The 72,089-nt window shown below is 49.5% G+C and overlaps 1 protein-coding gene across 1 annotated transcript; it reads right to left on the reverse strand.

Annotated features, from left to right (window-relative positions):
- Positions 1 to 6,573: 6,573 nt before the first annotated feature.
- Positions 6,574 to 37,892, reverse strand: sdc4 (syndecan 4). The gene is made up of 5 exons (XM_072515279.1): positions 37,503 to 37,892; positions 16,886 to 17,018; positions 13,035 to 13,063; positions 11,820 to 12,000; positions 6,574 to 10,417 (listed from the first exon to the last, which is right to left on the reverse strand). The coding sequence occupies exons 1-5, from the start codon at positions 37,569 to 37,571 to the stop codon at positions 10,266 to 10,268; spliced, it is 564 nt and encodes a 187-aa protein (XP_072371380.1). The 5' UTR covers positions 37,572 to 37,892; the 3' UTR covers positions 6,574 to 10,265.
- Positions 37,893 to 72,089: the final 34,197 nt, after the last annotated feature.

Below are 72,089 nucleotides of genomic sequence, written 5' to 3' on the forward strand. Positions count from 1 at the left end.
GACTCGGGCACAGGAGCTATGGGCCGAACAACCTCCTTCTGTGTTGTTTGATTCTGTGGGTGGGGTTTGATTAGCAGTGCCATACGTCCCAGCATTGGGGACCCAACGCCGATCTCAAACCTGCCAGGGTAAACGCTGGCACAGCAGAGCCAGTTTTACGAATGGGTGCCCAATTAAGAGGCAGCCGTTGGGATTGACGTCCCAATTAAGGATGTTGGCCGACCTCTCCGAGCTGCCGGTCCAATCAGAGAGCCGGCAGCTTAGCAGAGCCACCGATATAGTTGGCTGTTGCTGAGGCTTTGAGGAAAGTGAGGGCATCTCCACATTGAGGTGCCCTCAAAGGACCCGCATAAAAGTACTGAAATGCCTTGGTCCGGGCAGGCGATTGGGGCACGTTGCCCTATGAAAGGTGCGGTATGGACACAGGTTGGTGTTGTTGATGGTTGAAGCATTCAGCAGATCTCATTGATTGTATTAAAGGTTTTCAACCCTCTAGGAATGCCCTGCAGCCTCCAGGAATGAAGACCGATTTCATGAACATTGCAACAAGCAACCCCCAGCAGGGGAAAAGAAAACCAGCGTTAATAATATTGCGGGAGAAAAATGGAACAAGCCCTGAAACCAGGAGCGATTAGTTTGTGTCCGTTCGACGTAACGCGGGCAGCAGTGAATCTTGCGGGGGCAGTATTGGTGACGGAGGGTCAGCTATTATTACCAGGAGGGGTTCCTCTGTGGGACATGGCACTTCCAGAAAGAAGGTTCACCCCTCCCCTCCCTCCCCACCTCCAGGGAGGCAATTGGGAAGGTGTCTTGAAGCATCTGCCCAGTTCCTCACCAGTTGGGGACGGTTCCGACGCCTGTAAATTCCTTTCGGCCTGGTAAAATGGCCGTCAATTGGTAGACTATCCCTTGTTGGCGGGAATCTATCAGGTTTCCATCCTGATGCAGTTTTACTGGCCCTCCCAGCAGGAAAGGGGCTGGAAAAGTCCGGCAGATGATTCTTGTAGGTTGAGTGAATCTTCCCGTGGGCCCCTGGCCACGAATGTCTACACAACCACTACTAAATGGTTGGGGCAGCACGGTAGCCTTGTGGATAGCACAATTGCTTCACAGCTCCAGGGTCCCAGGTTCGATTCTGGCTCGGGTCACTGTCTGTGCGGAGTCTGCACGTCCTCCCCGTGTGTGCGTGGGTTTCCTCCGTGTGCTCCGGTTTCCTCCCACAGTCCAAAGATGTGCGGGTTAGGTGGATTGGCCATGATAAATTGCCCTTAGTGTCCAAAATTGCCCTTAGTGTTGGGTGGGGTTGCTGGGTTATGGGGATGGGGTGGCGGTGTTGACCTTGGGTGGGGTGCTCTTTCCAAGAGCCGGTGCAGACTCGATGGGCTGAATGGCCTCCTTCTGCACTGTAAAATTCTATGATAATCTATGATGATAAATGAGCCATTAAACGTACACGGACTCATTGATAACTGAACCTAGTGACCAGTGCCTGGGCTTCACCCCTGAATCATTTCTCCCGTGTTGTGTGAATCAGTTCCACCCGCCTGAACTTCATTCCTCTTCTTTCTCTTTTGCAAATATCCGCCTTTTGGCATTTCTTCCTTTTCTTGTCAGTAGCAAGCTGTGAAATCAAGCCAGAAATCGACTCACGTTACCCTCGGCCCCCCCCCCCTCCTCCCGCCCTTCTCCCCCAGGAACCGAGGCACTTGCCGGCTGGAGTTGGTTGTATGATTTCGGAGAAGGCAGCTAATTCCTCGAGTGCCTCTGTCTTGCCGGGAAGTGATTATTTGAAGGACAAAAGTGACAAAACACATTGAGCAATAAGTTTGGCAAAGGAGAGAGAGAAACAACAATAATGTGTGATACTTGAAACCTTGAGAATATAATGCTAGAATAAGGTACAGCACAGGCAACTACCTTGTGGTGTAACCTTCTCCAGCTCGGCATCTCTCGGAGATCTCCACGCTCCCTCTGCTCCGGCCGTTTGTACATCTCCGGCGTTAATCACTCCACCTTCCGCGGCAGCCATGTCCTCAGCTGCCTGATCCCTTAACTCTGCAATTTCCTCCTTAAGCTTCTGGGTATCTCTCCCTCCCTCTCTCATCCTTTAAGGGGAGACAGTGGTATTGTCACTGGGCTAGTAGCCTAGAGACCCTGGGTAATCCTCACAGGACCTGGGCAGTTGGTGGAATTTGAATTCAGTAGCAATCTGGAATTAAAAGTCTAATCATAGAATTTACAGTGCAAAAGGAGGACATTCGGCCCATCGATTCTGCAAATCGGCCCTTGCCAAGCGCACCCTACTTAAGCCCACACCTCCAAGCTATCCCCGTAACCCAGTAACCCCACCTAACCTTTTTTGTTTGGACACTAAGGGCAACTTAGCATGGACAATCCACCTAACCTGCACATCTTTGGACTGTGGGAGGAAACCGGAGCACCCGGAGGAAACCCACGCAGACACGGGGAGAACAGACAGTGACCCAAGCCGGGAATCGAACCCGGGACCCTGGAGCTGTGAAGCAACAGTGCTAACCACTGTGCTACCATGCCGCCCATGAAACCATTGCTGATTGTTGTAAAATCCCATCTGGTTCACTAATGCCCTTGTCTTGCCTAGATGTGACTCCAGACCCACAGCGATGTGATTGACTCTTAAATACCCTCAGGGATGGACAATAAATGCTGACCCAGCTGGCGACGCCCACTTCCCATGAACGCACAAAAAAAACCTCTTTGACCAAGGTTTTGATCACCTATTGTAATATCTCCTTATAGGGTTCAGTGTCAAATCTTGTTTGATAATATCCCTGTGAAACACCAGTCAGAGGACTGGAAAATGTCTAATGTAACACCCATGTTTAAGAAAGGAGGGAGATATTTAGAATAGAAGGAGGGAAGCGACAGGAAATTGTAGGCCGGTGAGCCTGACTTCGGTTGTTGGTAAGATTTTAGAGCCCAATGTCAAGGCTGAGATTGTGGAACACTTGGATAAAATAGGACTGAGTCAGGAAGGCAGCAGCCAATTAGTGCAGAGCAAGATCCCACAAACGGCAACATGATCCGATGATCTATTTTTTTGCGATGTTGAGTGAGGGATAAATATTTGCCAGAGCACTGGGGATAATTCCCCTGCTCTTCTTCGAAATAGTGCCCTAGGATCATTCACACCCATCTGCAAAAGCTTTGTTTACCACCTCATCTTAAAGAGGCACCTCCGGCAGTCAGCCCTCCGTCAGCGCGGCACTGGAACGAACGTTAGTCTTGATTCTTCTGCTCAAGCCCTGAGTGAGACTTGAACGGTGTAAATTGGGGAAGCGCAAGGAGACACTTTGGAAGAACATGGAGATCTCATAGGGCTGGAGGTCCAGAGGGGGACGCATAGGAAGTGGGGTCAGGCCACACATGTATTCAAAAACAAAGATGAGAATTTTATAATTGAAACATTGCTGGACTGGGAGCCGGGAAGAGTAAAATTCTGGTAACGTTACTGGACTACTAATCCGGAAGTCTGCACTAATGCTCTGGAGACGTGAGTTCAAATCTCGACGCAGAAGGAGAGGGCTGTGAGTTGAATTCAATCCACTTAATAAATCTTGAATTAGGCTAGTCTCACTAATAATGATCATGAAATTACTGGATTATTATAAAAACCCATCTAGATCGCCAGTGACATTTCGGGAAGGCTGCCCTTACCAGGTCTGATCTACATGTAACTCCAGACACACAGCAATGTGTTGCCACTTAAGTACCCTTCTGAAATGGCCAGGCAAGACACGCCGCTGTGCGAAACGCTACAGAAAAAAGTGCCGTGGGAGTACCTATGCAGCGGGTTAAGAAGGCAGCTCACAACCACCTTCTCAAGGGCAATTAGGGTTGGGTAATGAATGTTAGCCAAGCCAGTGATGCCCACATCCTCATAATAAATATAAAGAAAAAACAATATAGGTGATTGAGCACAGAGATGACAGGGGAACAGCCTTGGTGCGAGATAGTGTATGGCTGATAGGTAAGATGAGATCAAGGGCTGGATTCTCCGGTCCCTTAGCCACGTGTTTCTCAGCGGTGTGCTGTTCGCTGGCAGCGGGAATCTCTACTCCCGCCACTTCTCAATGGGATTTCCCTTTGAAGCCACCCCACGCTGCCAGGAAACCCATGGGAGGGAGTGCGCTGCCAGCGGGAATTGAGAATCCCAACAGCCAGGGAACTCTGGCCCACGTATCTGCATTTGGAAGTTGGGTGGCCTGTGATGAGAGGGTTGGAAGAGTGAAGTCTGAGACGACAAAGAGATGTTTTGGGCCGACCGCCAGCTATTGTGCCGAGATATTGGATGCTGCCTACACATTAGCTCTCTGGACTCACAAAGCACCCAGAAGGAATTGGAAGGCACTGACAAAGTGAGAGCACTCTTCCCTTGTATTGCTAACACCCTGGGGTAAGGTGCCGATGACTGGAATTGCTACACCTTCTCTCTGGCAACACGCCAGTCAGGATCTGACAGTCAGCCCCAACTGACAGCTAAATGTGGGTTTTCTCTCCTAGATGGCCTGCTCCAAGGTTTTGTAAATAAGTTTGTTTTTCTCCTTAATTAGTGGGCAGAATGGCGGCACAGTGGTTAGCACTGCTGCCTCACAGCTCTAGGGACCCGGGTTCAATTCCGGCCTCGGGTGACCGTCTGTGTGGAGTTTGCACGATCTCCCCGTGTCTGCGTGGGTTTCCTCCGGGTGCTCCGGTTTCCTCCCACAGTCCAAAGATGTGTGGGTTAAGTGGATTGGCTAAAATCGCCCCCTGGCGTCCAAAAGATTAGGTTGGAGGGCAGCACGGTGGCGAAGTGGTTAGCATTGCTGCCTCACGATCCCAGGTTCGATTCCGGCTCACTGTCCGTGTGGAGTTTGCACATTCTCCCCGTGTTTGCGTGGGTTTCGCCCCCACAACCCCAAGATGCTAAATTGCCCCTTAATTGGAAAAATTTAATTGGGTACTCTAAATTTATTTATTTTAAAATTAGGTTGGGTTCCTGGGTTATGGGGATAGGGTGGAGCCGTGGGATAAGGTTGGGTGCTCTTTCCAAGGGCTGGTGCAGACCCTTGGGGCGAATGGTTTCCTTCGGCACTGCAAACTCTTATGATTCTGTGAAATCAGAAATTCAGGAGCTTGCTGTCAATGGCGTTTATTTAATTTAAATTTTTCATTCATTCCCGTGACATGGCTGGCAATGCAAGACCAACATTTATTAGCTATTGCCAAGCATGTTGAAGGGGTGCAGCACTGTCAGCGCCGAGGGGAGGGCAGCACTCTCAGTGCCGAGGGGAGGGCAGCACTCTCAGCGCCGAGGGGAGGGCAGCACTGTCAGCGCCGAGGGGAGGGCAGCACTGTCAGCGCCGAGGGGAGGGCAGCACTCTCAGCGCCGAGGGGAGGGCAGCACTGTCAGCGCCGAGGGGAGGGCAGCGCTCTCAGCGCCGAGGGGAGGGCAGCACTCTCAGCGCCGAGGGGAGGGCAGCACTCTCAGCACTGTCAGCGCCGAGGGGAGGGCAGCACTGACAGCGCCGAGGGGAGGGCAGAACTGACAGCGCCGAGGGGAGGGCAGCACTGTCAGCGCCGAGGGGAGGGCAGCACTCTCAGCGCCGAGGGGAGGGCAGCACTCTCAGCGCCGAGGGGAGGGCAGCACTCTCAGCGCCGAGGGGAGGGCAGCACTCTCAGCACTGTCAGCGCCGAGGGGAGGGCAGCACTCTCAGCACTGTCAGCGCCGAGGGGAGGGCAGCACTCTCAGCACTGACAGCGCCGAGGGGAGGGCAGCACTGTCAGCGCCGAGGGGAGGGCAGCACTCTCAGCGCCGAGGGGAGGGCAGCACTCTCAGCGCCGAGGGGAGGGCAGCACTCTCAGCGCCGAGGGGAGGGCAGCACTCTCAGCGCCGAGCGGAGGGCAGCACTCTCAGCGCCGAGGGGAGGGCAGCACTCTCAGCGCCGAGGGGAGGGCAGCACTCTCAGCGCCGAGGGGAGGGCAGCACTCTCAGCGCCGAGGGGAGGGCAGCACTCTCAGCGCCGAGGGGAGGGCAGCACTCTCAGCGCCGAGGGGAGGGCAGCACTCTCAGCGCCGAGGGGAGGGCAGCACTCTCAGCGCCGAGGGGAGGGCAGCACTGTCAGCGCCGAGGGGAGGGCAGCACTGTCAGCGCCGAGGGGAGGGCAGCACTCTCAGCGCCGAGGGGAGGGCAGCACTGTCAGCGCCGAGGGGAGGGAAGCACTGTCAGCGCCGAGGGGAGGGCAGCACTGTCAGCGCCGAGGGGAGGGCAGCACTGTCAGCGCCGAGGGGAGGGCAGCACTCTCAGCGCCGAGGGGAGGGCAGCACTCTCAGCGCCGAGGGGAGGGCAGCACTCTCAGCGCCGAGGGGAGGGCAGCACTCTCAGCGCCGAGGGGAGGGCAGCACTCTCAGCGCCGAGGGGAGGGCAGCACTCTCAGCGCCGAGGGGAGGGCAGCACTCTCAGCAGAGCTGGCTGTATATGCTCGGTCACATCCAGAGATCATTAAAGCTTCAATATAACTCTTCTCAACTAAACGCAAGATAAAAAATGACATCTTCTTGTGTAAAGATAATGTTTTATTTATACATAATACATCCAGTAACAGAATTAAAACATATGAATATGTACAGATCTGAAAATAGCAAATTATTTTTCTCCATGGACAAATTAATTAGTTAACAGGAAGACAAGTTACAGTTTTTCCACTGGCACTAAGACAGTTTAGGACACAGGGGAAGTAATTTTAACCCACCCTACCCATCAGAATACTGACCGGATCAGGAGCCTTTACACAACTGCCAGTTTTACATCCCATTGAAATGGACAGAGAGCAATATTGGGTGGGAGGGATGCGAAACTGGCGTGCTACCTCATGCGGTGAGAGGGAGGTTAAAATTGCACCCACAGATATCTTGACAGCACTGGAAATTGCCATGTGGATCACGACAAAAACTTACTAGACCAGTGTGGATTCTGCATGTACAAAACGTACAACACTCTAAAATTGGAACAGATGTTGCAACCAACCAGTGCCAAACTCGCTCATTGGTTAGACTTTCCAAGCACCTCCAGCTACTGGCAATAGGTCAGGTGGCAAGAAATGGTGCCCACTCAGCCACCCACCCCTCCCCTGCACCCCACAAACAACCCCATAAATATTAAGGGAGGAATCAATCCCTCTCTTGCCCCTCCTTCACCCTGCTCTGCTTGGGTAACACAAGATATGCTTGCAAGCGCTGCACAACAGAGAAGCAACAGGCAGAACATTGCTGTTCAAAAAGCAGTCCCAGCTCACGAACCTCAGTGAGCGAGTGGGTTATGAGTGATGTACTGCTAAATGTAGGAAGCTCCCTCCCTTACCCAAGAAGACTTTTCACCCTGTAGGTTATTTGAAGTTGTGTGTGGGCTCAGGAAAGAAGCTTCGCTTTGAAGGGCCAGCTTGGAGAAGAAAAAAAACAATGCTGGAATCTCACTCCGGTTATATTTTATGACACTTCGTGTTTAGCACCAAGGGTGGTATGCAACTCGGGTCACCAATTGGGTGCACGAGGGAGTGGAAGTTGGGTGTTTAAGGAGTTGGTATACTCCTAAAATCCAATCCCACCCCCACATCAAGCGACCATTAAGAATGTTGCCATTAGTATTTACACCAATATTAATCCAAAATATATAGTTTTATTGCAGAACCATAAAACACTATACGTTACTTTTCTAGAGTTCTGTACCTGGGTGTGCATTTCAATTACTGCAGCCAGTAAGTGAGCACTTTTGCAAAAAGATAAACTCCTATTTAAAAAAAAAAAGAAGAGATTTCAATCCCATTTACTGAATAGCTGGACAGGCGGGAATAATGGCTGGATGTTGGGTTTTGGCCATGTGCTATTCAAATATCAGCTCAACTGACTTGAGCCATCAAAATAGTAATCCGTAATCCAGAATAATGCCATGGGTCCTCGCAGGGCAACAGGCCCATGGAGATTTTGAGAAAGGCCAATGGCTTGAAAGCCATCCATCATCTCCTCCGACCACCCCCCACCATGCAGAATCCTGCAGGTTTTGACTGGATTGAACACATCTGTGTGAAAGAAAAAAAAACATCCCCATTGTCATATTTATCAATTGCAATTCTGCGGAATATTTTTTGACCATTAAATCTATTATAAGGAGTCCTATCCCCACAGGATTAAAAGGACACCTTAAGCACTTGATTGCACAGCAAGTGAATAGAACTAATTGGCGGAGAATTGCCCAAAAATGTTTGCACTTGGTTTCAAAAAGTTTGACCGAATTCCCATGAGTGTTTTAAACCACATCTTCAACCATCTAGGCTCAATTTTCCTCCCTAGAATGCCTCTCCTTAGCCTGGTCCTTGAAGCTCCTCTGCAAATTGTTTCAGGAGAAACTTTTAAAATAGCTTTTACTGCTGCATGATCAATTTGGCCCGTCAGACAGGGCTGGTACCATTAACACACTGCATCTCTCAAGTACATACCAACTGAAAGTTCCCCCGAAAAGCTAAAGGAAAATTTCTTAGTGTTTCAATATTTTTAAAAAATCAATGGCATGAAAATGAGCAGGGGAAAAAAACCCCATCAGAACCCTTTTTGCACAGGGATCTGCAGATGCACATAGGCAAGACAAAAGATTCCTTATTTATAAAACAATAATTTAATCCATAAATTGTTCTCCCATCATTTTTTGTACACACACATTTAAAAAAATGTGCCCGTATTAAGGCATTGAGAGGTTTTGTTTAGTCTGAAGTTCAGTTTCTGTCAACATTCTCCTAATGGAAAGTCAAGGGAGCTGTATTGAAAAACTTTGGCATTTGATGTTTGTTCTTAAAAAAAAACACTTTCAAAGAATCATTCTAATTGTCAAAGGATCTTATTCTCAAGAACACTGACAGAGGAACATATCCATAGGTTCATTTACATCACAGCAAAGGCCAAGGCCTCCACACAATCAGTTTATACAGTGGGAAACAGTTGGATATTAAGATGACTTTGGGTGAAATTAGTGTAGACACAAGAAATGAGGGGATAATAAACAACCGTTAAGTACCTGAGAAGATGGGAACTTAAAACTCTCAAATGTTTGACTTTTTGTACGTTTCTTGCACAGAATGTCCACCATCTCCTAGCAACAATATGGGCCTATGTCAAAGTTATATTGGAGAGCCAGCACATGGTATCTGTACATCTCCAGGATGTAAAAAGGACATTTCTGGAAAACAGGGTTAAATTTGAAAAAAAAACACTGGAAATATTTTACTCGACATCACTTTGAGTGACTGACCCCACATTATCCTGTGATGACTATTCCAGTATGAAACCCAATCATATTGTTCACATAACAAACATGGCAGAAAGGTACATCATGCTAGAATTAAATGCCATTCATCTTGAAACGTACACTTTTAAAAAATGAAAATCACACCTTGAAATAAAAGAGGCGGCAATTAAAATATTCTTAGATAGATAAATTATTATTGTTTTTTTTTAAAAAAGCATGAAATTGTTTAGTTAGAACCAGTTCTTGCAGAATGTGGAACATAATTTTATGTTATTAGCATTTGTAATAAAAATTCTACAAAAAGGTAACAATCTACGATTATGTATGTCTCGAACCCATTTATAAAAATTCCAATTTGTTTGTTTTGGGGTCGTGAAGCTAGGCAATGCAAGCAATTAATAGTTTTCTGCATGGTGGGAGGGAGGGAGAAAGGAGTTGATCTGGTGAGAAGTCAGATTTCAAGAAAATGTAGAAATGCACCTGCGCTTCTTAAAAAGATCATTGATCAAGTTGCCAATTACTGTTTATTCATGGATTTCTGCGAAAATCCGTGGATTTTGCTGCCTGCCGGGGGCGGCAGTATTGAAAAGAAAACGTAGTTTCAGGGATTGGAAATGTGAAACCTTTCGTCAACAAATCTTGGGTGGAAATGCTCGTCGCGGGCGATAGCTTCTTTTTTTTTTTTTTTAATCCAGTTACATTCCATTCGAAAATGCTTTAATTTCTTTAATCTGGGTTAGACAATACTTTGTGGATTTGGATGTGTTTTTGAAAAAATATAATGCACACAGATGTAATTGTTATATCTTAAAAAAACAAAACAAAATCGCAGAGGTTGTTTTTAAAAACTAGTTGCAGAATTTGGCTCCACTTCAGTCCGTGTCTTGTTAAGGCGGAAGCTCTCGGAAAGAATATAAAGTCTGTTGTTCAGGAGCTCGGGCACCCATGAAGCTTATGCATAGAACTCGGTGGTCGGTGCCTTTTTGTAGATGGGTTTTTTGCTCAGGTCGTAGCTGCCTTCGTCCTTCTTTCTCATGCGGTAAACGAGCAGCAGGATGAGAAGGATGGCGAATAGAAGGCCAATACTGCCACCAGCAATCATCGCTGAAAATGTAGAAAAAGATAAATCAGTCAGCGTAGCTTTACATTGTGACATTGAAGGGTAGTTGCTGTTATAACAGAGTTGTGACAGTCTACTTGCACACAAAGTTTCCAATAGCTTTTAAAATCATAATTTGGTTTTAGATATTGGTTGGCCAGGAAGAGCATAACATTTGTGAAGTATTTAGATGTCCAAGGCAGGCGAGGTTATCGGCCAAGTGCTGGGAAATGGGACTAGCGTGGTTAGGCGTTTCTTTTTGACCAAGGCAGATGTGATGGGCTGAAGAGCCTTTCCTGTGCCGCAGGCCTCTAAACACATCACTCCCCTCTTCAGAGTGGTGTAGAGGGATCTTCCTCAGCCACCAGAGAGGGCAGCTGGTTTTTAACCCCCTCACGTGTTTGCCAAAAGACAACATGCCAGGCAGTGAAGCATTTCCTCAAGCCTCCCTTGGATACGGTGGGGAAAATAAAATGGTGAGCGCGTGGCAACGTCACTGGACGAGATTTCCAGAACCCCAGGCTAATGCTCTAGCGCTGGGGGGGGGGGGGGGGGTTCAAATCCCACCACGGCAGAATAAATACAAATTGGGAATTGAAAAGCTAGTCTCATTGATGATGACCATGGAAGGATGGGAATAGAGGGATACGGACCCAGGGAGTGTAGAAGATTGTAGTTTAGTCGGGCAGCATGGTCGGCACGGGCTTGGAGGGCCGAAGGGCCTGCTCCTGTGCTGTACTTTTCTTTGTTCTTTGTTTGAAAGCAGTCGCAATCTGGTACAATAATGCCATTAGGGGCAACACGGTGGCTGGCACTGCTGCCTCACAGCGCCAAGGACCCCGGTTCCATTCCGGCCTCGGGCGACTGTGCAAACTCCACACGGACATTCTCCCTGCGTGGGTTTCCTCCGGGTGCTCCGGTTTCCTCCCACAGTCCAAAGATGTGCAGGTTAGGTGGATTGGCCATGATAAAAGTTAACCTTAGACGTCCCGGGATGTGTGGGTTAGGTGGGATCGCAGGGATAGGGTGCTCTTTCAGAGGGTCGGTGCAGACTCGATGGGCCGAATGGCCTCCTTCTGCACTGAGGTGCTTCTATGGTTCTTCAATTTAGGGAAGGAAATTTGTCATCTTTACATAGCCAGTCAATGGAATTCAGGGGGAACTTCTTTACCCAGTTTGGACATATTGAACAGCCTGAGGAAGCGGAATAGTAGAGACGCATGTAATGGGGAATCTGGATTAACATGAGGATGAGGAGAAGAGGGGTGGTGGGAGTCAAAACAAAATTCCAGCACAGATAAGTTGGGCAGATGTTAATTCTATGCAAGAGGAGAGGACAAAAGTACTCGGAACAGATCATTCCCGTATGGATGACGTGATGTTTAGGAGGTGGTGTCGGACAGGTACCTGCTAGCATCTCTGTGCTCTCAAAGACACTGCCGTTGTTGTTTGTGCTCGCCAAGGCAACCCGGTTGTCGATGTCTTCCTCTGCTGGGGCATTTTTCACCCGCTGCACTTCATTGTCCTCAATGTGGCCCTCCACGTCGTCAGCCACATCACTTTCATCAATTCGGTTATCCAGGTCATCCTGAGGAAAAATGACCATTCTATTACACTCCAGTCTTCTTCTCCCCTATCATGTCCCAGAATTCTCTTCTTTTAAAAAAAAACCAATGAGCAAGAAAGCCAAAAGGTGCTACTGGTGTTGTGATGAATGTCACCTCCTGGGTGATTCAGTACAGCTACCTCTCCAGCACGCACTGCAGGAGGGGCAGTAGGCACTGGGAGCATTGGTAATATTTCATAGATTATCATAGAATTTACAGTGCAGAAGGAGGCCATTTGGCCCATCGAGTCTGCACCGGCTCTTGGAAAGAGCACCCTACCCAAGGTCAACACCTCCACCCTATCCCCACAACCCAACAACCCCACCCAACACTAAGGGCAATTTTGGACACCAAGGACAATTTATCATGGCCAATCCACCTAACCCGCACATCTTTGGACTGTGGGAGGAAACCGGAGCCCCGGAGGAAACCCACGCAGACACGGGGAGAAAGTGCAGACTCCGCACAGACAGTGACCCAAGCCGGGAATCGAACCTGGGACCCTGGAGCTGTGAAGCAATTGTGCTATCCACCATGCTACCGTGCTGCCACCTCCTTTTGCCCCTTTCTGGCGCCAAGTCCAATTGTTGCCACCTGTACTGTCTGATTCAGCAACATACCCAGGAGCACCGACTAGTCATAGACTGCAAAATATTGCAACAACCCCGACCGATCCCCCGACAGGTTGTTCTTTATTGGTGGCACCACACAAACATTGCATTGAGCGGACACTACAGGAGCAGGTCCATAGCAGTGGGGACTGGCACAGATGATCAGAATTGCCCTCATGTGGTCACATTCTACGGTTGGGGGAACTTGTACAAAACCAAAGCTCTGAAGTCAGCGAGAAATCCCGTGAAACTCAGCAGCTCTTTGTAAAACCAACTGCCCTCCCATATCATTGGTTAGTCTACTCCTTATTCTGGCTTTCCACGTGGGCTTTCGACCTGCGCAACAATCACGGAAAATCAAACAGCCCCGTTGACGGGTTAGTAAAGAATGGAGCATATCTCACCTCATCATCAATTGGTTTCTCTTTCCCATCTGCAAGTAAAGAATTAACAGGTTAACCATCAAGATGAGGATTATATAATCAAAATTGTACATCTGAATGATATTGCGTGTAATAATCGCGCTGCTTTATAGGGTGAAATGGTAGTGCGGTGGGATGCCATTGCACCCACCCACTGGGTTTGTACCTTGCCAGCTCTTTGCGCATCTCGTGTCAGTCCATGTGCATTGGTACCGCATGTCTCAAAAGATAGCTTATTGGCCCCAAATTCCTTTCCAGACAGGAGCACAAATTTAGGTGGGTCAGTCAGTCACTGCCCAGTGCAGTTCTGAGGGAGTGCTGTCTTTCAATGGATGCCAGACGGTCAGTCGGCCTTCTTTAGGTGAAGGTGAAATGTCCCATCACACTATTCAAAACAGAGGTGCGTCCTGGCCAAAATATATACTTTAACCATCACCACAAAAAAAAGAAGAATGGATCTGATCATTGACGTATGCGGTTTGCGGGATCTTGGCTGTGCAAAAGGTTACTAGGTTTCTGCATCACGTTACAGCCACTAAATAACACGGTGTAACCAAAGTGCTTGGAGGGCATCACAAGACCTGCAAGGTTTTCCTTCCTTCCTGTGTCTTTTAAAGATTTAAGGACAGAACGCAGGAGTAGATGCAGGTGACAGAATCATTTCACAAACTGAGCAGCGTGTTTGGTGATTATGTTATTGGATGGTGTTCATGAATAATGGAGCAGTGTTTGGATAGTCAAGCATGTGGTTAAAAACCTTACTGAACACTGACAACCACCCCCCCCCCCCCCCCCCCCCCCACCCCCAAAGCATGAACAGAGTTAAACTCGAGCTTTTATGACGTTAATCTCAAATGAGCCTTTTAGGTTTCTTCCACTCAAGTTGGAATTTCCACTTGTGAGAGATTGCGGTTGTAATGGGGAAGGTGGGAAGTGTGGGGTTTGAAAGGAGTAAAACCCCTGCTGTTATGCAAGTTTTACAGTAACACAGGAAGTTGTAGTCTCGGTTTGATGAGCATTACAAGCCCTGAGCGAAACCACTTCCCTCACAGCAGCTGTTCGGTACAACACAAGGCAGCTCCACCACATTCTCCCCGTGCCTGCGTGGGTCTCACCCCCACAACCCCAAAGATGGACTGGCCATGCTAAATTGCCCCTTAAATTGGGTATTCTAAATTTTATTTTTAAAAATAAATTAATAAATAAGATGATAACAGGGGAAACTGAGGCACAAAAATCTTGCAAACTTTGAATGTCTGTATTTTTAAACTGTAGGTCAAAAATACACCCCCCCCCCAACACTCCACTGCCCCTCTTATTCTAACTCTTCTCAAAAGTATTTACTGGTGTTTATCTATGGGAACTATGTTATTCAATGGATGTTACATTAAGTTAACAAACAGGAAAAAAAAATACTTTTCCAAAAACCTTAAGTATGTGATGGTTTTGAAAAAGTAACGAGAGCATCACCCACTCAGAGGCAATTGGAAATGGCCCTCGGACCTGATGGCATTTATCAGAAATCAGCTCCTTTAGTCAGTTGCATGTGGGTTGCATGTGAAGGCCAGACCGCCGAAACTGCCTGGTGTCAGGCTCCAATCCCACTACAAATGGGGCAGAATCAGAAGTCACTTTGCAAGCATGATATTCAAGGCAGCTGATCAAAATCATTACTTTAAAAAAACATTTAGAGTACCCAATTAATTTTTTCCAATTGAGGGGCAATTTAGTGTGGCCAATCCACCTACCCTGCACATCTTTTGGGTTGTGGGGGCGAAACCCACGCAAACACGGCGAGAATGTGCAAACTCCACATGGACAGTGACCCAGAGCCGGGATCGAACCTGGGACCTCGGCGGCGTGAGGTAGCAGTGCTAACCACTGCACCACCGTGATGCCCTATCAACATCATACTCAAGGGAATCAACATCATACTCAAGGGAAATGAGGGATACACGGGTTTTGCCACTGACGCTTCAATCCCATGAATGGTCAACCAGAGAGCTGTCTGGCCTCCCAGATAGTTTAAGCAAAAGCAGGATCTACATCCAGCAATATGCTAAATCCCAGGATGGGGGAAGATATATTACAGGCCTCGTTAAAATTAATCGGCTGCTCATTGAGATAGATTTGTCCAACAACTTCTGGAAAAGGGCCGAGTGGATTTGCAAAATAGTTTGAATAAAAAGGAGATATTGGGCATGATTTAACTAAATGGGGACAAAGACCCACGGCGAGCGCATTTAGCCGCACGCTTCCCAGCACTTGCAGCGCCAAGAAACACATGGCTATACAATCCCACTCTAAAGGGCTTCAGTGGGGAAGGCGCATCCGAGACTGCTCATTTCTACACCGAGGAACTCTGCTCGCTGGAACTCCTCAGTGTAAGACCGGGAAGCCATTTAAAAATGGCGTCCCGATTGTCAAGGCCCCCAACGCAACCTCGCCCCCTCCCCCCCAAAATCGCATTATGGCAGTGTCATCTGGGCACCTTGGCAGTGCCAGGCTAGAACCCAGGGCCAGGGTACCACCCTGCCAAAGAGCATGCATCTGGCCCCTCCGATCCCCTGGAAGGCCCCCTCTAGTGCCGTTTCCATCTGGTCCCAGTTTGTGGTGACCAGTGCTCGCCCAGTCTTCAAGGCGAAGAGGATTTACATTGCAACGTTTCGCGAGATTGGGTTATGAACAGAAACAAAAATGATTACAGAACATACTGTAAACCAAGCTGCATAAAAACCACAATAGTGGATTAACAGATTAATTGTAGAATGGGATTAAATGTTTGTATGCAATGGACTGTGCTTTGCAAGTAGCAGTTAGATTGTGAGAGACCCTTGTATTTCAAATTACAGCGCCATCATTTCAAATTGCAGTGCCATTTGCATATAAAAAAGGGATTGAGTTTCATGTGGGAGGGAGTGAGAGATTGATTGGATTATGCAAAATGGATTGTTGGGAAAATATCAAAATTCCATTTGCTTTTTTAACAAACAACTTCCCCTTTTTAACTCATAGTGGGAGACTTTACCGTCACACAGCTTCAGAAAGAACCTTACATTACATTTTACAGATAGATATGGGCATTGGGCCTAGTGTGTCCTTAAACTGATATTAGAGGTGTGATTTTAGGGATGGCTGGGTGTTTTGAGTCAGTTCATCGAGAATCCCTACAGTGCAGAGTCTGCACCGACCATTTGAATGGGCACACTACTCTTCTTCACAGCCCCAACCCCGTGACCCCATAACCTAACCTGACCGTCCCTAGACACTAAGGGGCAATTTTTCATGGCTATTTCCTATGGGGGTGGGACACTGAATTTGCACGATCAGCCATGATCATATTGAATGGTGGTGCAGGCTCGAATGGCCTATCCTGCACCTTTTCCTTTGTTTCTATCCATCTAACATGCACATCTTTGGACTGTGGGAGGAAACCCACGCAGACACGGGGAGAAGGTGCAAACTCCACACAGAAAGTCATCCCAAGACCAGAATTGAGCCCGGGTGCCTTGTGCTGTGAGGCAGCAGTGCTAACCACTGTGCCATCCCAGATATATAGTCTTGGACCGAATACAATCCTATACACTAACCAACAGCTGCACACAAGAGGCAACGAGAAGCTCTTGGGAGTTTGTTAACACATTGCTCTTAGTTCCCAACAATTAAGCTTTGAGTCAAGCTAAATCCGGTGGAAATTTAGAAGCAAAATACTGCAGGTGCTGGAAATCAGAATAAACATTTGAGGCTCTCTTGGAAGGTTAGTTCTGTGTCAAGTCCCAGTCCACATCGATTAACCCGGATTAGTAGAACCAGACAAGAAACAAGATAGTTACCCATATCAGTGTCATCTCCAGAGGCGAAACCAGAGCCATCGTCTTGCTTGTCAGGGTGAAGTTTATTTAGTCCATGGAACCCCGAACCCTCCAGATCATTGAAGTGGGGCTTTTCAGAGAGCAACTCTCTATGCTATATCAGGTTGAGAGAGAGAGAGAGACAGGACACTCATCAGTACAGAGTATGCAATTCAGGAATCAGACCTTGTACAGCTTAACATGGCGTTTAGTTCCACACATTTCAATTCATTTTTCCATGGATGAAGAATGGGAATGAGAGACTTTATCTCTCTCGCCCCTGCCCCCCCCCCCCCCCCCCCCCCCCCTCAAGAAGGTCAGTCTAGCACAAGCTCCAAATCACATGTTAAACGGAGACAAGTGCTACATTCTTACTGTTAAAGCGGAAACATTCCAATTGGGCAGTAAACAGGAAAGAAGTTATAAATATATACTCTGGACCCTGGTGCACCACAAGGGGAAAGAGGGCAGAGACAGATGCATTCATTGTCTTTCTGCTCTGCCACAAGTAATCTTCCGAATCTTTCCATTCGCTTGCCATTATTGTATTTTGAAGCAATTACATTGGTGGGGGAAAAGGGCCGGAACCAGGGAAAGGAGAAAAAAAAAAGGGATTTCATGCATTTGACCTGAATATTTATAATCCCACAGTGCCCCTTAACATTGCACCATTGGCTCAATACGAGTAACGTTTAATGCGAGTCAGAAGCTGGTTCACAATGGGAGACGAGGGGCAGCACGGTGGCGCAGTGGGTTAGCACTGCTGCCTCACGGCGCCGAGGTCCCAGGTTCGATCCCAACGCTGGGTCGCTGTCCGTGTGGAGTTTGCACATTCTCCCCGTGCTTGCGTGGGTTTCGCCCCCCCACAACCCAAAGATGTGCAGGATAGGTGGATTGGCCACGCTAAATTGCCCCTGAATTGGGAAAAATGAATTGGGTATTCTAAATTTATATATTTTTTTAAAAACCACAATGGGAGATGCTGATCGGCTCCTGTACAAAGTGAAGCCATGGCAATGTGGAGTTGGGGGCAGTGTCCAGATCCCCATTTCCCCCACTACTCGCAAGCTTGGCAACACCGTACACACAGTTCAAAAGATCTGCAATTGATCAGCAGTAGAATCACAATCTCACACCCAGAAGGATGAAACACTGCCACAGTTGACCTCAGGTTAGCAGGAAAGGGAGGTCAGCTAATCAATAACAAAGAGAGACCCCTGATGTATATTTAGACAACCGGCAGAAATCAAGCTGGGGTCTAGGTACCAGCCTATATATTAACCAAGCAGCTGCGGTGATAACCACTGGACAGGGGGCAAGGCAGAGAATGGAACAAGAGCGCGAGGCTTGGGCCACAACGAGAGCAGTGGCTACACTCTAGAAATGGAAAGATATGGTGTAGGAGGAGATGGCAGATTTAAAATAGATGCGGTACAGAGTTTCAGCCAGCAGTCGGACAGAAACACATGTAACATTCCATCAGCTAGTGACAGCACATAGCTCAACAATAAACCAAACGGGTTAACTTTCTCCATTGACGAGCACCACTTGTGCATGCGGACTGTGCCTTCCCTGCTGATCAAACCTGCCGTTGTGTGGGCTTTACATTTTAAAATGATCTAAAGTCTTGGTGTGTGCGCAAGTCAACCCCACATGACAGGTATTTGATTCTTTTCCAGAACCACTTCTTAAAAAGCAATTAGATGCTGATAAAGAGGTTGGGGAAATTCCTAAAAGGAGAAGATCAAATGGGCAGAAGGGTCTTTTTAGTCAAGCTCCTTTTCGAACACGGAAGGTACGCCTCCGTATCACCAAACCGGTTTCAAAATAAAGCTATCAACTGCACAGGTTACCATGGTTGCACTATTAGAAGACCCAATACTTGGGTGCGAACAATGCTCTTGGGTCACAACGGCTGCTATTTTCACCCCTCCCTCTCAAATTGAAGCCTCCTTCTGCCTCTTGGTCTACGTCGAATTCTGACGACCAGTGCAAAGTGACAGCCAGGCATGAGAATAGGACACCGATATCCTGTTGGGAACCACTGCGATATGCATCGCACCATTCACAGAAATGCTTTCAGGCCACTGAGGCACAGTACAGTAATGGGGCAGGCACCTTGTGCACAGTAAGCCCCACAAAGATAGCGATGTGGCATTGACCACTTCACAATCGGCTTTATGTCGGCACCCGAGAGATAAATATTGGCCAGGACACTGGAGCGAACCTCTGACCTTGTGCTATGGGGTCTTTTGCACCCATCTGATGGTGCAGATTGGATCGGTCCTTTTAAAAACATGGCTTTTTCCCCCAGAACCTGTTATTGCAGACAATGAAATACTCCAACAGTACTGTGCGGTGGCGAGAGTTGAGGTTTTCTTCAAGCCCCATTCCCAGACGCTAGTGAAGCCACAATGAACAGAGACTGCTACCCAGACCCAAGGCTGCCATCTACCAATAATTGAAGGGGTAGATCTAGTCACTGGTGGGCTGAAGATGCCCTCTTGGATGTACAGGAGGTAATACAGAAGCACTAAACACCATCAAAGAGGAATGGAAAGTGTAATCAGTGATTACAAGGTTACTTGTACAACTTGCTTAGGACATTTGAGTCACTGAGTTGCAACATATCCTTCTTACTCATGAAACTTTTAACAAATTTGTACAAGTCACCTTTTCCCTCTTGGCATACCAGGACACTATTTCCACAAGCTCCAGCAGAAGGCCCGAATGGCTTAACGCCCATCCAAGGACAATGAACATTGATGAGAAGAAATGGAAAGGCTGGTTGATTACCTGTCTCCACAACCCAGTGATGCCAAGACTGCAGCATCGCGTTTCACCTCACCCAGGCTTAGTGGCCAAGTCCAAGGCTTTTCCAAACTGCACGCCACTCAGGCGTGCCGATTTACTAACACGCCAAAGCATCCACATGCCAGAACTACCCAACCGAGACACTATTGTCAAGGCAATGTCTAATCCTCATTTTCAAATCCCTCCATGGCTTATTTCGCTCCCCCTCCCTCCCACCCCCCAATGTGCTCCTGCTCTACAATCCGGAGAGATCTCTGCACACCTCCTCCAATCCTGGCTGTTTTAGCTGAGCAGGCAGCCAAGCTCTCAACTGCCCTACCTCGCCCCTTTAGAATGCGCACTATCTGCCCTGATCCTTATGCAACTCGTCGTCAAAAATATCAGATGATGCTCTTTAAATAAAATGTTTTGGGATGTTTTACTCCTTTTAAAAAAAAAAAAAGACTGGTGCTTTGCAAGTTGTTGATAGGATTAGCTGCTCATTTGCACTATCCATCGAGTGATAAGGTGAAAAAAACACAAGCATCGGGACAAGAAATCCATGGCTGGGTGCTCAGAGCGAGTTGCAGCAAGAAGGAGAACAATGAAGCTAAGAAACTTCCCAAATACTAAGAAACAAAACCCAAAAAAGGTTGAAATGGAAGATGCGGGTGGTGGCGAAAAGTGCACATTTTCTGATTAAAATCAGTGCTACTGGTAACAGCGCAGTCATTTTGTCTGATTGGCTGCCAGGAAAGCTTCTAGCCTGGGGCAGTTATATCCCATATCCACAGTATTGCATTCAACACCTTGCTCACAGGAAGGGTCACCTAGAGTGTAATGGCTGCGCGTGTGAGCCAATCTTGTGGACCTGCATGGCTTAAATTGAAATTCTACCCACCACCAAGGGGCACCTTGACAAAAACACGAATAGGGTGAGAATAGAGGGATACGGACCCCGGAAGAGTTGAAGATTTTAGTTTAGACGGGCAGCATAGTCGGCGCAGGCTTGGAGGGCCGAAGAGCCTGTTCCTGTGCTGTACTTTTCTTTGTTCTTTGTTCACTCCACACCCCTCCCCTGCGGTGCTGCTCAGTGTGGTTAATGTATAGACTGTTTTTTTTATAAAGAGCGCTGCTCAAGTACAGTGGAGATGTTGCTCTGAAGGCAGATTTTGGTGGCTATCAATTCGCATCAGAGCCCAGATAATTAGCTCGGTTTGGCGGACTATTCAAACCATTGGGCGGGGTGGGAGGAAAAAAAATAAATAAAAATTGCTCCTCCCAAACTTAGGCAGCTATCCAAACCAACTAATTCAGCACAGGCACGGTGTCTATGTGGGCACCAAGAGTCTACATTGGCACAACTTGACGGGTGAGTAGGGGAGTGAATTAGCGAGCAGGCGCAAGGGGTCAAATCCCCTCCTTCCGTTTGCACTAGTCAAGATCACAAGTCAAACCAACATCCAAGGTCTTGGTGACCACACTGCACCCAGAATCCCCCGCCATTACTGCCTCTGCTGTTACAGACTCGCCCAGACACTCAGTCAGAAGCTAATCCCTTCCAAGACCAGGAGGTTTGAAGGTGATGCTGCCATGCTCCCTTTGTGCCTCGTGGCGTACTATCATTTTGACTATTGATTAAATCGCTCCAGACAGTTTCAATTAATCTTACTGCGGTCAGATTTTGTGTAGCACAGTTGAATACTTGCTCCCACATGTAACATGACCCCATTTTCTACATGTCTCCATGCAAGCAGCTTTTCATTTATTTTTAAAAAAGCAAGGTTGATTGAAATCAAACAGGTGCCGTCACAAACAGCAGAGAACGATCCAGCCCACTAATGGGCGACTGTGCAGTGTCAGAACCCAACAGCCTCCCGTGGAAAGTCACAAGAATAAATGCCACCAGTAAGTCAGAAAAAAATACTGCTAACCAGATAGTTTGTAACTCAACAGATGGGGGGGAAAAAAAAGACTTACCCCTTCCCTTGCGATCTTCAGGTTTTTTTTGAAACATTGAAGACCCAATTTGAAACATACTACCCGAACGAGGTGGAACTAGATTCTATCGTAGCAACTTCCAAAAAGGCATGTTTGTGAAGACGATTCATTTGCAGGGTTCGTGTTGTTGCGGAGCGGGGGGGGGGGGGGGGGGGGGGTGGGGGGGTGTAGGCGCTGACAAAGTTGCCAAGTGGCTTTCTCAGTACTACTCCTCCATTTAACCCTATCCCTTCCAGTCACTGATGTGACACATAGGACTGCTATCCCGAAAGACGTGCTTGTTAGGTGAATTGGACATTCTGAATTCTCCCTCAGTGTACCCGAACAGGTGCCGGAGTGTGGCGACTAGGGGATTTTCACAGTAACTTAATTGCAGTGTTAATGTAAGCCTACTTGTGACACTAATCAAGATTATTACTAATAAAGATTATTATTATATAGACTCCCCAAAGCCTGTCCACCACCTACAAGCCAGGAGTGTGATGGAATACGCTCCACTCACCTGGATGAGTTCAGCTCCAACAACACTTGAGAAGCCTGGCACTATCCAGGTCAAAGCAACCCGCTTGATTGGCACTCCTTCCCCCACCAACATGGCACAGATACTCTGACAACCCAAAGAAAAAAGTTTCCTTCAGCTACAAATCAGCCTTTAGTCGAAGATTCCAGGGAACGTGACCCTAGGTTAAAGATTAAGTAGAAACATTGTCCATGACAGCTTAAAAAAAATACTATTCAGATGTTTTCCAGTTGGTAAACTTTTCATTCTGGTGATCAGGTGATAAACATTTTCGTAGAAGAAACAGTCTTGCATGTGTCATGCTTTTGTTGTTGCATTTCTAAGGAAATGTGAAGCGGGGGGGGGGGGGGGGGGGGGGTAAAAAGTAATTGGTGTCAATTTTAGGCTTAAAGAAAAAATTCCTAATTCTCAAATTAATCTTCAATGGAGTCTGGGCTTTACAGCAATTACACTATGGCCTTTTGCCAAGTTGAACACAATTCCCCTGTTAGTGACTGATTACATTAAAGGAAATGGAATGGTCACCATAAAGAACAATCATGTGAGAGCAGTCTCATTTGATCTTCACAAACGTCCAAATATCTAACCTTCTGTACCTGATTAACATTCACCCTAATTGAAAAGTGAAAAATCTGTTCAGAAAGGCATTCGTTCTTTTTTCCCCTTCAAATAGGAGACTGTAAACAAGAACATCACAACTTTCACCTCCCTGCATCAGGGATTTGAAGGGTACCAAATGGAGGAGATCTTGAACCAGCTAAACAAAAAAGACAGATTCTAGAACATTCCACATTTTCTGCATTATTTTTTTTGGGGGGGTGGGGGGACAAAATATGGGGATCTGCAGATTTCAAGTTTTGCCAGTGCCTTAAACAACCCCTCAATCTCCATCACAATTATTCCAGGTTGCAATGGGCGGTACGATAGCACAGTGGTTAGCCCGGTTGCTTCACAGCTCCAGGATCCTGGGTTCGATTCCCGGCTTGGGTCACTGTCTGTGTGGAGTCTGCACGTTCTCCCCGTGACTGCGTGGGCTTCCTCCGGGTGCCCCGGTTTCCTCCCACAAGTCCCGAAAGACGTGCTTGTTAGGTGAATTGGACAATCTGAATTCTCCCTCGGTGTACCCGAACAGGTGCCGGAATGTGGCGACTAGGGGATTTTCACAGTAACTTCATTGCAGTGTTAATGTAAGCCTACTTGTGACAATAATAAAGATTATATTATTATTATTACAAGAAGAAAACTAGATGGTATAGCCCAGACACAACAGCTCCTTCCCAGCCAAGCAACTCAGTCCTTGCACACAAGCCAATTTTACAGACATTTTGCTCGCTGATCAATGTACGGGTCGTTCTGTCGCAACAAAGAAAGGGAGAGATGGTGACCCAAAACTTGGCACCATCCCAAACCACTCCCAGTTTTGTTGTTTGCTGCAAAGGTTAGAGGGGTGGATACCACACTGGGCCCTTTGACAATACCAAGGGAGTAGAAATACACCAATAATTAGAGCATTTCTACTCCACCTGAGCCAAGAATATGGGGAGTGACTCCACTATTCTCAGTTTCAACCTTGATCACGCAATAGTCTCCTGATCCTTCAAGCCTGAACTTGCAACTTCTGGGAGCAGTCCAAGATTGGTGTTCAAGACCATCCAGCAACGCAGATACACAAAAGATTTTCTCCCATCTCTGCAGAAATCTTAGCAGCACTAAAATGACAGTTTTCATTTGGAAGATGCCGATTTTGGAGGTGCTAGATCCCCAATGGAGTCACCAACTTCGACACAATATCCTTGCACCCTTTACTAATATTGCCTCTCGTCTCCAGGTGACTCAGTTTGAACAGCCTCTTGCGATAAAGTATAATTCTATATCATAAACCTTCTGCATAAACATCTCTCAACTACCTTTTACTCATGTCATGCGGATTCAGAATTCAATGTATGTTGCAGCTACTTCCAGGACTGGCCGATAAACATCCACTTACAAATAGCCTCAATCCTCCCTGCCCTAACTCTTTAAATATCGCAGCACTCACAATTTTCATCACTATCTCTAACAGCTGCATCTTCAGCTGCCTAGACCCTAAGCTTCTTTCTCTTACCCCTGCATACTTCAAAAGATGTTCGTCACCTGTTCTGATGGGAGAGATTCCCTGGCCTCCCGGTGTTGCGTCTCGGCGGCAGGAGGTGATTGGTAGGGTCTTCTGGTCCCGCTGCCGGCCAACATTGAATTCACCCCACACCGCTGGGAAACATGTGGCGGGTCGTGTACCGCAGTTCAGCCGTGACGGGACGGTGGCAAAGCGGTTCGCGCTGCTGCCTCCCAGCGCCAGGGGCGCGGGTTAAATTCCAGCCTTGGGGTGACTGTGTGTGGAGTTTGCACTTCCTCCCAGTGCCTGCATGGGTTTCCTCCGGGTGCTCCGGTTTCCTCCCACAGTCCAAAGATGTGCAGGTTAGGCGGAATGGCCACGCTAAATTGCCCCTTAGTGTCCAAAAGGTTAGGAGGGGTTATGGGGTCAAGGTAGGGTGCTCTTTCAGAGAGTTGGTGCTGACTCGATGGGCCGAACAGCCTCCTTCTGTGCTGTAGTGATTCTATGATCTTGCCCAACACCTCTGCATGGCTCAGGTGGCAGATTTTGTTTGAAAACCTTCCGCTGGAGCAAAGTGGGATATTTTTACTACATTAGAAAACAGGTGCTATACAAATGCATGTTGTTAGGAGAGTTTCCCATGCACCAGAATATTTAGGTTCCCAAAATAGTGCTAACAAAACTACAAACAATCTTAGTTGCAAACTCTTTGACCATTACTGAAGTGCACGTTTTGACAATAGTAATAAAACTGGCTGGTTAAATAAAGAAATCGAAACACACCACAGGCTGGGGATGGGTAGAATGGCCAGTCAGTTAGGGTCCAAAGCAGAAGAAAGAGGGCTTAAAAAAAAACAAGAATCAACCTGTCAAAACGAGTCAACAAACTTCATTACAGCTCAATGGCCCACCAACTTAAAGTGAGAATGTGGCGCAGACCGCGTTGAGAGAAGTGGTTATCCTATAGGCAGCAGAAACCAGCAGGGCATGTCAAATCTCATTGGTTCCGCTGTCAGTATGGGGCAGCGATCTAACAAAAATGTCTGACCTGAAATGACTGCATAAAAGTGCCTGAGAGAATGAGCGAGAGATGGGCTAGGACCTGTACCCAGTCACAACGGATGGAGGCAGGTTTGATAGCAGAGGGGGAGGAATTAATGACTGCTACGGTGTCCTCCGAGACACAATTAATCTTAAATCAGCAGGCAGTGCATTCAACGACCAAACAAAAACGTTAAGAGGGTCGAAAGTTGCCAATAAAGCCCATTAGTGATCAACCGACTTGTGCGGTCTCATGGGTCTTGACAATTTTTCCAGCAATAGCATATTGCACATCTTCACTACAACCAAAGGCTTTTAACCATTAAAAAAAAAGACCTGGGTCTTGGCATTCCTAGGAGAGTTGGCACCGAAAGGGGAATGTGAAGTGCCAGACTGGAGATTTGCACGAGTGACTCATGACATCTTTTCACACCAACCGTTCTCCCCGATAGATCAAAGACCCAAGGGTGGCCTCAAGATTCCTGGGAGTAGCACGGTCATAGCACAGTGGCGGAGGAGAGAGAGGAAAACTCTTCCACAGCACCTTTCACCACTGCAAAGTGTCCCCAAGCATTGGAAGTGGCATAATGTTGCAGCCAATTTGTCACATTTTATTAGCCACCGTGCTGCCCCACAAATAGCATTAATGACTGAAGAATCTAGTTGTTTAGTTGATCTATAAATGCTGGCCAAGGCACCAGGGTGGGGGAGGGAGGGAGACTCTTCTTCTTTCATGAGAAACTTTGAATATTGTGTCTATACCCAAGGGGATAGTCTCCTGATCCTTCAAGTCTGAACTTGCAACCCAGTCGTTCTATTTACTTCATCAAATTTCTCTCAATTTCTAATATTTTCAGTGTTGGTTGAAAGCTCCTCCCTCAGCGGCCTTACTCCTCAAAGAAAAAACAACAGAACTCCACCTTGATTCTTGCCCTGGTTACTCGCTGCAAAATGTGTCAAAAGCCTTTTTAGCAGCCAACGGGTCAGTGAGGCCTTCAAATCGCTGTTTCAAAAAAAAAACTTGGCTGTCATTCCAATCTCCTTTGTTTTGCTCGACAATTGTTTCGACATTCATATTATTTACACATGAAACAGAGGACAATGGTGGGGGCTGGGAGGGAATGGGAGGCAGTGACTCCCAGGCAGAGTTTCAAAACATCTGCCAGGCACTGAGGGGGGTGTGATTTAAGAGGCTCAAGTTCCATACAGCCTCTTCACCTCGATTGGCCTCCAAGGAGAAAACAAAGTTTCTTTCAGGAATACGTTTAAAAATCAAGGGTACAAAATTGGATGGCATGTCCCACCTCTTACCCCTTCCCTATAGCACACCTATTGGCAACATCATGCCGCCGCCGCCCACCCCCCCCCCCCCCCGCCCCCTCCGCCGGTGATCTCAGGTGTGTAAACTCAAGCCAATGGCCAGAGTCCCTAAACCATCATCAATAATGATAATATTTATTATTGTCACAAGTAGGCTTACATTAACACTGCAATGAAGTTACTGTGGAAAGCCCCTAGTCGCCACATTCCGGCGCCTGCTCGGGTACACGGAGGGAGAATACAGAATGTCCAATTCACCTAACAAGCACGTCTTTCGAGACTTGTGGGAGGAAACCTGAGCTCCCGGAGGAAACCCACGCAGACACGGGGAGAACGTGCAGACTCCGCACAGACAGTGACCTAAGCCGGAAATCGAACCTGGGACACTGGCACTGTGAAGCAACAGTGCTAACCATTGTGCTACCCTGCTGCCCCTAGTTTAAGGGTCCCATTTAGCTTGATAGCATTCCCATGATGCTTTGCCCCTTCCCCCTCAGCCAAGTAACCTAATTTGTTAGCAAACTCAAAATGATTCAGCTTCGACGGTCACCCAGACAAAAATGTTAGCTCCGTCCTCTCCACAGATGCAGCCAGACCTGCTGAGAGTGTCCAGCATTTTCGGTTTTCGTTTCAAATAATTAGCAGTGACTTGACAATAATGCATCTATGCCAGTCCCAGCGTGAGAATTCAGCTCACAAAAAGACAGTCAGGAGAGAGGATGGGGAAAATGAAGCGGGAGGGAGATGTGTCTCTGGATACAAGTGGTACATGGAGAGATTATTTTGAAAAACACATTCAAGTCTCTTCCACTTGGGAGGTTACTGAAACAAACCTACATGTTTGCATTTTCCACACTGTAAAGCAAAGAGGTAAGGGATGCTGTATCGCGCAGTCCATTAGAAGCAAGAGCAGCATGTACTATCGCAGCCATCAATAAGGATATTTAACAATATTAAAACGTTAGAAGGATTTGCTGCACTAATGAATTCTGCTGCATTGCCTTCTGGTGCAGGAATGTTTTTGCAGCCACTCCCTGTTCTGAAGAGGTACTTTGATACCTATAAAACAAAGGAAACAGCTCAAGGCCGCTGGTAGGTGGGTGAGACACTCCGGCCTGAGGGTCTAGCATGCAAGAAATTGGACTCAGTGCCAAAAATACTGTTACCGGAGGAAGAGACAAAAACAAAAATTGTTTTATAGTCTCAGGGTAGAAAAGGCTTAACTACAATCTGCGACTCCTTGTGTGGTGAAGATATGCAACAACTCTGTTAATTAATTTTTAAAAACCAATCTGAACCAACCATACTATGGAAGCACCATAGGATTTCTGATGAGGACCATCTTCTGAAGGTTTACACAGTCCTTCTACCTTGTTGCCTCCGAGAGGCTAATCTTTGGGATTTCCAGCCCACTGTCAGACAGCTGGTCAATGAAATGAAAATCGCTTATTGTCACAAGTAGGCTTCAAATGTAAGCCAAGTCCTGGTTTTGCCAGGCATCATATACAGCAGGCATTGTCAAACTCGGGGGGCGCGACCCACGGGCGGGTGTTGGGAGGGTCGCGGAGCCGTCCGTCGCGGCGTTCCCGATCGTGCAACAGCCGGCTTTTAATAATGCCGGCTACAAGCAGGCCTTCAAAATGGCCGTACTCCCCATGGGGCCGCATTTTTTAAAAATCTGTTCGCAGCCTCTTTTTTTTTTACAAGTTGGGGGGCCAAAGGGACCCAAAACCATTTCCTCCATTTTTGTCAGCAACAAACAAGGTAAGAGAAAACGGTGGGCCGCGAAGGTCGGCCGGCTGGTAAAAATGGGTCCCCGGAAAAAAAAAGTTTGAAAAACACTGCTATACAGGCTGGCTTGATCCCCTCTGCCCTAACCCAGGGATGCAGACCAACTGCCCACTTCTGACTAGACTGGGAATCCACTCGGGAGCAAGCAGGGTCAAAATATGGACCCCTCAATCCAAATGAGCAAGAGTAAATCAAAACTCAGCAGGATGATGTTGCGAGACACAAATCACATAGCCCAATACATCCAACAGCCCAAGACTTTCAACAGTCATTTTACCTAATTGACACATATCAAAACATTCAATAGAATGCTACCTGGCCAGGCAGAAATAAGCTTTTAAAATCCCAACAGCCTAGTTCAAAAGTAGCACAGCACCGACAGGAAACAGGCCTTCCAATTGAAAACCACAGTCAGTGCAGACTGTGTTTAATCTAGGAGGGACTTCCTGCATTGGATCGGACTCTGTAAACAGCACCAGGTCTCACTGATAGCAACAGCTCAAAAAGAACTCAACATGTCTACTGGAGAAAACTTATGGGGAGGGGGGAAACTGATCTACTCCCTTATGAAAAACAGCATTCTTCTTATCGACATAGTAGCCCCTTCCAAAGTGAGCAGATTATCTGGTTGAGACTAGTTTTACAAAGCCAGTGAGATATATTAATTTATGGGATTGCTGGCTTGGCCCAGCATTGGCTGCCCATCAGAAGGTGGCGGCGAGCTGCCTTCTTGAACTGCTGCAGTTCGTGTGGTGTAGGTACACCCACTGTGCGGTTAGGGAGCAGATTCCAGGAAGGTGCTGCCGAAGAAACCTTGGGGAGTTCCTGCAGTGCATCTTGTAGATGGTACACACGGCTGCCACTGTCCGTCAGCTGTAGAGGGATAACAGACTAGTGCTGTTGGAACTGCACTCCCCCAGGCAAGTGGAGTAGTCCGGACACTCCTTACTGTCGCCTGGCACAAGTCAGTCGCTGCAGGATTCCCAGCCTTTCTGGTAGCCACAGTATTCATATGGATAGTCCAGTTCAATTTCGGGTCAATAGGAACCCCAAGGATGTTTGTAGTGGGGGATTCAGCAATGGTGATGCCAATGAACGTCGAGAGGATGGCTAGATCCCCTTTTTGGAGATGGTCATTGCCGGACACACGTGTGGCACAAATGTTGCTTGCCACTCATCATCAAGCCCGGATATTGCCCAGGTCTTGCTGCATTTGGACATTACTTTAGTATCTGAGGAGTCGCGAATGGCGCTGAACATCAGCGAACATCCCCACTTCAGGTATGACTCACCAGTGGAGAGTTTCCCCCTGGAGTAGTGCTGCACTACCTGAAATAGGGACTTTAACCGAGGCCTTCTGGGCCTCTTCAACTCGATACAAAGGTTCCAATGGTGCTCATTTTGAAGAAAAGCAGGGAAATCTGTGTGTTCTGGCCAATATTTGTCCCTCAACTAATAGTTTGGCCATTTATCTCATTGCTGTTTGGGGTGTGGAGACTAACACTTGCCTGCATCACAATAGTCACTGATCTTTTGCAACATAAAGTAGCGATCTCAAACCTCAAGCTTTGTTACTCTCCACAGGTGCTGACTGACCCGCCTCCCAGAATTCTCAGCTTTTATTTCCAAAGTATTTAATTGGTTGTAAAGCACTTTTGGAGACATCCTGAAAGTATAATATAATGCAAATCATTTATGTGTAGTAAAAAGATGCATTATCACGCCCGAGAGAGAGTTCCTGCTCTACATCAATCACACCTCAGGTAACCAACAGAATCTTTAGAGGCTTTCACCACCTCAAAACATCCAAAAGATTGACAAGTCAATGAAGTTGTCTATTGCGGAAAACCACCACAACATCATTGCGACCACAAGTGGGAAAATACACCCACACCCAACGTGCATAGCGACACAAGTATAGGTCACAAGTTCAGCTTTACCCAACACTGGACAGGTTGGTGGTGGGGGCACGGACTCAGTTCTGTACCCAGAGTGTGAAGGTTAGCCCGGAGATTCTGCTGCTCATGGCTACTGGTTGCTGTAACTCCTTGTAGAGTTCATGTGTAAGCACAGAACAGGCAATTTGGAAGCCTGTCAAGTAGCAAGCTTTTAGCAGAGGTGGTGTTCACCTGGGCCACCCTTCTCATTTTTAAAATCCAGCCACATCTCTTTTTCGGCAAGGATATTCGAAGTCTGGAAACTAGACAGGCAGATAGATTTTAAGATCGTTGTGATCCAATTGAATGGTGGGATGAGCGCGAGGGTCAGAATGGCCGAGGGTCGGAACCCCCCCCCCCTCTCTCTCTCTCTCATTATGTCGCACAATCAACTTTTGAACAGCCTGGTTTTCATTTGCCCATTTTCCAAAAGAATGGAGAAGGTTGATTAAATATGTCCAGTTCTCATGAAGATCTATGGGTAGCATAGTGGTTAGCACAATTGCTTCACGGTCCCAGGTTCGATTCCCAACTTGGGTCACTGTCTGTGCGGAGTCTGCATGTTCTCCCCGTGTCTACGTGGGTTTCCTCCGGGTGCTCCGGTTTCCTCCCACAGTCCAAAGATGTGCAGGTTAGGTGGATTGGCCATGCTAAATTGCCCTCAAGTGTCCAAAACTGCCCTTAGTGTTGGGTGGGGTTACTGGGTTATTGGGATAGGGTGGAGATGTGGGCTTTGATAGGGTGCTCTTTCCAAGAGCCGGTGCAGACTCGATGGGCCGAATGGCCTCCTTCTGTACTGCAAATTCTATGATAAGATGTTAAACCTTACCCCCCCCCCCCCTCCCCGTCCCCGTTCCCTCCATAGATGGCCCTTGGGGTTGGAGTGTATTTTTGTCACAGATCAGAAGGAGGTTTTGATTATAGCAATTGGGTAGGTCCCATTGTTGCGTCAAAGGCATTGTACAAGAGTAGTTACCCACAAATATCCAGGCTCATTTTCACAAGTAAAAGAATGGAGACATCAATGTCCATGGTACCCCTTCACAGGAGGGGTCATTTCAAGATGGAATTCAAATGGACCCTGACAAACATCCATACATGCGAGACCAATCCTCGGACCGCAGCCTGAATCAATGTCTCTGTACAGACCCAGTGCCCCCACTTGCCAACCATTAGTGCTACAATCTTTCACTTTGAATTGTACAAAAAAACAAGTTGACCGTAACCCCATGCCATGTACTCGAAAGTTTACCCTTTCCACCTAGCTGTGTCAGGCAGGGCATTTGTTTTCAAATGCACTCATGGGGGACCGTAAAACAGACTAATTACTTTTTCTAAAAAGCTGACGCATAGACAAGCATTTCTGCAATGCTCATCATATTACAATATTGCGACTGACGGCACAGAACAATGGTCTGGACCCTCTGACACTTGGCCACAGGATCAGGAGAAATGCTTTCACTTGTACAAGTGAGGGGAGGTGGGGGGGTGGAAGGAGACCCGGTGCCCCATCATTAAGTGGCAGGCACACTCTGTGAGCTGCTGTGTGCTCCCAAGGACCCCAAGAGCAGCATTAACAAAACAAAAGGACATTAAGATGCTTTACAGGGACATAAACCCTGCACGGGGGCAGCACGGTAGCAGAGTGGTTAGCACAGTTGCTTCACAGCTCCAGGGTCCCAGGTTCGATTCCCGGCTTGGGTCACTGTCTGTGCGGAGTCTGCACGTTCTCCCCATCTCTGCGTGGGTTTCCTCCGGGTGCTCCGGTTTCCTCCCACAGTCCAAAGATGTACATGTTAGGTGGATTGGCCATGATAAATTGCCCTTAAGTGTCCAGAAAGGTTGGGTGGGGTAACTGTATTACGGGGATAGGGTGAAGGTGTGGGCTTGGGCAGGTGCAGACTCGATGGGCCAAATGGCCTCCTTCTGCACTGTAAATTCTATGATTCTCTGAAATCAGGGGGAAACACTGCCTCACTGCCATCAAAAGCTTAATAAAAACAAATATAGGTTTCATCAGGGGCGGGTGACAATTGCACCAATAACAGCGACAAGTAATGATCAACCGAAGCAGCTTGGCCTGTTCTCAAGAGTAGAAAAGGTCAAAGTTAACTTCAGATAGGGTATTGGATAGAGTAAATAAAGAGGAACAGTATCCAATGGGTGATTAGTCAATAACCAAAGCATGCAGAGATTGCCAAAGAACCCAAGATGACTCGAGGAAAACTTTCAATGTAACATGTGGTTAGGATTTGGATTGCACTGCCAGATAGCAAACATAGATTCAATAGTAGCTTTCAAAAAGGGAACTGGATAAATACTAGGAGAAACAAAAAAATGCAAGGAAGATAGTTCCCTTCGCCAGCAGACAATACTTCACTGAATTGCATCCACTTCCCTATTCTTGACTCAAGTAGTTTAAGAGCCACCAGTGCATTAATTTCACAGTGGAGTTCTGCAACAGATACTCCTCAAGGAACTCTGGTGCATGCCCAGCTGTTACACGAGGGCCTATTTTCAGCAAAGCTACTTGCATTGGTTATAATGGAGACAATACAAGCATGGGCCTTGGTTTGAATGCAAGGGCACGTTTAGCTTTTATAAAAGCAAATTACTGCAGATGCTGGACTATGAAATAAGCTTTGCGGCACTTCATTGCAGGGGAAGAAGTGTGAAGTTCTTCTGAAGCTTCCCCTCTATCCAGTGCTGCTCAAGTACTGCACAGCGTTTTGGTTTGGAAGATTGTGATTGCTTCCCTGGTGTGTGGTGCAGACCGAGAAGAAAATCCACCATCTCTGGCGAGTGGGATCAGATCCAACGCAGAGCAATGGATGTTCTCCCCAGACTCCTGGTCAATAATCTACCACTCAAAATTTAGAAAAGACATCCAAGTTGCTGGGTGCAAATTGGATGCCGTGTGTTCTACATTACAGATGTAAAGTGATTGGGGATACCCTGTGATTGTGAAAAATTGCTATAGAAACGCAAGTCTTTCTTTGACAAAAGCACTCAAAAATCACATTGCAAAACCAACTTGGGATGATGAAAGTGCTTCATTGCCTATGTGTAATTCAAAATGTTAAAAACAAAAATTAGGAATTTGATGGAAGCATCCAAAATAACATGTCCTGCAAACAACACCGATTATTAAAGCTGATGTAATACAGAAATCACAGGCTGGAATTATCCTTCAAGATCTGACAATCTACTGACAACTTTGATACTTTGGCTGAACCCCTTGATTGGATGGCTGCATTTAATCCGCTAGAACTCAAACAGGAGGCCGCCATTCCACCACCCAGCATTCCGTTAGATCGTGGCTGTCTCCACCTTGATCCCATAATATCCTCGCATCTATTTGCCAGTAGCAGACTTTCTTTGGGAGGGCAGCAGATTGCCTTTTGTGTGAACTGCACTCTGATGTTACCCCTGGTTCCAATGTTATATTGCCCTGTTCTGGATGAGCGAGCGAGATAAATTTATCAAATCCTTTAATCATCAGCTCACCCCTTTAATCTTCGCCACACGAGGCAATACAAGCTCAGTTCACGTACTATACTCACTATTTAACCCCTTTAATCCAGTGACATTTTGGTGAAATTGGGCACCCTTTCAAAGGCTTCTACAGATTCAGTAAGCAATGGGCAGTTTATGCTTTGCAAAATGATGTCTGTGGATAGATGTTCCTTCAGGAGGAGAGCAAGGCAGTTTGTTTCAAAGTATGATTTACCCCTGGGATCTCCTTCCCTTAAAGAGGATGTATTTTTATCAAATGCTTTAAAACAAAAAGGTTACGATGGCAAGTTGGCAAAATGGATTTCTCTTCTTGGTGCTGAATCAGTTTTGTATAGAATCTCCAAGATTACCCCAAAGCAAGCTCCTTCTTTCAACTTCACACACACACAGAAACAAAACATTGGTTCTTGTGCAGTGCCTTCCCCGAGGCATTTAAGGGATAGATTTACAATTCCATCCCAGCATTGACTGGGCAACAATAACCAAAACGCAGCTCCAATTACACAAAGAACCTCTACAGTTTAGTTGCTTAACCTGCTTGGTCATTTCACTACTGTAAATCAGGTCATTTAAAAAAAGAATAAGACAATTGAACTTTAAAAAAAAAAAATTGGGCAGCATTTTCGAGAGTTCAGTCACAGTAGTAATGTCAAGGCGGGGGTACCAAATTCATCAACTCCATGTGAACCATCGGCAGTTCACAATAAACCAAAGCAGAACAGTTGAGTCATGTATTGATCGCAACCAAATATCCTGCAGTACTGCCATCAAAGCGATCATAATGTAACAATTGCTGCTGTTTTATAGTAATGATTCTTTCCAAAGCCATGGAAGTTACCAAAGTGAAAAGATCACCGCCTTCGTTAAAACAGGCTTTGATCAACTTTTCCAATGTGTTTGCCAAAAGCACTGCAGCTAGGGGCTGTGATAAATGACATTCTTGCACATGGCAACAGTGAAAGTTACATTGTACCTCTCGACAGAACAGAGCAGTGGCCTTTTGTGTACAGTTTAAAAGAAAGAAAAACCCTTTTAATTAAAACTTATTGGTTTACAAGCGCAATTTAGTTTGGGAATTTTTCCACAGGAGGGAAACAAATCCCAGGGTCTCTCAAGCAACCGTGACCCAACTTTTTAAACCATAGGAATCCCTGGAAATGCTAACACAGAAATGAACAGCAACTTTCAAAAGCATTTACATTGAAAAAAAACAAAATACGCTTGCCTCTACTTTGAATGCACGATAGGGCAGACTTCACCACCATTCCCCAAATAATAGTCTTATCAAGACATGTATCCACATCATGGTTATCAAGACATCTGGTGGTGCAGCTTGAATAGTAACCTCAAATTCATGAAAACAAGGGTAATCTTGATATTTGGTTCCAAATTCAAGAGGCTTGGGTTAAATCACACGTGGGGGTGATTTTCTCTTGCCCCTCCATGTTTCCTGGTAACACGGCACAGTTTAAATCCCACCTGGACTTTTTGAACCAATGCAAGAGACTAGGCGCCACTCACAAGGGGAATACCACCAAACAAATAACAACATTCATTGCAAGTTAGAAATTCTGTAAATGACTGAACAACAATCTTTTGAGAATCATTGGTCTGGTGATATTTGAAATTTTGACTTCTAATCGGAACAGCAGAATATCACCAATCAATTAATTTTCTTATGAAACCTTTTTTTTCCCCCCATCATCGGCATCCTCAAATCTCACTGTCAAAATAGTGAAAGGGAATAACGGGGCAAGAATATCGGTAAAATGGAACCTGTAGCTTTCCATGGAGATATAATTCAATTATTGAAAACAAAAATAAATATGACAGGGCTGTGGGGGAAGATAGAGGGGCGCAATCAGACAGTCGGACCAATAGGCCAGCACAGGTCTGGTGGGCCAAATGACCTCCTAATGCTGCAAGATTTCAATCACAACTCCCCCTGTTCTGCTCTTGACCCAGATGTCGAGACCCATGTTTTCTTTTTTTTTAAAATAATTTCACGATCAGTCCTCAAAAGTTACCACAAACTTTGCATGTTAACCTAACGTGTACAGCGGGAAAACTCAGTGTATTAACACGTGAGTGATGTAATTGGAGTAAGAAACTTAACAAGGGAGGTGGGGGGGGGGATTCATTTGTGATTTTAAGGACTGCGATAAGCTTCAGTTGCCTTAAAAATACTGTTATCGGAGAGACATTCAGACCAAAACAAGAGGGCAATAATATAAATGGTAATTAACATCATGTACTTTTTACACCAGTCCAGTCATGCTCCATACCCCGGAGTGGTTAAGGGGAGAGGTACTGCCGATATAAGAGAGGTTGCATTGGGAGACAGCGATCCCTCTCACTCCCAACCCTCGGTACATTAACCCCCCCCCACCCCCCCATGTTTCAGAGTAAAGCGAATGTGTCGAAAGTCACGTTCCAAACCTTCAGTGAAAACAGATACTGGACGGGGGGCGGGGGCAGAGAATGTACAGATCTGGGGGGGGGGGGGGGGGAAGAGAGAGTGTACAGATCTGGGGGGGGGGGAGGAGAGAGAGTCTACAGATCTGGGGGGGGGGAAGGAGTCTACAGATCTGGGGGTGGGGGTGGAAAGAGAGAGTCTACGGATCTGGAGGGGGGGGGGGTGGGGAGGAGAGAGAGAGAGAGAGAGTCCACAGATCTGGAGGGGGGGGGAGAAGAGAGAGTCCACAGATCTGGGGGGGGGGAAGAGAGTCCACAGATCTGGGGGGGGGGGGGAGAAGAGAGTCCACAGATCTGTGGGGGGGGGAAAGAGAGAGTCCACAGATCTGTGGGGGGGGGGGAGAGAAGAGAGTCTACACATCTGGGGGGGGGGGGAAGAGAAGAGAGTCTACACATCTGGGGGGGGGGAAGAGAAGAGAGTCTACACATCTGGGGGGGGGAAGAGAAGAGAGTCTACAGATCTGGGGGGGGGGGGGGACTGAGTCTGCAGATCGGGGGGGGGGGGAAGAGAGAGTCTACAGATCTGGGGGGGGGCGGGAAGAGAGTGTACAGATCTGGGGGGGGGGCAGAGGGTACAGATCTGGGGGGGGCAGAGGGTACAGATCTGGGGGGGGGGCAGAGGGTACAGATCTGGGGGGGGGCAGAGGGTACAGATCTGGGGGGGCAGAGGGTACAGATCTGGGGGGGGCAGAGGGTACAGATCTGGGGGGGGCAGAGGGTACAGATCTGGGGGGGGCAGAGGGTACAGATCTGGGGGGAGCAACAGAGTCTATAGATCGAAGGGGGGGGGCGGGTTGAAAATCTGCCTCTTGTTATGGAAAAATTAAAACTCCCTTAAAACGAGGCGCCGCGGAATCAACACGGTGGAATTCAGCCCCCAAATACATCGAATCCCCCCACCACCCCGGGGGGGGGGGGTTTGGATTTTAAACAACGGGGGGTCGATTAAAACATTTGCAATTAAAAGAGAGAGAGAGAGAGACGGCAGAACGGACAAGGTCCCGGAGACTCGTGTCCTGGAGTATTCCAGGAGCCCCCCCCCCCCAGGAGCCCCCCCCCCCGGGGAGGGTCGATGTTTCAGAGAGTGGGAATGTTCCCAATCCCGGGACTTACCGTCTTGGCTGAAGAAGCGCCGCAGAGAGAGAGCAGGAACATGGTAACCAGGGCACAGACTCTCAACATTGTCGCTGCTTCTTTTTCTCTGTCGAAAGTTTCCGAAACTTTTCTGAACTTTTTTTTTCTCCTTAAAAGAAAAACCGTCCGGGCAGCTCCCTCTCTCGCAGTCCCTTTCTTATTCACTCCGATTCTCCCTCTCTATTTGTGGTTAAATGGTCCGATCTTCGGCTTTTTTTTTGCTCGAGTTTCGTGGCGTCAATTTCCTCGTCTCGGGGTTGGCGTGTGAAATAACAAACTGTGGGGAAACTGACCGAAGCACCAGACAGCAGAGTGCCTCGCTGGGTAAACCTGCCGCTTTATATAGCCGCTCCCTCCTCCTCCCGGCTACGGCGTAATTTCCGCAAACTCTGCTTTCTCAATACGACACTGAGTGGGGAAAACACAGAGATTATCAGCACGTCAGCACCCAGTGCAGAGAGAGAGAGGGGGGGGGGGGGTGCTGGGCTTGACAGCATTTTCGATTCCAGTCCACATTCCCCCTCCTCAATCCCCCCTCCCTTTTCTTGCTGGTCTCGAATAAACAAAAACAAATCCCAGGCTTGGGGGGGGGGGGGGGGGAAGAGGGCATTGTGCCATCTGGGTCAGATTAGAAAGTTCCATTTGCAGACACAAGTATGATCATTTAATTGTCCTTGCTGCAAACTAGCGGGAGGGGGCAGGGGAGAGGAGGCAAGCGGAAGAGGCGACTTCACCTCCTCAGGGTTGACTAGTGCAAGGAAGGGAATGTGAGGAAAGATTCCGGACCAGCCGCGTGTATTTTCCTCACGTCACACGCCAGTTATAATATAATAATCTTTATTGTCACAAGTAGGTTTGCATTAACTGCAATGAAGTGAAAAGCCCCTAGTCGCCACATTCTGACGCCTGTTCGGGTACACAGAGGGAGAATTCAGAATGTCCAATTCACCTAACAAGCACGTCTTCCAGGACTTGTGGGAGGGAACCGGAGCACCCGGAGGAAACCCACGCAGACACGGGGAGAACGTGTAGACTCCTCACAGACAGTGACCCAAGCCGGGAATTGAACCTGGGACACTGGCGCAGTGAAACAACAGTGCTAACCACTGTGCTACCGTGCCACCCACTCCCCTGGTCCTATCAGGATGTGAAAAGTTAAAAGTGAAAGTTTAAATAAAACAGAAATTGTTGGGGTGGGGGGGGGGTTCTCTGAGGGTGGGGGTTGAGGGTGAGGGTGGGGCGGACTCTGAGGGTGGGGAGTGAGGTTGGGGGGGTCTCTGCTGGTGGGGGGTGAGGATGGGGGGGCTCTGGAAGTGGGGGGGGTGAGGGTGCGGGGGACTCTGGGGGTGAGGGTTGAGGGTGGGGGAGGGTTCCGGGGGTGAGGGTGAGGGCTGGGGGGGAGGACATTGGGGGTGGGGGGTGAGGGTGGGGGGGGGAGAGGGTTGGGGTGAGGACTCTGGGGGTGGGGGTGACGGTGGGGGGGATCCGGTGGTAGGGGTGAGGGCGAGGGTTGGGGGGAGGACTCGGGGGGTGAGGGTGGGGGGGATCCGGGGGTGGGGGGGAGGACTCTGGGGGTGGGGGGGATCCGGGGGAGGGTTCGGGGGAAGGACTCTGGGGGTGGGGAGTGAGGGTGGGGGGGGGGATACGGGGGGGGTTGAGAGCAAGGGTTGGGGGGGAGGACACTGGGGACGGGGGGGAGGCGGACTCAGCGTGGCAGGCTGCCAATGTGGAGAGAAATTGGGTCCAATATGACAACTCTTCTGTTTTTATCAGCACGTTTCCTGGACCCCGAGAATTTTAGTTACCGATTAAGGTAAGCGTCTTCAGACAGAAGGAAGCTGAGGGAAGATTTAATCGAGGTGTATAAAATGTTGAGGGATCCAGAATTAGTTTATAGGGAGGCCCCCCCCACTCCCCGTGGTTGAGGGGTCCACAACCAGGGGGCATTGATTTAGGGCTCCGAGGCTCAGGGAGGATTGAAAGGGAATTTATTTTCATCCGTTGCCCGCATGCCCGTGTTCTACTCTGAGCTCTCCAACCACAGGCGATCACTAGGAGAGCAGAGGAAATGCTGCGAGGACACTCTGAAAACCTCCCTCAATAAATGCAACATCCCCACCGACATGTGGGAACTGCTGGCTCTGGAATGCACAAACTGGAGAAGAAGCATCTGCGAAGGTGCCAACCACCCCAAGCATCACCGAGTGGAGCACGCGCAGGGCAAGAGTAAACAGTGGAAAGAGCGCAGACTCCTGACCATCCCACCTACCCGCCTCACCCATCAGCACCTGTGGCAGAGACTGCCTCTTGGAATGGACTATTCAGCCATCGAAGAACCCTCCTCCCCCCCATCACCCTCAACCCTGAGGGACTGTCAACGGGGAGAACCTGCAGACTCCGCACAGACATTGACCCAAGCCGGGAATCGAACCTGGGACCCTGCTGCTGTGAAGCACCTGTACTGCTCACTCCCTGGGTTCTATCAGGATGCGAAAAGTTAAAAGTGAAAGCTGAAATAAAACAGAAAGTGCAGGGGGTGGGTGTGGGAGTGGGGGGTGGGGGGTGAGGGTCGGGGTGACTGGGGGTGGGGGGGACCACCCAGAGGGTGGTGGGGTCTGTATTTGACTGCCTGAAAGGGTGGCAGAGGCAGAAACCGTCATCACGTTTACATTGAACTGAATTGCCTTGTGGTACCAGGAGCTGTAAGGTGGGATGAGGCTGGATTGTTCCTTGTTGGCCGGCACAGACACAATGGGCCGAATGGCCACCTCCTGAGCTATTTCTGTGATTCAACATTTCAACTTGTTTGATCGAGCTTTCGCTCACCTCGTCTAATCACGCCATGTTCTATGGTGGGGTGACAATGTCTGGCCTCTTGAGCATCCCACATTTTTGATCGCTCCACTTCCAGCTGCCTTGGCCCTCATCCCTGGAATTCTCTCCCGAAACTCCTCCACCTCTCTCTCCTCCTCTAAGATTTGAATTAGAACATAGAACATACAGTGCAGAAGGAGGCCATTCGGCCCATCGAGTCTGCACCGACCCACTTAAGCCCTCACTTCCAATAACCCCTCCTAACCCTTTCGGACCCTAAGGGGCAATTTGGCACGGCCAATCCACCCAAGCTGCACATCTTTGGACCGTGGGAGGAAACCGGAGCACCCGGAGGAAACCCACGCAGACACGGGAAGAACATGCAGACTCCACATAGACAGTGACCCTTGGGGGAATCGAACCTGGGACCCTGGCGTGTGAAGCCACAGTGCTAACCACTGTGCTATCGTGCTGACCCGCTTCTTAAAACCTACCTCTTTGCCAAGTTTTGGGCACCTGCCCTAATACCTCGTTGTGTGGCTGGGTCTCAAACTCTGCTTTCTAATGCTCCTGTGAAATGGTGCTTTGACTTGTTGGGTTGACGTTACAACCAGATTAACCATGATTTTATTGAATGGGAGAGCAAGCTGGAGGGGCCGAATGGCCTACTCCTGCTCCTAATTTGCATATTAATGGTGCTATATAAACACAAGGGGCTGGATTCTCTTGGACGCCAGCGTGAAAACGGCGTCCACTGATTCGCTGTTTTGCTGGGGGCTAGCAGTGAGGCAGTGTTGAGCTTCCAGCTCTAGCTGCCGATATGGCTCGGAGCATTGCCGGGTCCGTGGCCACGCATGTGCACAGCATGGTGGACTCAGCCCGTGGACCCGGACCGCAAATATGTTACCCCCCATTGGCCACTCACGCGCCCCGGACCGCCCACCCACAGTGCCCCCAGCCCCGATTGAAGCTCCCTCTGCCCGCGGATCAGTCCTCCGCTGACTGGCGCGCCGGACTGAGTCCGCAGCTGCCACGCTAAGTTCATGACGGGCGAGAACCACACGTGTCCCACGCCGCCAGGAACTCGGCCAGTCGGCGACGGAGCATCGCGGGGCGGCCCCCAGGCAATAGCCTGAGGCCGTGGATACGTGGATACTCTAGGAGTACGCCGCTTTTCAGCGAGTGGAGCATCGTGAAAACGGCGCCGCCCCCGATTTTGACATCATCAGGGATACTCCGCCCCCTCGCCGAACGTGATTTCGCCATCGGTGAGCGGAGAATCCAGCCCGAGTTGTTCTTGATTATTTATGCTCCTGTGGCAGGCTGTGGGATTTGTTGCTACATTAAGGGTGCTATATAAAAGCAACTTGGTTTTGTTGTGAGTGTTATCATGGAAGCATCCTCTTCAATCTATTAACTATTTATGTTGAGTTTTTCACTGGAGTGGTTTTGGCACCTGCTTGTGTACTGAGGTGGTCATGTAGGTGCTCACGAATCTATCTTTGCCACTGAGCCTCTGACACTCACCAAGGTCCAGTTCAAATAAGGTCAGGTGGCCATTTCTTTGAATTGGGGATGGGGGAGCTGATCAACCACGGAGGCATCAACGATATGCCCTGTCCTCACCTCATCCAGTGCTTTCCAGCAGGCATCAATGAAAGGAAAGAAAGACTTGCATTTCCATAGCACCTGTCACAACCTCCGTGGTGCTCTTTCCAAGAGCCGGTGCAGACTCGATGGGCTGAATGGCCTCCTTCTGCACTGTAAATTCTATGTCCCAAAATGCTTTACAACCAAAGAAGTACTTTTAAAGCGTCGTAATGTCGGAAACACAGCAAGCTCCAACAGACAGCAATTAGATTAAAAAGTCAAATGATCTGCTCTAGTGGTGTTGATACAGGTCCAGCACAATGGAGGGAACTCTCCTCTTCATCTTCGAAATAGTGCCAGAGGATCTTTTACACAAGAGGAGCCTCAGTTTAATGTCTCACCTGAAAGAGGCACCAACAGTTCAGCATCAGTGCTGCATTAAGGGTACCCGTTCTGATTATGTATAAAGTCCATGCAGTGGGGATTTAATCCCACAACCTCCCGACAGTGGTTTGGCAAATGCCAGCCTCTTCATAGATTTAAAAAAAAAAAATTTAGAGTACCCAATTATTTTATTCCAATTAAGGGGCAATTTAGCGTGGCCAACCCACCTACCCTGCACGTCTTTGGGTTGTGGGGGTGAAACCCACGCAGACACGGGGAGAATGTGCAAACTCCACACGAACAGTGACCCAGGGCCCGGATCAGCCTCTCCATAGGTAATGGTGATTTTGAAATAAAACGTGTGTTACAATGTCCAACATGCAGTTTCCTGGGGTATGCCAAGGCACTGCTGTGTACGGAGGGAGGGGTTCAACTTGATGTTTCACTCCCTCGCCAGCCCCGTAGGTTAATGGTACTGAGCTAAACTCAATCCTGGGTGATACTGATCATAACCCTGTGCACAGCAAGCTCCCACTAACGTCGGTGAGACAGTGACCCGACTCTGCTGATGTTGGTCACGAGATAACTATTGGCCAGGACACTTGGGGGGGGGGGGGGGGGACTAACTCCTTATCTCTTCTTCAAAATCGTGCGCTGAGAGTTTCATCATCCACCTGTAAGAGCAAACAGGTCATTACACACTTGACCCAAAAAGCAGCAGCTCAGACAGTGCAGCACTCCCTCAGTACCGCAGTGTCAACCTGAATCATGTGCCCTGGCCTGGTGCTGAGGTCAAATCCGCCATGGCAGGAACAGGAAGTAAACAGTTTGTGTCATTTAATCTCCCACAGGGATTGGGGGAAATTCCCTGGATCTCCCAGCATGCTTCACAGCAGTCACTTCAATGTGACATCAACAAATTGATTCGCGTGTTTGCCAGCTGGTCTGGCCTGTAGCACCAGGAGGCCCAAGCTGGTAAAATGGAGCAAACCTCTTTGTCCCCCCCCCACCAGCCCCCACCTCCTGAACATTTTCTACTGCTAGTGAGAAGGGGGACAGTAAATGTCAATGTCACCAGAGGACCAGAGGCTGCTCTCCCCCCTTTTGAGAGCTGACCGGTGGTGATTTGACCTGAGGGTCAGCACACCTCAGGCGGGGGGCAAGGTTGAGAAGGCAACATTCCTAACCACAGCCAGTACGGGAATTGAACCAGTGCTGTTGACGGCGCTCCACATTGTGAAACCCAGCCATCCAGTCAACTGAGTGGTTGGCAACCCCCCCCCCCCCCCCCCCACCCCCACCCCCACCCCCACCACCCAACCAGCCTCCGCCAGCCCACCACCACCTTCCTGAGATCAAACTTCCTCCCTGATCTCTCAACTGCCCATCAGCCTAAAACATTAGGCCGGCAAGAAACAGCCATTAAGTGGCCATTACCGGACACTCTAAGGCCTTAATTGGGGATAGGGCAGGCTCCCCACCCAAGGCCCTGCCCTCCCCAGGGTAAAATCATGTCCAGGTCGGGGTGGGCGGCGGGACCCCAGAGAGAATGCCATCCATGCAATTTCCCACTCGCAACCCCCACCCCCACTTCAATGTGACATCAACAAATTGATTCCGAGTGCGTGCCAGCTGGTCTGGCCTGTAGCACCAGGAGGCCCAAGCTGGGCCCACTGGGGTGAAGGGAGTGTAGAATTCTGGCCTTTCTATTTTTGTGAGGTTGTGGGAATAAATATTGTCCAGGATACCGAGGATACCTCCCCTGCTCTTTCTCAAAATAGTTCCCTGCAATCATTCCTCTCCACCCGAGAGAGTAGGCAGGACATTTATTCACCCAAAAGATGACGCCTCAACAGCGCAGCGCTCCCTCAGTGCCGCACGTGCTTTAGTCTCTGGTGTGGGGCTGAATTCACAGTCTCCTGACTCCGAGATGAGAGAGTCTTACCCGTTGAGCCAAAGCTGCCACCTCATTGGCTGATCCCTGACTGTGGGAGCTTGCTGTGCGTGGATTGCTACAGTGACTCTTCAAAAAGTGCCTCACTGACCGTGTTGCATTGCAACACCCTGCAAGGCACAAAGATATGCTTAGAATCTGGAATCCCTACAGCGCAGGAGGAGGCTGTTTGTCCCTGTCGAGTCTGCACCGAGCCTCCGAAGGAACACCCTACCTGGGCCCACTCTCCCGCCCTATCGCTGTACCCCGTGTATTGATCATGGCCAATCCACCCAGCCGGCACATTCTTGGACTGCACAATTTTTCTTTTCCTCTCGGTCTCTTTCAGTTGACTGGTAAAGTGCCACATTCTTGACACGGTTGGTTTGTTTTTGGAAATGCATTTTTGAGGGCCAATTCTAAAATTATCTGTTCAATGACACAAAGGTCATTAAAGTGGTCAAAGTGAGAATTCCTGAAAATTTTCAAGTAGCGGAGGCCACAAATGATTTCAATATTTTCTACTTCTGGCATCAATTATTTTCCAAACCTATCCACCGGAAAGAGTGCCTCATATCCTGTACAATGCGTTCTAAAACTTGCATAAGGGTGGACTGCATAAGGGAGAATTGGCGAGCAAAAGTACTGCACAGGAATGGACAGAATAATGCCCTTTGGGATGGTGTGTTAGAGAGCAGAAGAGAGGTCAAGCAGGAGCAAGAGCACAAGTAAGGGAAAGTCAAGGCAACTAACAAAACCACTGCTAACAATCTAACAAATTAATTGCCACAGTGAAAAAAAGATAATGCTACATTTATTACTGTGCCCTGCAGTTTAGGATCCATCCAGGTTTCACTTACAGCCTCTGGTAAGATTGTAGTCACCCTTACACCCCTGGGACACATGCCTCTTAGTTAAGGAGGGGCACATCACTCAGGGTTCCCCCCTCTGGTTCCTCACCCCACACCTTGCTGGAATATACATATGTGGGTGAGACCAGGATAAGCTATGATGCCCTCCTTAGTGGAATAGGCCACCATCACTCACTGTCTAAGCCGACGTAAAAGCATTGCCCCCTGAGTGAGGTACTGGTGGGGATCCAATGAGATGTTGGAAAAGGGAGAGAAAGAGCATAAATAGAAGCCGGCAAAGGTCTTTCGACCCCTTGATCTGTTCCACCATTAAACAAAACTTCTTCCATCGGGCAGGAGATACAGAAGTCTGAGAACACGCACGAACAGACTCAAAAACAGCTTCTTCCCCGCTGTCACCAGACTCCTAAACGACCCTCTTATGGACTGACCTCATTAACACTACACCCTGTATGCTTCATCCGATGCCGGTGTTATCTAGTTACATTGTGTACCTTGTGTTGTCCTATTATGTATTTTCTTTTATTTTCATGTACTTCATGATCTGCTGAGCTGCTCGCAGAAAAATACTTTTCACTGTACCTCGGTACACGTGACAATAAACAAAAGTCAAATCAAATCAAAACCCCGGTTATACATCAAGTCCTATGCGGCACGGTGGCGCCGAGGACCCGGGTTCGATCCCGGCTCCGGGTCACTGTCCGTGTGGAGTTTGCACATTCTCCCCGTGTCTGCGTGGGTCTCACCACCACAACCCAAAAAGATGTGCAGGGTAGGTGGATTGGCCACGCTAAATTGCCCCTTAATTGGGAAAAACAAATCACCACCGCTCTCCCATTTGATCCCCAGAATCCTGGGACTTCCTTAGTTCCCAAAATTCTATCCAGCTCAGTGATTGAGCGTCCTGCGCTCCCCAGGGTAGTGAATTCCAAACATTCACAGCCCGTTGAGTAAAGGCATTTCTCCCCATCGCTGGCCAGCAGCGGATACCTTGTCCTGAGGCTGTGACCGCTGGTTCTAGATTCGCCAGCCAGCCGGGGGGGGGGGGGGGGGGCGGTGGGGGGGAACACCCCCTCAGCCCCTACTCTGTCAAGCCCCCACGGGATTCTCCGTCCGTTCACGGCAGCGGGATCCTCCGGTCCCTCTGCAGCCAATGGGAGATTTGGCTGAGCGCCGAATTCCCCGTCCTCGCTGGCCGCGGGGGCGGACTCGCAACGCAGAATCCCGACCTTCAATGGGAAAGCCTCTCGTTGTTCCGAACCCTGACAGGTAAATGGAAAGTTCTCACCTGCTGGGGTGAAACCTGTTCGGAATACCCACTGGACTGTGCCCCAACGAGAGTGCCCAAGCCATAGCGCTGGAAATAATAACAGATTGTATGGAATGTTTCCAAGGCTGTAATCTAATCCAAACCATCTTGATGACGTTTGTGGAGCACACACAGGTTGTGCTGATGTGCTTTATTGGGTTAGTGGAATTATGCAATTGCTGCAGGCATCCCTCTGAGTCACAGGTTCCCAAATTTCACTTATTTCACATCGAGCTCTCCCAGCTGCTTGTATGCACCCCTACCAAAAACCCGCTTAATGTTTTAACCCCTTTAACACCCAAGCATTGCATAAAACTACAGTTGACACATATACAAGTGAAATGCTGTCTTAATAGTACTGCTCACCACTAATTTGAATGGGGTTGCTTGTTTGAACACAGACCTCTGATGTTGGGAGTGGATAAACAACAGTTTAAGTCATGAGTTACTCAGTAAATCGAACACTGAAGCATAGCAGCAATTTCTTTGTGCACTCCACAGCCAATGTGTGGGTGATTCATATTAGCGACGGGGGAAAAACCTCATCAGATGCTGCATTCTACCCACCTGAGAGGATTTGATCGGGTAGATACCTGGATGATGTTACAAATTGTGCCAGAAGCAATTCATCGGCCTCGTCCATGCCCGACTTGGTGTTGGGTCGAGGCCATTGAGAGGCCCCTCGCCAGATTCGCGATGCTCAAAACGTTTCGCCAGATGTTGCGATGTGGGTCTCACCCTTACTCAGCGTGGTCCAGATCAGCATATTTAAATGAGCCTTACGGCCGATTCGCCCGGGGATGGGAAACCTCGCCAAGGCGCTATTTAGTGCTGGTCCACAAAAACATGAACAGGCATAACGCCACCTGAGGGGGGAGGGGGGTCTCCCAGGCCATTGGTGGTTGGGAACAGGGCAGGATGGCACCCTGGCACTCCCCCTGGCACCCAGGAACCTTGGCATTGCCAGTCTGGGATCCTGGCAGTGTGACCTGAGCACTCTGGCAATGCCACCCTGGCACTACTACAGTGCCAGGGGAACTGCCAGGGTATCATGTTGGCACTGCTAGGGGTTGGGCCCCCGGCAGGACCATAGAACATAGAACATAGAACAATACAGCGCAGTACAGGCCCTTCGGCCCACGATGTTGCACCGAAACAAAAGCCATCTAACCTACACTATGCCATTATCATCCATATGTTTATCCAATAAACTTTTAAATGCCCTCAATGTTGGCGAGTTCACTACTGTAGCAGGTAGGGCATTCCACGGCCTCACTACTCTTTGCGTAAAGAACCTACCTCTGACCTCTGTCCTATATCTATTACCCCTCAGTTTAAAGTTATGTCCCCACGTGCCAGCCATTTCCATCCGCGGGAGAAGGCTCTCACTGCCACCCTATCCAACCCCCTGATCATTTTGTATGCCTCTATTAAGTCTCCTCTTAACCTTCTTCTCTCCAACGAAAACAACCTCAAGTCCATCAGCCTTTCCTCATAAGATTTTCTCTCCATACCAGGCAACATCCTGGTAAATCTCCTCTGCACCCGCTCCAAAGCCTCCACATCCTTCCTGTAATGCGGTGACCAGAACTGTACGCAATACTCCAAATGCGGCCGTACCAGAGTTCTGTACAGCTGCAACATGACCTCCCGACTCCGGAACTCAATCCCTCTACCAATAAAGGCCAACACTCCATAGGCCTTCTTCACAACCCTATCAACCTGGGTGGCAACTTTCAGGGATCTATGTACATGGACACCTAGATCCCTCTGCTCATCCACACTTTCAAGAACTTTACCATTAGCCAAATATTCCGCATTCCTGTTATTCCTTCCAAAGTGAATCACCTCACACTTCTCTACATTAAACTCCATTTGCCACCTCTCAGCCCAGCTCTGCAGCTTATCTATATCCCTCTGTAACCTGCTACATCCTTCCACACTATCGACAACACCACCGACTTTAGTATCGTCTGCAAATTTACTCACCCACCCTTCTGTGCCTTCCTCTAGGTCATTGATAAAAATGACAAACAGCAACGGCCCCAGAACAGATCCTTGTGGTACTCCACTTGTGACTGTACTCCATTCTGAACATTTCCCATCAACCACCACCCTCTGTCTTCTTTCAGCTAGCCAATTTCTGATCCACATCTCTAAATCACCCTCAATCCCCAGCCTCCGTATTTTCTGCAATAGCCTACCGTGGGGAACCTTATCAAACGCTTTGCTGAAATCCATATACACCACATCAACTGCTCTACCCTCATCTACCTGTTCAGTCACCTTCTCAAAGAACTCACTAAAGTTTGTGAGGCATGACCTACCCTTCACAAAGCCATGCTGACTATCCCTGATCATATTATTCCTATCTAGATGATTATAAATCTTGTCTCTTATAATCCCCTCCAAGACTTTACCCACTACAGACGTGAGGCTCACCGGTCTATAGTTGCCGGGGTTGTCTCTGCCATGTAGAGGGAGGGATGAGGAGGGGTTCCCAGGGGCCTCCTCCAAGTTGGGGGGTGAAGCGAGTGGTAAAAAAATGAGGGGGGCCTGAAGGGGGGGGGGGGGGGGGGGGTGATTGGGGCGGCCAGTCAAAATGCCGCCCCGATCTGCGAGGGCCCTTTCGCTAAGCAGCAGGAAATCCCTCTACATGCGACCTTGGTGGGGGTAATCTCCCTGAGGCCAAAACACTGGCAAAGCACCATAGAGTAGCGGAGTGTTTCCTGGCACTGCACACACAGCGAAACACCCAGCTAAATGCACCGTTCAACAGACAGGAACGTGGACTTGTGATCACAACCAGGGCAGCCACAATCTTATTGAGTAGCAGAGCAGGCTCGAGGAGCCGAATGGCCTCCTCCTGCTCCCAATTCGCACTAACCTATGTTCATTTCTTGTCTGCGTCAAAAACATGGGGAGAAAATCGAGACCTTTGAAGGCTGGATGCTAAAAGATATGCTTAAAATTCCACATATAGGCCATAATACCAATGAAGAAGGTGCCTGAAATTACCAGAGCAAAAATAACTCTTACAAAGAAACAGCCAAAAAGGAAAATAATAATATCATTATCTTGTTACAATCTTATTGTCACAAGCAAGCTTACATTTACACAGCAATGAAGTTACTGTGAAAAGCCCCTAGTCACCACATTCCGCCGCCTATTCGAGTACACGGAGGGAGAATTCAGAATGTCCAAATTACCTAACAGCACGTCTTTCGGGACTTGTGGGAGGAAACCGGAGCACCCGGAGGAAACCCACGCAGACACGGGGAGAGTGTGCAGACTCCGTACAGACAGTGACCCGAGCCAGGAATCGAACCTGAGACCCTGGAGCTGTGAAGCAACAATGCTAACCACTGTACTACCGTGCCTTCCTCCATGTGATCAGAGCTGAAAAGCTACAGAGATTTCTTCTCGAGAGCTAAGTGAAGGGCAGCAGAGAGAGGGATCGTCCTGACATAGTCGGATGATGGATGTCACACAGCAGTTTGCGGACAAGCTACGGAGAGAATGGCGCCGGACAGACGAGCGTGGCATACATAAAAAACAAAAAAAATATTTTGTTGCTCTGACACTAATGTCTCCCTTCGTGGCCCATATTCCTTGCCATGCCAACTTCCATTTGCAAAATCCCTTGTGACATTTTACTTTATGTTGAAGGCATTGTATCAATTCAAGCTTGTGTTTGATTTGGCTATGGTGTTGTCAAGACGGAGTGAATGGCGCCGGACAGACGAGCGTGGCATACCATGACAACAAATCTCCTGCTAGGAGTAGCCATACGCGGCAATATTTGGCTGAACAAAACTTTTTATTTCACTCACTCTTACCTGCCCTTAACTCACCGCAGACTATCCCTGCTCTTTAATCTCCTCCAGTCCCAGTCTGCCAAACTGTTCCCATTGCCTGGCTCTGGGAAACTTGGGCAGGATTCTCCGGCCCTGGGCCAGAGAATCGGCGGGCGGGGGGGGGGGGGGGGGTGCGATTCACGCGACGCCGGTCATTCTCCGGTCACCGGAGAATCGGCGCCATTGGCGCTGGCGCAGTCGGGGGCCGCTCTACCCGCCCCCCGCCCCCCCCGCCCCCGGCGATTCTCTGCACACGATAGGCCGATGGCCGCCCGAGGTAGGCTGAGTCCCGCCGGCGCCGTTCACGTGTGGTCCTACCTCGGCATTCATCCTGCGGGGAGCGGCCTGGTGGGGGGGAGGGGGGATCCGACCCCGGGGTTGGTCTCCACCGTGGCCTGGCCCGCGATCGGGGCCTACCGGTCAGCGGGCCGGCTTCTCCTGGCGGGGGCCTATGTTCCTCCGCACCGGGCCCCTGTAGCTCTCCGCCATGTTGCGTCGGGGTCGATGCAAAGAAGGCAACTAGCGCACATGCGCGAGTTCGCGCCGGTCATAGCGCGCATGCGCGAGTTCGCGCCGGTCATAGCGCACATGCGCGAGTTCGCGCCGGTCATAGCGCACATGCGCGAGTTCGCGCCGGTCATAGCGCACATGCGCGAGTTCGCGCCGGTCATAGCGCACATGCGCGAGTTCGCGCCGGTCATAGCGCACATGCGCAAATTCACGCCGGTCATAGCGCGCATGCGCGAGTTCGCGCCGGTCGTAGCGCACATGCGCGAGTTCGCGACGGTCATAGCGCACATGCGCGAGTTCCCGCCGGTCGTAGCGCACATGCGCGAGTTCCCGCCGGTCGTAGCGCACATGCGCGAGTTCCCGCCGGTCGTAGCGCACATGCGCGAGTTCCCGCCGGTCGTAGCGCACATGCGCGAATTCGCGCCGGCCGCAGCGCGCATGCACAGACCTGCGCCGCCGATTCTGAAGCCGGTATCGGCAGCTGGAGCTGCGTGAGTCGCTCCAGTGTCGTGCTGGCCCCCTGTGCGGCGCAGGATCGCGGCTCCTAGGGGCCTGTTGACACCGTCGTAAAACGCGCCGGCGTTTACAACGGCGTCAACACTTAGCCTCAGGATCAGAGAATCCTGCCACTTATGCTCGACTCTTTGTTGTTCGAGGATGTCCAAACTGCAAGCAAGTTCACTGTCTTCTGTGATACTCTCATGGCTGTGGGAATACGCTCTCACTGTCTGCTATTACTTCATGCCTTGCTGTGGGGACACATCGTGATGGAAGTGGAAACCATACTCTCCCTTCCCCTAGAATCTGACAGCACAGAAGGTTATAGCCAAGCCCAGGTCATTTATACATAAAAAACAAAAAAAATATTTTGTTGCTCTGACACTAATGTCTCCCTTCGTGGCCCATATTCCTTGCCATGCCAACTTCCATTTGCAAAATCCCTTGTGACATTTTACTTTATGTTGAAGGCATTGTATCAATTCAAGCTTGTGTTTGATTTGGCTATGGTGTTGTCAAGACAATTTAAGTGTTGGTACAGTCATGCACACGGTCCTGTTAAATGTCAATGATTTTTTGTTAATGGAGTGTTTAACAGTGCAGATTTTTTGATCGTGTGATATTGCAAGTTACATATTTTCTGACCAATTTATAAAAACCCTGTTAATTTCTTATTCTTATTGGTGAAGGTTCTGCCATCCTGCACCACACACTGCTGGGAAATGTCCAACCTCACCAGCTCCTCCTGGTTCCTTTGTGCCAATCAATGATTGGGTCGCAGAGGAACCAGTGTTATCATGAGGTGTAGGGGGCTCGGCAACACAATCCTCCTTTCCAAGAGGAGCCAACCTGGAGACACAAAATTCCCAGATCGTAAGGTCACCGGTGGGACTCTTTTCCCCGGAGAAGAGTGGACTGGAGCAGTTGGCTGCCCCCTTCCCCTCCCCAACACCTTGTTTCTTCAGACCCCTCCCCTGCATCTCCAACTGGGAGTCCTGCCAACTCTGGAAACCACCAATGGCTAGTCATGTTTCATCAGGCAAAAGAAACAAGTTGCATTTATATCATACCTTCACAACTGGCATATGTTTCAAAGTACTTCACAGCCAATGGTGTATTTTTGAAGAATAGTCACTGTTGTAACGCAGGAAATCCCAGAGCTAATTTACACACAGCAAGATCCCGCAAACAGCAATGTGATAATGACCAGACAATCTGTTTTTGTGACGTTGAATGAGCCGGCACACCAGGGATAACTCCCTTGCTCTTTTTGGACGTAGTGGCCATGGGATCTTTTACACCCACTTGAGAGAATGGTTCCAGGGATGAGAAATTTCAGTTGTGTCGATAGATTGGAGGATCACAGATTCATAGAATTTACAGTGCAGAAGGAGGCTATTCGGCCCATTGGGTCTGCACCACCCTTAGAAAGAGCACCCTATTTAAGCCCACACCTCCACCCTATCCCCGTAACCCCACCTTACCTTTTTTGGACACTAAGGGCAATTTAGCGTGGCCAGTCTACGTACCCCTGCACATCTTTGGACTGTGGGAGGAAACCGGAGCACCCGGAGGAAACCCGCACAGACACGGGGAGGACGTGCAGACTCCGCACAGACAGTGACCCAAGCCCGGAATCGAACCTGGGACCCTGGCGCTGTGATGCCATTGTGCTAACCACTGTGCTACCGTGCCGCCCCCAGAATGTGAGCTTGGCACCTTGGCAGTGCCAACCTAGCACCCTGGCTGTGCCAGGCTGGCACCAAGGTGGCACTGCTGGTGCCACCAGGGCACTCTGGCAGTGCCACCTTGGTGCACCACACTGCCCAAAGGGCATGCACCTGGAGGCCTCTGGTCCCCTGGGAGACCCCAATGCATGCCGTTCAGCCTGGTCCCTGTTTGTGGGGACCAGTGCTCAATGGTGCTCACCCGAGGTCTGAGAACTTTGGACTCTTTACCTGGGAGAAAATAAGTTTGAGAGGAGATTCGACAAAGGTATTCAAAATCACAAAGGCACAAGACAAAGTAGACAGGGAGAAACTGTTCTCCCTGGCAGAAAGATCGAGAAGGAGAGGGCAGATGGAACAAAGAACAAAGAAAAGTACAGCACAGGAGCAGGCCCTTCGGCCCTCCAAGCCCGTGCCGACCATGCTGCCCGTCTAAACTAAAATCTTCTACACTTCCTGGGTCCGCATCCCTCTATTCCCATCCTATTCAGGTATTTGGCAAGATGCCCCTTAAATGTCACTATCATCCCTGCTTCCATCACCTCCTCCGGCAGCGAGTTCCAGGCACCCACTACCCTCTGTGTAAAAAACTTGCCTCGTACATCTCCTCTAAGCCTTGCACCTCGCACCTTAAACCTATGCCCCCTAGTAATTGACCCCTCTACCCTGGGGAAAAGCCTCTGACTAACCACTCTGTCTATGCCCCTCATAATTTTGTAGACCTCTATCGGGTCACCCCTCAACCTCCGTCGTTCCAGTGAGAACAAACCGAGTTTATTCAACCGCTTCTCATAGCTAATGCGCTCCATACCAGGCAACATCCTGGTAAATCTCTTCTGCACCCTCTCTAAAGCCTCCACATCCTTCTGGTAGTGTGGCGACCAGAATTCAACACTCTACTCCAAGTGTGGCCTAACTAAGGTTCTATACAGCTGCAACATGACTTGCCAATTCTTATACTCAATGCCCCGGCCAATGAAGGCAAGCATACCGTATGCCTTCTTGACTACCTTCTCCACCTGTGTTGCCCCTTTCAGTGACCTGTGGACCTGTACACCTAGATCTCTCTGACTTTCAATACTCTTCAGGGTTCTACTATTCACTGTATATTCCCTACCTGCATTAGACCTTCCAAAATGCATTACCTCACATTTGTCCGGATTAAACTCCATCTGCCATCTCTCCGCCCAAGTCTCCAAATTATCTAAATCCTGCTGTATCCTCTGACAGACCTCATCGCTATCTGCAATTCCACCAACCTTTGTGTCGTCTGCAAACTTACTAATCAGACCAGTTACATTTTCCTCCAAATCATTTATATATACTACGAACAGCAAAGGTCCCAGCACTGATCCCTGCGGAACACCACTAGTCATAGCCCTCCAATTAGAAAAGCATCCTTCCATTGCTACTCTCTGCCTTCTATGACCTAGCCAGTTCTGTATCCACCTTGCCAGCTCACCCCTGATCCCATGTGACTTCACCTTTTGTACCAGTCTACCATGAGGGACCTTGTCAAAGGCCTTACTGAAGTCCATATAGACAACATCCACTGCCCTACCTGCATCAATCATCTTTGTGACCTCTTCGAAAAGTTAGTGAGACACGACCTCCCCTTCACAAAACCATGCTGCCTCTCACTAATACGTCCATTTGTTTCCAAATGGGAGTAGGTCCTGTCTCTAGAATCCTCTCCAGTAATTTCCCTACCACTGACGTAAGGCTCACCGGCCTGTAGTTCCCTGGATTATCCTTGCTACCCTTCTTAAACAAATGTCCTCCGGGACATCACCTGAAGACAGTGAGGATCCAAAGATTTCTGTCAAGGCCTCAGCAATTTCCTCTCTAGCCTCCTTCAGTATCGTTCCCACCCAGATCCCATCCGGCCCTGGGGACTTATCTATCTTAATATTTTTCAAGACGCCCAACACCTCGTCTTTTTGGATCTCAATGTGACCCAGGCTATTTTGATTTCACATTGTATTCGATAGGCAGCACCTTTGACAGTGTGGCACTCCTTCAGTACCTGGAGTGCCAGCCTTGATTTCTGTGAATCCAGACCTGTTGTTTCGGAGGTCAGAGTTCTACCCACTAAGCCACAACTGTCACCAGGTAAGGCTCGGTAAGAGTTTTGAAGAATGAGAGGTGATTTCATTGAAACCTACAAAATACTTCAAGGAGTAGACAGGGGAGATGCAGGTAAGATGTTTACCCTGGTTGGGGCGTCTCGAACCAGGGGGCACCATTTCAAAATAATTTCTTTGCACAAAGGGTTGCGAATCTTTGGAATTCTCTACACAGTGACTGTGGAAGCTCAGACACTGAGTGTATTTAAGTGTATTTAAAGCAGAGATTGACAGATTTCTGATTAACAATAACATAAAGGGTTATAGGGATAGTTGGTGTAAAAGGCATTGAAGTGTCTAATTAGTCATGATCAAATTAAATGGTGAAGGAGGTTCGGCGGGCTGAATGGCCTACTCTTGTTCCTATGTTCCTAAATGGAGGTGATGTCTCCTCCCCCTCCCCCCCACGGACTGTGCACTGCCACGGGTGACACCGCCCCTACAAGCGATTTGGAAGAAGACCAGTCCACGTGAAGCCCTCTGATTCTCACTCGGAAGCTGAAAGAGTGCTCCCAGGGTTCACTGGCTCCCCCAATGGTACTGAAACCTTCCCCGTGAGGCAAACCCATCCCTGGGCTGCACCACAGGCCCTTGTGCTTGATGCACTATCAATTACGACGAGACGAGAGTAGAGAGTAATTGAGGCTTTATTAAGCAGAGGTGTGTTGCCTCCTGCAGCTGCTACCGAAATGGCAGCAGCTCGGTGAGCACACACATTTATACTCCGCCTACTGGGCGGAGCCAGCAGGCAGGGATCTACCCCCCTACCTGTTGTACAGGAGCCTTACCGTATTACCTCTAATACACGTATTATACAAACAGTGGTGACTACCACATTCACCCCCTGTTAAAAAGGAGTCCAGCGGGGGTGGTGGAAAACTATTTACAGGTATGTGAGAATTTTTAAAGTGTACAGTTTGGTGGACGTTTACAAATTTAGCCGGTCGGGTGCCTTGATCCTCCGTTGTGAGCGCTTCGGTCCGGGTGGTGATGCAGGCGCCGGCTTGGTCGCCTGTGACTCCGGGAACATGTAGTCCTCATCTTCATCCCCGGGTGGAACCAATGGGAGGACAGATCGTCCTGGGGCGGGGGCTGTAGTGAGGTGCGCTGGGGGAGGGTGGGTGGTGCCGGGGCAATCGGAGTGGGGGGGGGGTGTCGGGTGGTGTTGGGCCATGGGTGGGGATCCAGCTGGTGCCAGGTCCCTGAGGGAGACTGTGTCTTGGCGGCCGTCGGGGTACGCCATGTAGGCGTACTGCGGGTTCGGATGCAGCAGCTGTACCCTTTCGACCAACGGGTCCGCCTTGTGGAGCCTCACGTGCTTGCGGAGGAGGACGGGTCCTGGAGCTGCCAGCCACGTTGGGAGCGAAACCCCGGAGGTGGCCTTCCTGGGGAAGACAAGGAGACGTTCATGGGGGCTTTCATTAGTGTCAGTGCAGAGTAGTGATTGGATGGAGTGGAGCACGTCGGGGAGGACCTCCTGCCAGCGGGAAACCGGGAGTCTTTTAGACTGTAGGGCCAGCAGGATGGCCTTACAGACCGTCCCGTTCTCCCTCTCCACCTGCCCATTTTCCCGGGGGTTGTAGCTGGTCATCCTGCTCGAGGCAATGCCCTTGCTGAGCAGGAACTGACGCAGCTCATCACTCATAAAGGAGGATCCCTGGTCGCTTTGGACGTAAGCGGGGAAACCGAACAGGGCGAAGATGCTATTGAGGGCTTTGATGACTGTGGCAGACGTCATGTTGGGGCATGGGACGGCGAAGGGGAATCTGGAGTATTCATCGACCACGTTCAGGAAGTACGTGTTTCGGTCGGAGGAGGGGAGAGGCCCTTTGAAGCCCATGCTGAGGCGTTCAAAGGGACGGGAGGCCTTCACCAGGTGTGCACGGTCTGGCCGGTAGAAGTGCGGTTTGCACTCCGCACAGACCTGGCAGTCTCTGGTGACAGCCCTGACCTCCGCAGGAGTAGGGCAGGTTGCGAGCCTTTATGAAGTGAAAGAACCGGGTGATCCCTGGGTGACAGAGACCATCGTGTAGGGCCCGGAGTCGGTCCACTTGTGTGCTGGCACATGTACCTCGGGATAGGGCATCGGGGGGCTCGTTGAGCTTACCGGGGCGATACAAAATATCATAATTGTAGGTGGAGAGCTCGATCCTCCACCTTAAGATTTTATCATTTTTGATCTTGCCCCGCTGTGTATTATTGAACATGAAGGCAACCGACCGTTGGTCAGTAGCCGGCCAGGTAATGCCTCCAATGCCGCACAGCTTCCATGATGGCTTGGGCCTCCTTTTCGACAGAGGAGTGCCGAATTTCGGAGGCATGGAGTGTGCGGGAAAAGAATGCCACGGACCTGCCTGCCTGATTGAGGGTGGCGGCCAAAGCGATGTCTGATGCATCGCTCTTGACCTGAAAGGGGAGGGTTTCGTCGTCCGCGTGCATCGCAGCCTTGGCGATGTCTGCCTTGATACGGTTGAAGGCCTGGTGGGCCTCAGCCATCAGGGGGAAAACTGTGGAGTGGATGAGTGGGCGGGCCTTGTCCGCATAGTTAGGGACCCACTGAGCATAATAGGCAAGAACCCGAGGCATCGTTTGAGGGCCTTGGGGCAGTGGGGGAGGGGGAGTTCCATGAGGGGGCGCATGCGGTCGGGGTCAGGCCCTAGAACTCCATTTTGCACCACATAGCCAAGGATGGCTGAGCGGTTGGTGCTGAACACGCACTTCTCCTTGTTATACGTGATGTTCAGGAGTTTGGCGGTGTGGAGAAATTTGTAAAGGTTAGCGTCGTGGTCCTGCTGGTCATAGCCGCAGATGGTGACGTTATCTAGGTACAGGGAGGTGGCTCGAAGTCCGTACCGGTCAACCATTCGGTCCATCTCCCATTGGAAGACCGAGACCCCATTAGTGACGCCGAAAGGAACCCTAAGGAAGTAGTAAAGGCGGCCGTCTGCTTCGGACGCAGTGTATTGGCGGTCCATCTTGCGGATGGGGAGCTGGTGGTAGGCAGATTTCAGGTCCACTGTAGAGAAGACCCGGTACTGTGCAATCTGATTGACCATATCAGATATGCGTGGGAGGGGGTACGCGTCGAGCTGCATGTACCGATTGATGGTCTGACTGTAGTCAACAACCATCCTGTGTTTCTCTCCAGTCTTTACTCTCCAGGAGCTGTTGCTGGCCTCAATGATGCCTTATGCAGTAGCCGCTGGACCTCAGACCTGATGAAGGTCCTGTCCTGGGCGCTGTACCGTCTGCTCCCGGTGGCGACGAGTTTGCAATCCGGGGTGAGGTTTGCAAACAGGGAAGGTGGGTCGACCTTAAGGGTCGTGAGGCCACATACGGTGAGGGGTGGTAGAGGTCCGCCGAATTTTAGAGTTAGACTTTGGAGGTTGCAGTGGAGGTCCAGGCCGAGTAGCAAGGCAGCGCAGAGGTTGGGGAGGACGTAGAGCCGGAAGCTGAACTCTACGCCCTGGACGGTGAGGGTGGCGATGCAGTACCCCCGGAGGGTGCAGCTGTAGGCGATCTGGCTTGATGCGTAGTTCCATCGCTATAATATCTCTGCTTAATAAATTGATACACTATCAATTACGACGAGACGAGAGTAGAGAGTAATCGAGGCTTTATTACGCAGAGATGTGTTGCCTCCTGCAGCTGCTACCAAAATGGCAGCAGCTCGGTGAGCACACACATTTATACTCCGCCAACTGGGCGGAGCCAGCAGGCAGGGATCTACCCCTGTACCTGTAGTACAGGAGCCTTACCGTATTACCTCTAATACACCTATTATACAAACAGTGGTGACTACCACAGTGCTTAGGAAAACTACAGCAGGCAGAGAAAACATCCTTTGAGAAGCATCCTAAATTCTGTTTTCATTACCGGTACGGCACGGTAGCACAGTGGTTAGCACTGTTGCCTCACAACGCCAGGGTCCCAGGTTCGATTCCCGGCTTGGGTTACTGTCTGTGCGGAGTTTGCACGTTCTCCCCGTGTCTGCGTGGGTTTCCTCCGGGTGCTCCAGTTTCCTCCCACAAGTCCCGAAAGACGTGCTGTTAGGTAATTTGGACATTCTGAATTCTCCCTCTGTACCCGAACAGGTGCCGGAATGTGGCGACCAGGGGCTTTTCACAGTAACTTCATTGCAGTGCTAATGTAAGCCTACTTGTGACGCTAATAAAGATTATTATGAGATGCACTGCAGCAACTAAGGATCCTTCAACCGCACTTCCCAAATCCGGGAACTCTGCCATCTAGGAGGACAAGGGAGCAGATCTCTGAGATCACCATCACCTGGAGGTTCCCCTCCAAGCCACTCACCACCCTGACTTGGAAATATATCACCGCTCCTTCACTGTCGCTGGCTCAAAATCCTGGGACTCCCTCCCTAACAGCACAGTGGGTGTACCTACACCTCAGGGGCTGCAGCGGTTCAATAAGGCGGCTCACCCCCACCTTCTGAAGGGCAACTAGGGATGGGCAACAAATACTGGCCGAGCCAACGAACTCCATACCCCGAGATTGAATATCTTAATAAAGCCTCACATTCCTTTAAGCTTTTATTGAGCAAATGGCTCTATCCAGAGGGGAGAAGTGAGGGGGCCGATAAGTTTTCAGCTGCCAACCGTGATGATGTTTGTCAGCAGTAACAACTCCAGTTGTTTTTTCCTTTGTCATTGAACCAATAAAAACAATGTAGCTAAAAAAATGGCACAGACATTGATCCATTTGTCACAAAAAACTGGACACTCTGCAACTTGGCAAACAAACATTCGGGTATTTAGCGCTCGTTAAGTGCTTGAAAAGATTTAAAGAGATCCTCGCCATGGCAGGTAGATTGCGATAGGACATCCTCTCTCATTCCTGCTGCTAATTTGTCAGGAATCAGGACTAGCTAAACTGTTAATCAAGTGGAACATGGGCATCAAATGGGACTTTAAAAGTGTGGCACTTCTCTTGCTTTTCCTGAACACGGGCAGGATGTGGCTCCTGGGCGGAATTTTCCCTTTGGGAGTGGGACTGTTTAGGGGTGCCAAGTCTGCCCTGGGTGGGTGGGGAGTTGGGGAACAGTCACTGACCAGGGATTCTCATGGAGGTGACTCCTTCTTTTGCCTGGAGACAGGTTCCCTGCCCAATGAATGGTGCCAAGCAGGCTCTCAAAGCTGGAGGGACAAGAAGAGGCTCTCCAGCAGACTGCAGTAGAAGGCTCCCACACGGAGGCATCCTCTCACCACCAGTGTGCCTGCTTCATGGCAATTAGACCATCTCCCCCAGAGCCTAATTGGCAACCAACCCAATTGCCCACCTGGTAGCCGTGCCAACACCCAAACTCCCTTGGTAATGGGAATGGGTTTGGGAGACCGGAACCTCAACACGCTCCAATGATTTCAGTTCCGTCTGTCGTTCTGAGGTGGTCCTTCTGTCTTCAGATTGTAGGTCCATAGAATCCATTGAAGCCCGACAGTGCAGAAGGAGGCCATTCAGCCCATCACGTCTGCACCAACCCGCCAAAAGAGCACCCTACCTAGGCCCACCCCCCCCCGCCTGAACCCCGTAACCCCATAACCCTACCTAACCGGCACATCTTTGGACACTAAGGGGCAATTTAGCATGGCGAATCCATCTAACCTGCATATCTTTTTTTAAAATAAATTTAGAGTATCCAATTTATTTTTTCCAATTAAGGGGCAATTTAGCGTGGCCAATCCACCTACCCTGCACATCTTTTGGGTTGTGGGGGCGAAACCCACACAAACGCAGGGAGAATGTGCAAACTCCACACGGACAGTGACCCAGAATCGAACCTGAGACCTCGGCGCCGTGAGGCAACTGTGCTAACCACTTGCGCAACCGTGCTGCCCTCTAACCTGCACATCTTTGAGCTGTGGGTGGAAACCAGAGCAGCTGGAGGAAACCGCCGCAGACACGGGTTAAAGGTTTGCACTAAGTTTGGAATTGAACCCAGGCCCCTGGTCTTGTGCGGCGGCAGCGCTACCACTGGGGTGTGAGGCTTGACGCTCTTCGACAGACTATAGATCGACCCTGCTGAACACTTGTTTATTAGTATTACATCAAAACCAATTATGAGTAGACACATTGCTCCAAGGCAATGTTCCAACCCCGAGAGAGAAAGACAGAGAGAGAGAAAGAGCGATTGAGTGATGTCAGTGGTACATCATCATCTACATCATAAGTTAGCATATCACATCTATTAACCCATTATACTACACCTCCCCAGTACACTATCCTATTTTGAACAACAGCATGAAACGTATGGGTGGAATGTCCCGTGCAGCTTGTTTTACGGCGGCGGAGTCAGCCCACCATTGGTTGGCAGTGGGATCTTCCTCTACCACCATTGTTAACAGGTTTTCACGTTGTTTCCATCCTCAAGATCCCAACCAGAACATTTTGACCCACATCTTTAACTATTTATATCGCATTTCTGTAACTCCTTTTTTACAACGACAGATTCTACCCAACTCCACCCTTATTCGTCCCCTCTGTATGTCACAGTGCTGAAGGATTCAATTTCCTGTTATTCGTCCCCTCTGTATGTCACAGTGCTGAAGGATTCAATTTCCTGTTATTCGTCCCCTCTGTATGTCACAGTGCTGAAGGATTCAATTTCCTGTTATTCGTCCCCTCTGTATGTCACAGTGCTGAAGGATTCAATTTCCTGTTATTCGTCCCCTCTGTCTGTCACAGTGCTGAAGGATTCAATTTCCTGTTGTACGCTTGACGTTTAGGGTGCTCATCTTCAAGACACAAGGGGCGGTTTTCTCCGACCCTCTGCGCCGGAATCGTGCCCGGCATGGGGGCCGAGAATAGCCGTTCACGCCGGAAATCCGGCGAGACGGCGCTTCCGCAGCGCCCATCAGGGGCCGTTGAAAGCGGCCCCCACGGTGATTCTCCGCGCTCGACGGGCCGAGTGACCGCCGAGTACAGCTGAGTCGCGCCAACGTGGTTCACATGTGGTCCCACCCGGGACCTCGGCGTTCTGGCTGCGGGGCTGTCCTGGTGGGGGGGGCGGGGGTTCAGACTCCAGGGGGGGCCTCAACGGTGGGCAGGCCCGCCATCGGGGGCTACCGATTGGCGGGTGCGCTCATTCAAGGGGGGGGGGGGCTATGTTCCTCCGTGCCGGGCCCCTGTAGGGCTCCGCCATGTTGCACGGGGGCCGCGCGGAGACGGCCGTCGCGCGGACCCGCGGCAACCGTGCAGGGCTGCCTTACGGCGCCGGAGTGGCACGCGGCTCTCCGCCGCCATGCTAGCCCCCTGAACAGTGGTGTATTGCTGAGCCAGGAGGCCTGTTGACCGCTCCAGTGTTTACACCGGCGTCAACACTCGCCCGGGATTTCGGAGAATCCTAGCCAAGAGCTTTATTCTGCAGTTGATAGGACATCATCCTCTGCAGAATAGGACCACATTTCAGCATCATTGCAGTCAGAAAGTCTAGGTTTCAGGATGACTGAACTGCAGGGACAATAAAGACTGTTCAATGGGAGTTCCCTTTGACAAGAAACAGAACTGACCAGCTATATAAACACTGGGGCTACAAGACTAGGTTAGAGGTTAGGAATACTGTGGCGAGTAACTCTGTCCACCAAAATCTGTCCACCACCTTGAAGGCACAAGTCTGGAGTGCAATGGAATGCTCTCCACTTGCCTGGATGAGTGCAGCTCCAACAACAGGCAAAAGGCTCAACATCATCCAGGACAAAGCAGCCCCGCTTGGCACCCAATCCATAAACAATCATTCTGTCCACCACTGACGAACAGTAGCATCAGTGGGTATCATCAATAAGCTGCACTGCAGGAACTCACCAAGGCTCCTTTGGCAGTACCTTCCAAACCCACGACCACTACCATCTAGAGGGACAAGGGCAGCAGGTACCTGGGAACCCCACCGCCTGGAGATTCCCCTCCAAGTCACTCACCAGCCTGACTTGGAAATATATCGCCGTTCCTTCACTGTCGCTGGGTCAAAAACCTGGAACTCCCTTCCTAACAGCATAGTGGGTGTACCACAGCGATTCAAGAAGGCAACTCGACACCATCCTCCTTAGGGTAATTAGGGATGACCAAAAAATGCTGGCCCTCGCCACATCCCAATAAAAAAAAAAGAAAGAATAATTCAAGAAAGAAGACTGAAGTGAATCAACTATCGGCCCCTTTGGGACAAGAAGAGAAGAAATCAGGACTCTCTGAAGAACTTGTTGCCACCATGAAGCAACACTGTCAGGAGAGGAGGAAGAGATATTTCCCAATGATATTTCAGGACCACCCATTTACTTTCTGTCGGCAGTGGAAAGAGGTCCACACTTTTCTCTCTATTCCACTCTGCGCAATGAGAAGAATTGCTGAGGATATGGAAGCTAGGCAGCCTCATCTTTTATAGTGTGACACATTTCCTGTGAGTGAGACAATTAACCTGGGGACAGGATTGCTGGACAGGAATCTGCAGCTTCAGTGGTTGGTCAGCGCTGCTGCATCACGGCGCCGAGGTCCCAGGTTCTGTCCCCGGCTCTGGGTCACTGTCCGTGTGGAGTTTGCACATTCTCCCCGTGTCTGTGTGGGTTTCGCCCCCACAACTCAAAGATGTGCAGGGCAGGTGGACTGGCCATGCTAAATTGCCCCTTAATTGGAAAAAATGAATCTGAATTTATACTTAAAAAAGGATACAGCAGCTTTAGAACTGCTCAAGATTCCACCACAGCTTCTGTGCTGACCTCGGGCTCTGGAGGAAGACTTTCAGCTGGAACTGAAGAATGGATGTTATTTGACTATCACTGCTGAACGGTACCAGCTCTTCAGCAGTGTGATCCTCTATGGACTCCGACATATACTCAGGAAAAGTATCCTCTGAGGAAGTCTCGTCATGGACAACGAATAGTAAATTAGGCAATACATTGGTCGGTTCAGTGGAACTAAGATCTAAATGGTGTTCGGCCACCAAAAGCAAGGCTGCCCCCTCTAAAAAGACAGCAGAAACGTCATAAGGTGCAGCCATTAACTGGGAAGATAAATCATTCTCGACTACATCAACCTCCAAGAGATAACTCAGTTGTGCAAGGGTTTCTTCCACATCTCTCTCTAGGCCAATTCAGGTCCAGAGGTCTTCATAGGGATGGCCACTCTCTGTAACAATGCCTGCTGTATCCACCATTCCTGGCCTAACTTCATTAAGAACTGAGAGATTCTTAACTTCCACACCTGCTGAGGATGGTACCTCTGTGAAAGGCACTTACTGCTGAGCGTATAAACTTCCTCAGCTTCTGAAGGCTGAATTTCCACTGCGTCACAATGAAAGGTTGAAGATTGTTGTATGAAAGGCCGTGAGTCATTCAAATAATGAGAAGCATCTGGTTTTGCTAAGGATTCCTAAACGAATGCCGATATTGCCACTCAATAAGGACGTACGTTGATTGCGAAGAACACAGAGAGAATCAACAACCTGTCACCCCTCGTAGCGAAGAGGAGCAATAATCCTACCTTTATTGCTTTATTGCAGCACGGTAGCATAGTGGTTAGCACAATTGCTTCACAGCTCCAGGGTCCCCGGTTCGATTCCGGCTTGGGTCACTGTCTGTGCGGAGTCTGCACATCCTCCCCGTGTGTGCGTGGGTTTCCTCCGGGTGCTCCGGTTTCCTCCCACAGTCCAAAGATGTGCAGGTTAGGTGGATTGGCCATGATAAATTGCCCCTAGTGTCCAAAACTGCTCTGAGTGTTGGGTGGGGTTACCGGGTTATGGGGATAGGGTGGAGGTGTGAGGTTGGGTAGGGTGCTCTTTCCAAGAGCTGGTGCAGACTCGATGGGCCGAATGGCCTCCTTCTGCACTGTAAATGCGATGATCTTTAATTGGAAGGTCAATGAACCAGAAAATTGTAATTTAAAAAAAAATTCCAATTAAGGGGTAATTTAGCGTGGCCAATCCTCCTACACTGCACATCTTTGGGTTGTGGGGGTGAGGTCCACGCACACACGGGGAGAATGTGTAAACTCCACATGAAAGTGGGGTCGAACCCGAACTATGGCGCTGTGAGGCAGTAGTGCTAACCACTGCACCACCATGCCGCCCCTGAAAATTGTAATTTGATGTCTGAAGGACGAAGGGTCATTGGCTGAAGCCAGTCGAAGTCATCTGGAATGTGATAACATCAGCTCCAGTATCAATTTCAAAAGATACATCGGAGCCTTGAAGTTGGACTATAGCTGATTAATAGTCTGGACTCAGACTATCAACTTCCCCTCGGAACTCTGTAATTTTGTCTTTTTCTTGACTTTCCATTTCTTGGATAGAGCATGTTTCATAAATACTTTCCAGTCTCCAACTTCGATTAACTTTGTTGGATTCGCAGAAATACTTAAAATGCCCAGTTTTGCCACACCGGAAGCATTCACCCCCCCTGCTGGGCAGTCCTGGCATCTATGTTGGTTTCTCCGGCCACAACGCATGCCTCTCAAAATGGCTGCTGGCGTGCAGTTTGCCGCCCTTGTCTGGTGCGATTTCTTGTAGGTGCGGCCACAAGAGTCATGTGAAACCTCAAAGCCGTGTCGGGTTACAGCCCAGTTAAATTCCCCAAACCCGATCTGCCTCACGTACTGGACCACTTGATCCAAAGTAAGATCATCTTTGCTCTGCGGAAAGGGAGAGAGTTTTTCATCTCGTACACCCATGACAACGCGATCGTGGATAAGCTCACCCTCAGAGCCCCCAGCCGCAAGAATTAACTAGGCAACATAGGTCAGGTCAAAATAATTCACCTGAATGCCCAGGTCGATGTGACTGGTGGTTAAAATAGGCTTGATCAATTACTTTTTAATTTAAAAAAAATAAAATTTAAGAGTACCCAATTCTTTTTTTTCCCAATTCAGGGGCAATTTAGAATGGCCAATCCACCTACCCTGCTCATCTTTGAGTTGTGGGGGTGAGACCCACGCAGACACGGGGAGAATGTGCAAACTCCACACGGACAGTGACCCGGGGCCGGGATGGTACCCGGGTCCTTGGCGTCGTGAGGCAGCAGTGCTAACCACTGCGCCACCATGCTGCCCGACTTCTTCAATTACTAATGATTCATCAAGCTGAAATAAATATCAAAGGACTCAAAGTCCATGGCGGACTCCTGTCTTCAGAGAACGTTATCTGCTACTGGGCCTAGAGCTTAAAGAAAGGAACGAAACTGAAGCCTTTGCTTCTTTTAATGAAGACCTGGGGCGAGATTCTCCGACCCCCCCGCCGGGTCGGAGAATCGCTGGGGGCTGGCGTGAATCCCGCCCCCGCCGGTTGCCGAATTCTCCGGCACCGGATATTCGGCGGGGGCGGGAATCGCGCCGCGCCGGTTGGCGGGCCCCCCCGCGCGATTCTCCGGCCCGGATGGGCCGAAGTCCCGCCGCTAAAATGCCTGTCCCGCCGGCGTAGATTAAACCACCTACCTTACCGGCGGGACAAGGCGGCGCGGGCGGGCTCTGGGGTCCTGGGGGGGGCGCGGGGCGATCTGGACCCGGGGGGTGCCCCCACGGTGGCCTGGCCCGCGATCGGGGCCCACCGATCCGCGGGCGGGCCTGTGCCGTGGGGGCACTCTTTCCCTTCCGCCTTCGCCACGGTCTCCACCATGGCGGAGGCGGCAGAGACTCCCTCCACTGCGCATGCGCGGGGATGCCGTGAGCGGCCGCTAACGCTCCCAAGCATGCGCCGCCCGGAGATGTCATTTCCGCGCCAGCTGGCGGGGCACCAAAGGCCTTTTCCGCCAGCTGGCAGGGCGGAAATTCGTCCGGCGCGGGCCTAGCCCCTTAAGGTTGGGGCTCGGCCCTCAAAGATGCGGAGCGTTCCGCACCTTTGGGGCGGCGCGATGCCCGACTGATTTGCGCCGTTTTGGGCGCCAGTCGGCGGACATCGCGCCAATACCGGAGAATTTCGCCCCTGATGCTGGTCGGTGCCAGAGAAAATGCTGTTTCCTGCTGTTGACCTCTCTGCCGGCCCTCGAGGCAGTCTCATGGGCAGGACAAGGGCAGGGACTGCTGACCATGTACGGTCATTTTTACACCTCCCAGTGTGCCTCCTCTTTCTACTGGTATCCAGGGGCTGCTCCAGGGGCCAGGGGCTGATTTAGCACACTGGGCTAAATAGCTGGCTTTTAAAGCAGACCTAGACAGGCCAGCAGCGCGGGTTCAATTCCTATACCAGCCTCCCCGAACAGGTGCCGGAATGTGGTGACTAGGGGCTTTTCACAGTATTTGAAACCTACTTGTGACAATATGCAATTTTCATTTCCTATGAGCTGCCATCAAAGTTTTCTTTGCTCCGTGGTTCCTTCGATAACACTATGTGTTTTAAAAAAATCAATGTCTCTATTGCAGCCACCATGTTCTGGGACAATCATTTCTGTCTTGGACCCTAGGCATGGGACTTGGTTCTTTGACAGACTGCGGACATACTCTGTTTTCTGCCTAACTCTTGTTTATTAGAACTACATCTAAACAGGTTACAGAGTAGGCATGTTGCTACGAGGCATGATTCCAACCTCCCCTCTCTCTCTCTCTCTGGTCTAACACATGACTGACTGATGTCAGTGGTGAGTCAGTATCTCCATCATACAGTAGCATATCCCACATGTTAACCCTTTACAAGACTGCCTCTGTGTGCGGCCTTGGTAAAACCCAACATTTCATCGCCTGGTCTGAGAGGGCTCATGCGTGTGCGTCTGATTTTCGTCCTGGTCCCAAGATCCAAATTTCCACAATGGCACAAGTCGGCTGGAGCGGTGTTAACAAATCATGAACAGGAAAAACCCCACTGTTGAACGAGCACAAGATGAAAGAGTAGCCTTCAAGAAAACAGTGATAAAGTAGCTGCTTAGGAACACATGGAAGAGTGATCACACAACAATGGGAGGTAATAAATAACATAAATTAACTGGACCATACACAGTCCAGAATTTATATACACGATTAAACCTGGGATGCAATGTGACATGCCAATTCTTTTTTGAATGGCTTAAGTGAACGGCTTCCAACTAAAGGATCAAGAGATGTGATGAAAGAGATACTAAAACTGATGGGGGCGGAAAGCAGAGGAAAGTTGAGTTCTGTTACCATCTGCATCAAGGTCAAGCTCTACTCAAGACGTCCCTGCAATTCAACTTCTCAAAGTTTCAGGGATAATGAGGGAGCTGCATTTCGGTTGTGGTCTTTGGATTTGGATTTGTTTGTTGTCACGTGTACCGAGGTACAGTGAAAAGTATTTTTCCGCGAGCAGCTCAACAGATCATTAAGTACATGGGAAGAAAAGGGAATAAAAGAAAATACATAATAGGGCAACACAACATATACAATGTAACTACATAAGCACTGGCATCGGATGAAGCATACAGGGTGTAGTGTTAATGAGGTCAGTCCATAAGAGGGTCATTTAGGAGTCTGGTAACAGTGGGGAAGAAGCTGTTTTTGAGTCTGTTCGTGCGTGTTCTCAGACTTCTGTATCTCCTGCCCGATGGAAGAAGTTGGAAGAGTGAGTAAGCCGGGTGGGAGGGGTCTTTGATATGCTGCCCGCTTTCCCCAAATAGCGGGACGTGTAAATGGAGTCAATGGATGGGAGGCAGGTTCGTGTGATGGACTGGGCGGTGTTCACGACTCTCTGAAGTTTCTTGCGGTCCTGGGGTGAACAGTTGCCATACCAGGCTGTGATGCAGCCCGATAGGATGCTTTCTATGGTGCATCCGTAAAAGTTGGTAAGAGTCAATGTGGACATGCCGAATTTCCTTAGTTTCCTGAGGAAGTATAGGCGCTGTTGTGCTTTCTTGGTGGTAGAGTCGACGTGGGTGGACCAGACCAGATCTTTTGAGATGTGCACCCCTAGGAATTTGAAACTGCTAACCATCTCCACCTCGGCCCCCTTGATGCAGATAGGGGTGTGTACAGTGCTTTGCTTCCTGAAGTCAATTACCAGCTCTTTAGTTTTGCTGGCATTGAGGGAGAGATTGTTGTCGCTACACCACTCCACTAGGTTCTCTATCTCCCTCCTGTATTCTGACTCGTCATTATTCGAGATCCGGACCACTTTGGTCGTATCGTCAGCAAACTTGTAGATGGAGTTGGAACCAAATTTTGCCACGCAGTCATGTGTGTACAGGGACTAGAGTAGGGGGCTAAGTACGCAACCTTGCGGGGCGCCGGTGTTGAGGACTATTGTGGAGGAGGTGTTGTTGTTCATTCTTACTGATTGTGGTCTGTTGGTCAGAAAATCGAGGATCCAGTTGCAGAGTGGGGAGCCAAGTCCTAGGTTTTGGAGCTTTGATATGAGCTTGGCTGGGATTATGGTGTTGAAGGCGGAGCTGTAGTCAATAAATAGGAGTCTGATGTAGGAGTCCTTGTTGTCGAGATGCTCTAAGGATGAGTGTAGGGCCAGGGAAATGGCGTCTGCTGTGGACCGGTTGCGACGGTATGCGAATTGCAGTGGATCAAGGCGTTCTGGGAGTATGGAGGTGATGCGCTTCATGATCAATCTCTCGAAGCACTTTATTACGACTGATGCCTGGGCCACCGGACGGTAGTCATTGAGGCACGTTGCCTGGTTCTTCTTTGGTACCGGTATAATGGTAGTCTTCTTGAAGCAGATGAGGACCTTGGAGTGGAGTAGGGACCTCTGCCAGCTGGTCCGCGCAGGCTCTGCACGACCAGGGATCCTGTCTGGGCCCGTCGCCTTCCGAGGGTTCATTTTCAGGAAGGCCGATCTGACTTTGGAAGCTGTGATGGTGGGTATGGGTGAGTTATGGGCTGCTGGGGCACTCAACAGCGGATTGTTGGTTACCTGCTCGAACCAAGCATAGAATGCATTGAGTTCATCGGGGAGGGGTGCGCTGCTGCTGGAGATACTGTTCGGCTTCGCTTTGTAGCCCGTTATGTTGTTTAGTCCTTGCCACAACCGCCGAGAGTCTGTCTGTGACTCTAGCTTGGTTTGATATTCTCTCTTGGCATCTCGGATGGCTTTGCGGAGGTCGTACCTGGATTTCTTGTGCAGGTCAGGGTCGTCTGACTTGAACGCGTCAGATCTGTCCTTCAGTAGGGACAAGGTCTTAACCTTGTTTCCGTGAGTAGCTCTCTTGCTTCTGAGCCAGAAAGTTGTGGGTTTCTGCCCCATTTCAGAGCCCCGAGTGTGTAATCCAGGCTGACATTCAGGGAAGTATATGAAAGATTCACATTTATGTCGAGCTTTGCAGGAAATGGTACTACCAGGGTGCTGCCCTGTCAGAGGTGCTGTTTCTCAGCCGTAACACGGAGCTGATTCTCCATTTGCCCGCTCCGACGGTTGCCCCTTGGGCACTATGTGGAAGAAGAGCAGGGGAGTTCGTCTCAGAGTTCTGGTTGATAATTATCCCTCAATGGATTGACATCCCTCGAAGTAGATGACTTGGTTGCTATTACATTACTGTTTGTGGGATCTTGCTGTGTACAAATTAGCGACCAGGTTTCCGACATGACAATGGTGATAATACTTCAAAAGTATCTTATTGGCTGTAAAGCACTTTGAGATGTCCTCAGGTTATGGGAATCCCCACATGAATGAAAATCTCTCGTTACTGTTGGGCCACAACTTCAAGGGTAAGGTTTGATCTACCAAATCGAATGTCAATGCTTATCTCTCAAACTGTCGGAAAGAATGGCAGCACGGTGGCGCAGTGGGTTAGCACTGCTGACTCACGGCGCCGAGGTACCAGGTTCGATCCCAGTTCTGGGTCACTGTCCGTGTGGAGTTTGCACATTCTCCCCGTGCTTGCGTGGGTTTCGCCCCCACAACCCAAAAGATGTGCAGGCTAGGTGGATTGGCCACGCTAAAAATTGCCCCTTAATTGGAAAAAATGAATTGGGTACTCTAAATTTAAAAAAAAGAAAGAATGGCAGCTGAACGAAACTACAACACGGGATCAGGCCATTCGGCCCATCCAGTCTGTGTTGCCACTTATCCTCCACAGGTGGATTAGTCCTAACCCCGTGTGGTTGCTCCGTTCACATATGTTTCTTTGTTCCTTCTCTCCACCAACAGGCATAGCCTCACTACAGCTTGACCTTGCCGAGTTGCAGCAGTGCATCTTCGAGACAGCACACGTTGCTGCTTGTTGTTGTTGCATTTATGTAGCACCTTTCATGTTATAGAATGTCCCAGGCGCTTCAGAGGAAGACCAACAAACAAGATTTCACACCGAGCCACAAAGCAAGGGAAAGAACAACACGGTTTTGACTGCTGTTTTCCATTTCTTCCTGGCCACAGCCACCGTGTCGGGGAACTTGTTTAAATGGCGGCACAGGTGGCACGGGGGCGCTGTGGTTAGCACTGCTGCCTCACAGCTCCAGGGACCCAGGTTCAATTCCAGCCTCGGGTGACTGTCTGTGTGGAGTTTGCACTTTCTCCCCGTGTGTGCGTGGGTTTCCTCCGGGTGCTCCGGTTTCCTCCCACAGTCCAAAGATGTGCAGGTCAGGTGGATTGGCCATGCTAAATTGCCCCTTAGTGTCCAAAAAGGTTAGCTGCTCCATTGCACGGGGATCTGGGGGTCCTCGTTCATGAGTCACAGAAAACTAGCATGCAGGTACAGCAGATAATAAAGGAAGCAAATGGAATGTTGGCATTTATAGTTAAAACAATGGAGTATAAAAGTAAGGAAGTGTTATTGCAACTGTACAAGGCATTAGTGAGACCACACAGTTGGGGTCCCCTTATTTGAGAGAAGATGTAATGGTATTGGACGCAATTCAGCAGAGGTTCTCCAGAGATGAGGGGTTTGTCGTATGAAGAGAGATTGAACAGTTTAGGCCGATACTCTCTAGAGTTTAGAAGAATGAGGGGAGATCAAATTGAGGTATACAAGACTTCCGGTTGCTATGCCTAGGTAGGTCGCACGGTCGGCAGCTCCCGCCGATAACGGACTTTTGGGCCCTTTTAAGGAGCTCCAGCGGCA

This window comes from Scyliorhinus torazame, chromosome 8, assembly GCF_047496885.1.
Source record: "Scyliorhinus torazame isolate Kashiwa2021f chromosome 8, sScyTor2.1, whole genome shotgun sequence".
NCBI classification, from domain to species: Eukaryota; Metazoa; Chordata; class Chondrichthyes; order Carcharhiniformes; family Scyliorhinidae; genus Scyliorhinus; species Scyliorhinus torazame.

Bases quoted from the DNA above. Each gene is read 5' to 3' on its own strand.
- sdc4 (XM_072515279.1), bottom strand. From the start codon at position 37,571: ATGTTGAGAGTCTGTGCCCTGGTTACCATGTTCCTGCTCTCTCTCTGC. The intron at 17,019-37,502 runs GTAAGTCCCGGG...AACCTGATATAG, and splicing joins GCGCTTCTTCAGCCAAGACG to CATAGAGAGTTGCTCTCTGA. The intron at 10,418-11,819 runs GTACCTGTCCGA...CTACATTTTCAG, and splicing joins GAGCACAGAGATGCTAGCAG to CGATGATTGCTGGTGGCAGT.